At 38.8% G+C, this 72,089-nt stretch overlaps 1 long non-coding RNA gene across 1 annotated transcript; it reads left to right on the top strand.

The window, feature by feature from the left end:
- Positions 1-21,853: 21,853 nt before the first annotated feature.
- Positions 21,854-24,865, top strand: LOC144579804 (uncharacterized). The gene is made up of 3 exons (XR_013528217.1): positions 21,854-22,005; positions 24,104-24,272; positions 24,765-24,865. It is a non-coding gene; the product is annotated as an uncharacterized LOC144579804 (long non-coding RNA).
- Positions 24,866-72,089: the final 47,224 nt, after the last annotated feature.

The raw sequence follows: 72,089 nt of genomic DNA, 5'->3' as shown, positions 1-72,089 counted from the left end.
GTCACTTCCACCAAATTCTATTGGTAGTCACAAGAGCCCACTAGATTCAAGGGATCAGGAAAGTTATTAATCTCTTGATGGGAGGTATTGCAAAGTATGTGTGTCCATTTTTTATATAATATAGACGGAGGCTATGATTTGAGATGTGCCAGGGGTCTGATTAAGCAGGTCACTGTGGATCATGGTAAGGTGTTTGAATTGTTGAGATGTGAGAGTATTCAATAAGCAGTATCCATCATCACCAAGGTCTAAATCAACACAGAAATAAGATAAAGTGTAAGTTGCATGCAAATAAAAAGCCTTCCTTTATCTCTTAGGATTTCAGTTAAATCTGTGGACAAGTGGAGTGTCTAATGAACACATGTAGCATTAGATAAAATTACTTGCCCAGGCACTGAGCAATCCTCTTGATGACTAGACACACGGTCTTGAGCAAATTGCTTCACTTCCTTGTGTTACTAAGAATAAAAACAAATAACGCTTGCTAAGTTTTTAGGCCAGTCCATAGCAGGAGATAGCTGTTCTATGAAATGTGCAATTGTTATTAAGAAGCAAAAGCAGCTCTGGGTGGTTGATTTGCATAAAGTCCATGGAGGGCGGTATACCACCGTTTTCTTCTTCCCTATCCCCTTCATGGAAAGACCCTATTCCTTTTTCTATCATAACTTTTCCCTTCCTTTTTTTTCAACCTTTTTGACATTTACATGTACAAATATCTTCAGCTTAAGAAGGAAAGGAACTGAAGAAGAGAAGAACTTTTGCAGAACTAAACAAGCAGACCCTCTGGGTTTATTATCTTAATGAAATTGCTGGTGAATTAAAATAAAAATAACCAATAAATCTTTTCAAAAATTTTATTATGAAGACAAAAACTATGAGAAGAAGTACTTTATATCAGCTGCGTGATTGTTTCTAGGGTGACTGGAGAGATGTGTGCCTATACACAATGCAATACTTTCTCTCAGGATGACATTATTAAAACACACATATGTGTTTGACTGTAGGCACTCACACAACAAAACTACTAATTGTTTCTGTCTTTCATACTTTGCATAGAATTGTAGGCAATCCATAAATTCCATACTTTATTGGATGTCACTGCTCACACAGAAAGGATGCCATTATATGTGACATATTTATGAACCTAGTTAATATTGAGTATTAAAACGTTATTGAGGATTTAAATCAAGGCAAGTGACTTCCACCCAGTACCCAGAGATTTTCAACTTGCTGGCCCCCTTTTCAGAGTGAGCTCATTAGCTACGGAAAAATTATTACATGGTTGAATAAAAAGGAAACAGAAGAGCAGAAATGGCATCCAGCCCCAAAGAGCTAAAGGGGATAGCCAAATACAGTCAAAAAAGAGAATGAGAAAGAAAGTACATACACACACAGAAGCAGATGGCATACGTAGGCACTGAGAGACTGTAAAGCCATCTAGAGGCTGTAAGGACTCTTGGAAGTTAGTTTTCCTTGGACATGCACTGCACTTACGTCTCTTGCTTAATTTCCTCTAAATAATTCACACAAAAAGAACAGCTTATTTTAGAAAATCCCTTTACAGTGCACAGGATAATTTTACATTATCATATTTGATTTTCACAGTCTCATGCACTTGACCTTATTTCCAGCTCCAGCTTACACATGAGGAAACTGAGGGTCTGAATAGCTAAGTGACTAATAGCCCCTGCCATGTGACAGGTACTAGGCTAAGCTGGCATCAGTCTCAGGGCATCCAACTCAAGACTCCCTATGTTTTTTATTATGTTAGGGTGCTTCTGACATCATTCGTCCTCTCCAACCACAGGACATAGTTTCCATGGCTAGTGAATAAAATATGTCTTATACCTTAGTGGTAATCCTTGGAGAATCTTGCGCCTTCTGGACTCATGGTGGGAACTTAATATATGTTGATGAAGGTAGAGTCTTGTTGCCTTTGGAGTAAAAGGACCATCATTTCTTGCTTTCCTATCTTTAGCTCCACAGTTTTTTGTTAGAAGAAGTGTTCCCAGCTAGCGAGTGACAGAGCTCTTTTAATGCTGTATTCATTGCCATGTGTTCTTATTCAGTCATTAAACCTCGTTAGGTTCTAGAGTTTCTTGTCTGTAACCTGTCCTTACTCTGTTGCCCTCAGGCTGCTGCTGTTAGGATGAAATCTGACTAGAATCTAGCCTCTTAGCAAAGTGCCTGGAATTTAGTGGGCACTAGTTCAGTGATAGCTACTCTTGTTGTTGTTGTTTGCTCCTAAGTTTCAGCTTCTACAGAAATCATCTTGTTAAGAAATTTTACACAATAGTGAGCCCAACAGCTTCCTTCTGGTCTTTCTCTCTTTAGTCTATGTCTGCTTTAATCTGCGCTGTTCCTGCCCACATGATCATGTTGAGTCATGACACAGTATCAGCCCCTCTTTCCTCATCTCTCATTCCCGGCTTCTCTCCCACATTTCTCCATTGGTCAGACAGTGCTTACTGTTAATTTAATGACCTAATTTATCCTTCTAATGATGACATTCTTAAGATTGAAAGAAAAATCCAGGTCAAGTTGAAACCACCCAACACAAACCAGATGATCAAGTGCTCACCCTACTCATAGACTTTTGCCAGACTTGGAACTCACAGATGTGTTCCCTTAGGTTTTCCTGCTGATTCCTCGTGAGAAGCCTGTGCTTTGTCAACCCCAAAGATTCCTTCCAACAAACAACCCTCCACCAAATGGGATTCTTCTGGGAAGTCTTACAACACTAAGCCCCTTGAACTTTTTCACTCAAAAATGCGTTGCCCTTTGGAGCCAGGGCTGGAGGTTCTCTACAATCTCACTGGCTGCTGAAGTTCTAAAAGATGCTCAGGCTGTTTGGTAAATGGCTGCTGGTCTGAGCTTTGCACAGGCTCACATCACTACCCTCTGCTCTGACCTCTCCTTTAAAATCCTGGGACCTCCCATTATTCTGTAGCTAAAGGACTGAAAACCCAGTCCAGCACAAGGACTGAGTTCTGCCACTGGTCTCCCCAGGGCTTTGGGAGGATCTGGCTTGTCACTGTGCCCCCCTATCCAGAGCTTATCTCCAAGTCTGGAAGCCCCAAGGGGACAACACCAGGAGGGAAGTTCTGTTGCCTACTTCCTGCTAACCAGTCAATTAGCAAGCAGTGGCTCTTGCACACCACTCTTCATCCCAACGTGCCCTTGTTCAGAAGATGTAAAGATATCAGCAGGAAACTTCAGCAGGAAAAATGGTCCCCATTATATCTTTGTCACGCTGGTAGGAAAATACTCATTCATAACATTCGAGATGTCATTCTTCAGTCCTAGTTTTGCTATTAACCTCCTATAGGATCTTAAGCCAGTCCTTTAACCTCTGTTAGATATTGATTTCTCTAATACCTAGCTTAGCACACGGATTACTAGGAGAACCTTAGATAAGATGGGCACCAAAGTGGCTTGCAATGTATCTTATACATTTGTTATATATGTATAAGATATTAATATTGTTGCTGCAATTATGATTATTTAGTACCCATCACCAATGAGTCTGTTTTCAGACAGTCTTATTATACCAGTGTGCATCTCATAGCATTTTCGAATGTTAGAGCAGAAGGAGAAGTTAGAAGTTATCCAGTGCAAACATGCAAAACCACCAAATACTTAGATTAGGCTTAATTTATCTTTTCTCTTTCTTTCTTTCTTTTTTTTTTTTCTAGCAAGAGATTTTGTCTGTTTGTTTGTTTTTATTTGTATTTTAAATTCAGTTACCAACATTAAACAATCAAGAGATTTTTACATCCTAATACAGATTTCTGGTATCTTTTACAAGAATTGGCCTCTATTCCTTATAAATCATGTGGGGCAAACATCGGCAGGAGCTGAGTAGAGCTGTCTCTTGTATAAAGTGTACATGAACTATAGCTGCCCAGGTGGCCCCCACTTCCCATCCTAAGCCCCCCATTTTCTAACATCAGGTTAGGATGGGCCTATGCCCATTGTAGACTTTTGACTTGGCCACCTGACCACCCCATTCCTCCCTACACTCTCCTATTACAGATGAGGAAATTGATGCCCCCTTCCACCTACCCACTCTTCCTTTCCCTCTAACTGTCCTTATTTACTACATTGCTTTTTGTTGTCTGGGTCCATATTCCATCTTCTCCACCAGGTTAGAGAGATCAAATCTTCTATTACTTTATTTTATTTCACATAATTTAATTTTACCTCACTTTATTGCTAATCAACTGCAAACTTCATTATAGAGTGACTTTAAAAATGGACAGATTTTCTGTCTCTTTTGAAAACAGATTCCAAGTCTAAGTAAAAATAGTAATAGCACAGAAGACATTTTATTATTTTATATTATTGCAATTAATGGTTACCAGAGTAATTACATATTTATGACCTAATTTGATCTACAGAGCCTCTAATAGACAGAGATGGCAGATAATGGCATTGCCTTAAAGCAAGGTCATATAAACAGGTGTCCTCAAATGTCAAAGCTTATGCAAATAGTCAGCATTTTATCCCTACTTGTAAGACCAGGAAATAAGGGACAGAGACAAGAGAGTGGAGCCAAAAATAAGACACAGAGATGGGACAAGAACAAGGCTTTCTGTTTTTGTCTGGAGCCCTGGAAATATGAACAGACCTGGAGAGAAACTTAGGAATAACTGATGGCAAATTCTTCACTTGACACAAAGAGAAACTGAAGCCCCAAGGGGGGAAGTTACTCACTCTGCCTTCTTTTATGACTGAAGGAACTAGGTTTCGAATATAGAATTGCTAGAGCTCCACCAAGAATTCTATTCTGATTCTCAAACCAATTTCTCAAACTCAAAATGAGATTTTTATATTAAAAAAGTGAATAAAAGGAGTTAAAACTAGTAAATGTTTGAAAGGCAAAGGTCATCACACTGTCTCAATGCATTTTAATGATGCATTGATTAATGCACAGCAATTTTTCTCTGTTACTGAAATCTGTTTCTTTAAATGAAAGTATTTGTATACTCTGACTTTCAACCTTCTTTTTTCCTTCATTTATGCCCTAAACCTCTTACTGTTTCTTTCTCCCAGTATTGTCTCAGCTCTCCTGCTCTATTTCACCTATATTGTGGTGCAGTGGAGAGAATCCAGATCTGGAGCCAGAAGGAGTTGAATTCAAACAACCTTGATTTCTTATTATCAGGTGTGTCAAGATGGACAAATCGCTCCTCTTTGGCATGCTGTATTTTTCTGGAAGTATTACTTTTGCCTTAGCTATTACCATCCCTCTCTTGTTTGTGGGTTGATATTTACTTGCTAATTCACTCTCAATGCAATGTTTTTGAATCTTACCCTAGTTTTCATTTTCTTTTTTTTTTTGAGACTGAGTCTCGCTTTGTTGCCCAGGTTGGAGTGCAGTGGCTCAAACTCTGTTCACTGCAAACTCTGCCTTCCAGTTTCCAGCGATTCTTCTGCCTCAGCCTCCCAAGTAGGTGGGGTTACAGGCACTCGCCACCATGCCCAGCTAATTTTGTAGTTTTAGTAGAGATAGGGTTTCACCATGCTGGCCAGGCTGGTCTCAAACTCCTGACCTCAGGTGATCCACCAGTCTCAGCCTCCCAAAGTGCTGGTATTACAGGTGTGAGACATTGTGCCCAGCCAGCCTAGTTTTAATGTATGTATAATGTCACCCCCTGTGCCAGTCACCTACAGAGTCTAGGGCAAATGGTGGGGCGGTTCTGCAATTTTCAAGCTGTGAGAAATGGCACACATTTTAAACCATGCTTTTAAAGCTTCATTTATTTATTCATTCATTCACTCATTGAGCACCTGTAATGTCGCCTGCCACATTCTAGAAACAAGATATACTGCTAGAAACAAGATAGCAGTTTTCCTGATGCTTACATGTCAGAAGAGGAAGACAGAAGACAGAGATAAACTATGAAAATACCAGATTGGAATGAGCATTATTCAGATACAGTGAACTTTCCTCTTTACAGGCTCACTGGGTCTCGTACATTCTCTTCAGTTTTGCCTATTAACCTGTAATTATTTCTTTGTATATTTGTTCCCTCTATTAGAATCCAAAGTTGTGAAGAGACAAATCCTTGTCAGTTTGCTTCTACATTCCCACTTCCTACATAATGACAGCTACAGGGAAGGTGCTCAATAAATGCTTGTTCATATTTTCAATACTGACTTCATTTTTGGGTTCATCTTATTTTTTTCCCATTCTTGTTTCCTTTATTTCTAATTTCTTAACATACCTTTAAAAACCTGTGTATTTTTATAAACTACTGCAAATCTTTCTGGAATGAGATAAGCTTGTACAAGTAAGTAGCAAAAAAATAAACAAATAAATAATGTAAGGATACCTAAAGGGTGTCCAATGGATAGATATATAAATTAATAAGGACGAAGGTCTAGGTTAGACAACACTTGAGTTTGAAGGCAAACTTTCCAACTTCTACTAGTTTTATGACCTTGGGAAGGGAGCTTGTTTCTGATGAGCCTCAGTTTTCTCATCTAAAGAATTGGGCAAATGCTATCAGCCTCATATCCTGAAAGAATTAGATAGTATTATGTATATAAAGGACTATGTACAGAATAATAATAGCTCATCTCTTTGAGTGTTTGGTTTGTAACAGTGCTTTATATTTATCAAAGACTGAGACACAGTGGTTGATAACCCTAGCAAGTTGTGGTAAGCAATGCAATGCTGTTAATCATTACTCTAGACATTCAGGACTACAAAGTAGGCACTTGATAAAAGATAGTCACCGTAAGTATTATGTTTATTGCCATTTATTGCATGATCTCATTAGCAATATTGAGCAACCCACAGAAAAGTGCTTTATGAGAAGTCAAAACATATACCAACACTCCTGATGTAAAGCCTTATAATCCCCGACCAGGATGAATGTGTGCTCTTGTTTGCTAGAGGCCTATCCCTGTTTGGTCTGTTGTCCTACTGTGTGAGAACACCCTCCTCTTCAAACAAAAACGTCTTGATTTAATATAGCCACCCTATCCTAGTCAATTCACATCTAAAGCCAAGTATGCACAGAAGACAAAAGGAAGAAAGGGGAAAAAACAACACAGGTTCATTCTGTAAACATGTCTTCCTTCTCAGGAACACATCCTCAAAAGAGGCTTTGATTTACATCTTCTGATTCATGGCAATTGGAAGCGTGGAAGATTTGCCACCTTGGATTATTTTGAGAGTCTAATTATTTACACTCAAAAACTATGTCTTCACCTCTGAGGAATGATAGAGGAGGGATGGTGTGTGAAGTATCATGTTAATGGGAGGGCTACAAAAATCAATGGCAGGATCAGGGATGGGGGCCATTTAATCTCGTTTCTGCAGCTCAAGGTGCTAGCACATCCGTCTTTCTCGAGAGTATGCACACAGCTCTATTAGGTGCTGGGCGTGCTATAATTCTACTGTAATTGCAATAGCATTATAAATTATTGTCATAACAGCATAGAGTGAGTGCATCAGAGCTCTGGTTCACGGCTTGTGTTTTCTCTATGTGCAACCATTTATTTTTGGAGATGGTACAGGGAGCTGTGAGCATAAATATGTCCGCATTCTCACATCACATGATTAGTTTGCTGTCTGCTTCTCTGATCAGCTTTGTAAGATCCTGCAATGAACTGAGAGAAGGGAGCTCTGTGTTCTGTACTTAACGTTACTACTAACTAGCTGTGTAACCTTGTGAGGGTCATAGTCCTTTTCCCACTTTCATGGTATCTAAAATAAGTGCATTGAATTGAATCACAGATTTCCTATCTCAACCATTGTCTTACCTCCTCGGGTTTTTTTTTGTCCATTTTGTATATTATATGTAGAATTTAAGTTTTTTAAAAAAAGTTTGTCTATACACAATACAAAATCATTGTAATCACTGTGTTATGCAAATGGTGTGCATGTTGAGGTAGAGAGGAAAAGTAATTGTCTCCAGGTTTGACTGGGCGATAGGAGACAGCACAAACGCCTATTGTTTACTGTGTGCAGTTACAGTCTTTTCTTTGTCTTTCCAAAATTGCCGTTCTAGCTATTGTCACTCTCCTGAAATTGGATGCCATGTCCTGGAGCCAACAGAAAGTTGGTGTTAAGAAAGTGCCTCCAGGCCAGGTGCAGTGGCTCACGCCTATAATCCAGCAATTTGGGAGACTGAGGTGAGTGGACTACTGGGTCAGGAGTTCGAGAACAACCTGGCCAAGATGGTGAAACACCATCTCTACTAAAACTACAAAACTTAGCTGGGTCCAGTGGCAGGTGCCTGTAATCCCAGCTATAAGGGAGGCTGAGGCAGGAGAATTGCTTGAATCCAGGTGGCAGAGGTTGCAGTGACTGAGATCATGCCACTGCACTCCAGCCTGGTCAAAAGAGTGAGACTCCATCTCAACAACAACAACAAAAAAGTGCCTCCAATATTTTCTACTCTGTGTATCCACCCCATCTCCTGTACTTTAGAGGTCCCTAGGGTGATCTCAACAACACAATAAATCTCCAATTTCTTACCTCCCGTGGCTAACCCTTGAGTCTGGAGGAATTCTTGGGATTCAACTTCCATAGATTTTGAAATTGAGTTTGGAGGCAAAGTGGTCCTGTGCATGTTTTTCGGGCAGATCCACATTATGCCAACTTCTCCCAATCTTCCGTTATTGTTTTCTGATAGCACAGGGGCAGATTTAGAAGTCTACAGCTGGATTACAAATTTGAGAATAAAAACCTCTTCTTGAAAGTACCTCTCTTAATTCTTTTCTATAATACTTACGAAATCTTTCCCCATTGACTTTGAGGAAAGGTAGAATACACCTTCCTCATAACCATTATATTCCCAAAGAAAATCTCTATCAGATTCTTTTCTTTTTTTTTTTGTACTGACAACACAGGGGAAGAAGAAAGTGAAGGGACATGTGTTTTGTTGTTATTGTTGTTGTTATTTCGGAGGAGTTCGTCCTCTAAAATTCTAGCTCTGCGTAACTTTTGGGCAAAGTGGCAAGCTCCAAACATCAGTGATCTTAATGAAAAGACTGTTTTGCTCTTTTGACCTTATCTTTAAGTAGTAGCTAACTTAGCACAGTACCTGGGGTGATACTTGTGAAATAAAATAGAGATAATTTCATACCACTTCTTTGCTTCAAACTCTCCAATGTCTTCCCATATAATTCCGTCAAAGTCAAAGTTTTAAAAATGATATTAAAAGCCATATTTAATCTGGTCCCCATTTTCTTTCTGTTGGTACTTCCTCCCACTCATATCTAGCTTCCATTGTGTTTCTAAAAAGCCAAGACATTTCTTCCTGCATGTTTTTAATGCGTTCTTTTTTTTCTGACTGGAATATTTATGTCTTCCTCCTTCACTTTAAGGTCTTGCGCAAGTGTCTGAGAGCACTTCTCTGACTCCCCTAACTGAGATAGCAACTCCTCTTTTCCTTGGCATGTTCCATCTCCCTTACTGTGTTATATTTTTATCCAGTTAGTTTTTTATTATTATCATTTGATATGTAATACAATTTTGTTTGCTGTTCATCACCCCTCCTTAGAATAAAAGTTAACAAGAGCAGAAATTATTGTTTGTTTCTTTATTATTGCAGACTCAGTAACCAGAACACTGCTTGGCATATAATAGGCATTCAGTAAGTGTTTGGGAATACAACTGAATACATAAATTACTGAACCAAGACTGCTATTTTTTTCCTTCCTATTGTGCCCCTATCTAGCTTGTTCTCTTCTTCCCACTTAAAAAATTACATTCAATAATTCATGTTATCCAACTTTTAAAAAATTACATAAAATGCTATGTAGTGAAAAGTCTTCCTTTGAATCTTCTGGTGCTTATTAAAATTTCTTCATGCATATACAAGCATTATACATATGTTGGCTCTCCTTTACCTGCTTTCTACCGTTTATTTTCTACTCTTTTTGATAGTTTGTTTCTTTCTGTCATCTCTCAGTCTGTTTCTTTCTTTCTTTTGCCTGCCTGCTTTCCATCCTTGATATCCCTCTCCCCTCTCTCTTTTCGTTTTTTTCTCTTCTTTTTATTGTTACTTCACTTCCTTTTTGATTTTCTTCTTTTTATCCTTTGTGACTCTATTGTATTCTCTGCAATATCTATCCCTTTTGTTTTCCTTTGATTTTATCTTTGTGCATAAGATGGCTTTGCTTTTTTCTTCTATACCTTTGCTTAGCAATTTTAGCTTATCTTTAACCTGTTTCTGTTATATATTTTCTAAGATACTACATTTTTCTTTGTGGTCTTCTTTAATAACAGCAATTGCTTTGTATATATTTTGAATTGTTATCTGTTATTAGCATAATCTCTGCAAATATAAATGGTCTGTGTGATACTTTGTGTCTTGAGCCTTCTCTGCTTCTCCACCAGACTTGCTCACTTGGTTCTCTTACTTGTAATAAAGAAGGGTGACAGCTTTTGCACTTTAGATCATGAGCCTCACTCTTAGGAAGTATATCTTTGCTGATGCTTTCTGAGATTTGACATGCTAGAACTTCTCATCACTTCCTCCCATCTCTCCTCACATTTGCCATCTGCCAAACTCAGTTTTTGCAGCCTTTTATGTATATTTCTGAATTATAGCTGCCTCTTAGTTTAACTAAAGATGGAACTAACTAGCTTTAATAAATGATTCTTGATGTTAATAAAACGTTATTTCTTTGAAGAGAAGTATGAAATAAGGATTGTTTTATTATGTTTATATAAGAAATGTTTGTGCTTGTTTTCGATTATTTTGATTATTAGAATTCTCTAGAAAACATACTGGGCAAATTTCCTAATTTTTTAACGTTTTGGTCTTTCAAAAGTAAGAGTATTTGGGGCTTTCATTCCAGGAATAGGGAGAGACGTTTGCTGAATCAACCACACTCTTTTACTGAGTCTCTTATGAAAGAGTTGCCTAGAGAAAGATGTGTGAAGACTATGAAAATACAATTCACATCTAAAGAAATTTTGTTTTGTTATTGGAAGAAGTACTGCCAGACCTTACTAATGCCCTTGCTTTGTAGAAAGCAATGTTTATTTATAACAGTATAACATTACATCAGAGATCGGAGGAACCACAGAGGCATCTTGCTTAATACATCGCTTGAAAGATGAAGAAACTGAATGAAGAGTCTGTAACGGACTTGATCCATAGTTCGAAGGCCACAGTGAGGACCAGAAGGAGGTCATTTATAAAAGTAAGTTGGACGATCTAGGGAAAGTTAGGTTCTAAGACTGTCCAGACTACTTATACTAGTGGGCAGGGCAACTGTGTGTATTATACATTTGCCGACATAGCCACCTCTTTGTTCATCTTACCTTTGGAGGCTAAAACAGTAAGCTGGATGAGGTAATAATTTTACACAGGAGGAGCCCCATATGCTAACCCTGCTCTATTCTCAAATGCATGCTCTAGTGTATTCATCTCTCAAGTCTAGTTTTACATGGAACTACTGAGACAACCACAGCTTTGTATCTGGGCTTGAAGGGTAAGTAAAACTCCGTAGGCCTTTACATGCTTTGAGTTCTAAGCCATGTCTTCAGCCAAAGTAACCAAAGAGCTTATCATTGGAGTCTCGGGAAAAAAACCCACCTAATTATAATAAAGTGGCATTTCATTTCTTATTTGCCATTTTCTCTTGTACATACATCTATCTTTCTTAGAAACTCCTTAATAAAAGGTGGGTGGGCCTTGGCGGGATGTAGTTATTCGTGGATTCTGTAAAGCCCATCAATAGTATCCCCACCAAAATTGTCAGTACATTTCAGCTAACTCTTCCATTTTTTCCCATTTACCAGAGCTAGTTGAGAATGGGGAAGTGTAGAAGTGCAGTTTAGCAGGGCACTAGAAGAAATTATCTTCAACCTTAATTGTAGCCAGCTAACGACTTAAGCAAAATCATGTGTTTATCACTTCCCAATTTTTTTTTTTTTTGAGACGGAGTTTCACTGTTGTTACCCAGACTGGAGTGCAATGGCATGATCTCGGCTCACTGCAACCTCTGCCTCTTGGGTTCAAGCAATTCTCCTGCCTCAGCCTCCTGAGTAGCTGGGATTACAGGCATGCGCCACCATGCCCGGCTAAATTTTTGTATTTTTAGTAGAGACGGGTTTTCACCATGTTGACCAGGATGGTATCGATCTGCTGACCTCGTGATCCACCTGCCTCTGCCTCCTAAAGTGCTGGGATTACAGGCTTGAGCCACCGCGCCCGGCCTCCCTTCCCAATATTTTTAAGTGATGTTTTCAATCTGCGCAACAGATTATTTTAAGATGCATCGTAAGCTGACCAGGCTGACTTTGGGAGTGTTTGGATTATGACTACATTAAAAGTGCAAGCAAATAGGCCACAGTGGGAATGGACAAAGCAGCAGGGCTGATGAGTTCATAATGGATCCTCTCTTTGGTAAGTGAAAGGGCACCTGTTCCTCTTTGAACATCACTGGAGCGGATTACTTCTTTTTCCCTCTGTGCATTGTTGAGACCAGCAATTCTTGATTTCAAAAAGAAATAGTTTTGATCCAAACTTTTGAGGATAAGAATGGAAAGAATGTTTTAGGCAGGGGGAAGTACAGGCAGAGGGGTGTAAATAAGTGGAAGAACAAATTCAGGATCATCAAATGGCTCATGTGGTCAGAAGTTCTGAGCAGGGACAGGGAAAGTTTGAGGGGAACTGGAGATGTTAATGGGAGTGATCAAGAGCTTGGTTTTGAAAGATGTGAAATGACACGTTGGGGATCATGGATGTTATTCTTTGGACAATGAAACAGTATTACATGATTTTAAGAATGAGAGTAATACAATTGAGTTTATATTCTGGAAAATTCATTCTTAAATTTTGAGAATGGAATTGATAAGATTGAACATAGAGTTAATTTTAAAACTATTTGTGGTAGAGGAATATGACATCAATGATGATGACAGTGTGTCAGACACTGCTAATCATTTCCTGTACATTATGTGAGTTAATGCTCATCACAACTCTGAGATAGAGAATATAATTTTCCCTGTTTTATGAATGAAAATATAGAGGTCACACAAAGGCTAAGAGGCAGAACTGAGATTCCACTTCAATAGGTCAAACTGTAGAGGTTGAATCTATTCTGGATTCAAAACATACTGCCTGAAAAAAAAGGGTTCTGTAGCTCATAGATTGTTAGATCAGAAAAGCACTTAATTCATTGTATTATTTTATTTCATCTATTGACTCTTTCCAACTTTGATTAGCTTGAAATATAGCTTTTTGTTTTCACGAGGAAATCGTGGAGATAAGTGAGGTAATTGACTTGATACTGAAACTTTTCTTAACCATCCCTGGGAGGTTTTCTGTGGAGTTGTAAAGAAGAAGAAAATTTAATCCAGTAAAGATTTTCAGATGAAGAAAGTTCTTCCTTATATTTATAGAGAATTATGGAAAGTATTGTCCTAGAAGTGTTCTGAAATCCTTGAAGGCAAATGTAAGTCAAACAAATCACACTTAATAGTAGGAATGATATTCTGCAAATGCAGGAAATTTGGTCTGTTTTCCATTTCTATTAAAAAAAACCCCTTAGTGTTCAGTGCTGTATCTGTTGGCTAAAAATAAGTTTTCTGCATGCTAGGATCAAAAGGGGTAACAGTTTAGGTTATAAAATTAGAACACCATTTAGGCATTCAGTTTTCACAGAAAATGAATTGTCTTTAACCTTTCAATAATGCTAATATTTTGTTTCTTAAGATAAAATAAGGAACAGATTACTTTCTCAAAACACCTTAAAATAAATTAGGTTACTTTCTTCCCCACTTCTCTCCCTCTTTTCCTCTTCTCTCCTTTCTTCCTTTCTTCTTTTTCTCTTTCCCCCTCTCCCTCCCTTTTGATTTAAGAATTAACTAAAAGCCAGGGCAATTCATTTGAGGGAAAAAACCAGCTCTTCCTTCTTCCTCCTTACCCTGTAAAATCTGCTCACTGCTGACAGAATGTTGATTTAGAATTACATTAATTGACACTGAAAGACTTCATATAATCCTGTTTATATGACCTCCAATAATGTTGAAAGATCAAATAAAAACCCTACCCTGGCAATTTTCCAAAGCCGTCATAGACTGTAGCAGAAATGATTTAGATGAATGATCTTCCAGTTTCCACAAAATGTGAATTTGCATTTTATACAAAACCTACCTCATCAGTCAACCTGCTCTAAAATGGTGACTTCTATGGGACCAAGTGCCTGCTTTTTTTTTTAGGGGCACATTCAAGAAATCCTTAATCATTGTTCCTAACAAACTGTATGTGCTATTAACTTCTCTATAAAAAAAGATCACCAAGTGGTAGTGTCATTGTTGAAGAGAGACACCAGTTTCAATGTCAGTGCCAACATCCTTCACTAAAATACTTGGCAATAACCCTCAGGTTTATCAGAGGTCATCTAAACCTTTTAACTTGTAGATATTGAAACAAAGGAGTAAGATCTCTGCAGGATGGTCTGAAAATGCATAATGGAATTTTGGAGAGTATTGACTCCTATTTGACTGGGGCACATTGTTTTTCATTTTGCTAAAAAATAAATAGTGATCTATACATTTGCTTATGTTGTTTATATAACTTCAACATACTATGCTGCTTATATAACCTTCAACTTTTTTCTCTTCTACTTTCAAAATAATAACTTTGGAGAGCAGAGTATGGTGTTCTATGGTGTGTCTTCAGGTTTCTTGAATGAAATTTGATTTCATTCTCTTTACCCTTTACCTATGTGACATCTCAGGACTGCTTTTTGAGGTAACAAGAAGTGCCATCATTTTAAAAACCAATTTAAAACTAGAGAAATAGACATATTTTTGGTTGTTACTCTATGAATATATTCTTATTGGTAATACCCAATACTGAAGTTTCTGGATGCAGAGTCTGATCAAATCAGTATTTGGAACATATTAGATATCAAATAATATTGGCTCATGGTTAAACAAACATGAATTCCTAGGGCTTTTTATTTATTTACTTTTCCTACTTCCCAAGCACTAAGTACTGTCCTTGCATATAACAGAAAGTTACTGTTTTCATACTTTCACCTAAATGTTTTCTTGCCCATTTGGCTGTGGCTGAAACCCAGTCAAACTTACATTTACATCTAAATATACTGGCTCCAGGCAACCCCACACACACCTTTGCTTGTTGGCTGCTCAATAAAAAATCTAAGCCACTCTCAAAATGCCCCATTGTTTTGGAAAGTGTTTGACAAGGTAGGTCACAGGTGCCCTCAAACTAGTCTCACTTGTAAGTTCCGTGCTAGATCCACCACACTGTCCTTCTGTCTGGCTCCCTGTGGCACACAAAAAAATCATTTCTGTAGTTTTCTTTCACTGCATATTTTCAGAGACTCTAGAAGATGCTCAGTAAATATCTGTAAAATGAATAGTTGTTTCCTATGAGGCTACTTGAAGGCAGATCAATGTTGCCATTGATAACAGTGCCCATCTTTAGAACATCAATGTCATGTCTAGAGAGCTAGCTCTCGAAAGTCCTCCTCAGATATTGTGTCCTGTGTCACTAGTCTGGATGGAGAGTATACATCAGTATATTACTTGGCAAATTTATTTAGCCTTGAATCTGCTTTTCTTAATGTATTTAAATTGGTGGGGAAAGGAACTGATTGAACCCTGCCAAAACGAAGTAGGCAGGTTGAAACACGTAGATTCAAGAACAAGAACTGGTGCCAACAAAATGCCATGGCAAAGCAAAGACTATCGCACATCTTGTCATTCTGTAAACAAAGAGATCAGGAGTAGATTGATTCAGAAATTGGTAAAGGGTGGACCAGGAGTTCTGAAACTGGAAAAGAAAAGAGAGAGAGAAGTCTTTAGATGGATATCTGTGTTCAAGAAGCTTTCAGTTTCTGCTGGTTTTTTGGTCATTAAAGATGTACCACTGATCTGCCCCATCCTGGGAGCAATGCGGACCGACCCTGGCATCAGTGAAGGAACAACCTTTCCTGCAGGGATTGGCTCTGGTGTGCTAGAAACCCACAGTGCAAGAAATGGACAGTAAAATGTGTGCAAATGAGATAGAAATAATGGAAGTCAGTGATGTGGATGGCAGAGGGACATTGTTTTAGACAGAGTTGCAAGTGATTGAACAAATCTAGGGTGTGAGCCGTGGAGATGCCTGGGAAAACAGTATTCTTGGCAGAAAGAATATTATGTGTAAGAAACTTGAGGTTAGAGTAGTTACGGTTGAAATAATACTGATCATTCAATCTTATCGGGCTATTGTGAGGATAGCATGTAGCAACATATGTGAAAGAATGGGAGCAATGGGGCTTAGTCATTCCTTAGCAAATGAATATGGAAAAATGAGAATTCCCACTTGCTAATTTTTGAAGAAGTAAAACATGATATATATACCTACAGCCAGATTCTATGGAAAACAGCTGAATCCTTCAATGATGGAAGAGCCGCACACTTTAGAATCTCATCAGGGTTGTCTCGCATCAGAGCTGATGTTGTTTGCCAATGTTCAGAACTGTGGAAAGAAAATCTGATTATAAGATTCTATAGCAGGTGTGGATTCTGAAGTAGGAAAAATCATGTCATTTATGATCATTATCATATTAGTCAGAGTACATAGCAGTAGCTGCTATAACAAATAATCCCCTAAAATATATTTCAACACAAAAATGTTTTATTTTCACCATAAAATTAGATGCAGACTGGCTGGGCGTGGTGGCACACACCTGGAATCCCTCGGCACTTTGGGAGGCTGAGGCAGGCAGATCATGAGGTCAAGAGACGGAATCCATCCTGGCCAACACAGTGAAACCCTGTATCTACTAAAAATACTCTCACACACAAAAATAGCTGGGTGTGGTGGTGTGCGCCTATAGTCCCAGCTACTTAGGAGGCTGAGGCAGGAGAATCGCTTGAACCTGAGAGTTGGAGGTTGTAGTGAGCCGAGATCGCACCACTGCACTGCAGCCTGGTGACAGAGTGAGACTCCATTAAAAAACAAAACAAAACAAAATACCAAACCCAGAATTCAGTGCAGATCCTGTTGGTTAGTTAACTCTTCTCCAAATGGTGATTCAAGGATCAAGCCTCTTGCCGTTTTGTAATTCTGCTATCTTCAATGTACAGTCATTGTAGAAAGAGAACAAAAATATTAGCATGCATATGAAACTCCTGGAATTGGGCCCCTCAGCTCTACCTACATTCCATTGCCCAGACCCCCTATATGGCCCCATCTAGATGCAAAGGGCCTAGAAAACATAGTTGTCCTCAGTATCCAGGAAGAAGTAAAATATTTGGAAAATACATAGGAACACAATTTCTGTGCACAGAATTTATAGTCATTATCTCATTTATGTCTGTGAGGTAGAATCTATTATTTAAACTTATTTCCTGTGAGAACACAGATAAAAGTTTATAGACCTAATGAACGTCACACAAAGATCTTATCTCAGGCCTACTTTTTCACTCAAATAATCGCTAATTACTACCTTATACTTCCTTCTAAGCAATAGGGTATAGCATCAGAAAGAGGCTGTACAGAGCTGAGTCCTGGGGCATCTTTCTGCTGTGTCCTTCAGTAGCTTGGCACATTTGGGAACTGACCCTGCATTCTCACATATCAGTTTCCTCATAAAAAATGGGACTGCTCAGTCATTAAGGTCCCCCCGAACTAAAAAGTAATTTAATTTTTTTTGTTTCTCATTTTTTAAAGTATGTCTATTAGAGAATTACTTCTGTGTTCTTTTAATGGTCATTATAGGCATTACAGAATATTGGAGAAAATGCTCAGCTAGAATTTTACCCATACGAATACTCAGCACCTTCTAAGTTCCCCAGGCCTCTCTACCTCTTGAAGAATTGTCCATTTGTTAGCAGATCCCACTGTCAAGAAGCAGCTGACGCCTGCTGGTTTAGGGAAGCGTCTAATATGGCTCATGTTCAGCAACCCCTTGTCTCTTTTCCGGATCATCCTGGGACTGTAACTTGCCAAATCGCTTTCACCCTAAAATTGGCATGAAATGTGCCCATCCGGGCTTCCGAGAGGCTTAACTAATAGAGCAAGGGATTGCTGGGGAAAAGCAGATATTTGTGATACTCAGGAACTCCATGTGCCAAGAGCCCGCCCCTCCTTGCTCCCCTGGGGAAGCTGGGGTTTTGCAGGTTTAAAGTCAAAGCTGCAAGTATGGCCCTCAGCCAGCTTCCAGGAAAGGGGATAAGTCTCCATTAGAACATTTTCCCACTTCTCTTCATGATCTCTTCTATGTCTGATTGGAGCAGAGCTTGTTTCGCCTCCTCCTCCTCCTCCTCCCCCTCCTCCTCCTCCTCCTCCTCCCCCCCTCCTCCTCCTCCTCCTTCCCCTCCTCCTCCTCCTCTTCCCCCTCCTCCTCCTCTTCCCCCTCCTCCTCCTCTTCCCCCTCCTCCTCCTCTTCCTCCTCCTCCTCCTCCTCCTTCTCTTCCTCCTCCTCCTATTCTTTTTTTTGTCAGAAACAGGAGGCTATCCTTTGCTCACAGGAATTAAGAACAGTGGCATGAAATTATGTCAAATAGTAAAAATGCTACCAAGACAAGATGGTAATTTTTGCAAGCCTGGGCCTGAGATGGGTGACACATTTTCAGAATGTACTTTATAAAATTGTTTTTTTCAGGAAAATTCAAGTGCTGGGGATGGGAAGGATCAGGAGACATCATCAGAACCAGCCAGGGAGAGCACTAGCTGGCCACAATTTTTCTGTAAACCCAGGGTGGTCTAACCTATTCCTTCATTTATTTCAAACACTTTTATTGAGCACCTCTTCTATATCAGACATTGTGGCTGGTAATGGGACAACAATCTCTTAACAGTCCCCCACTTTTTCTTGTTCCTCTTAACCCTTTAATCCAGTTTTCTTCCCATATAGACGTCAAAATGTCCTCTTAAAGTACATAAATCAAAGGTCACTTCCCAAGAAAACCTTTCAGTAGTTTCTCACTGGACTCTTACAACCATCAAAACTCTACCTATCTCAGCTGTCAAAGACCTGCGTGGCCGGGCCTCGTGTCTATTATTATTGTTGTTGCTCCTACTATTACTCCTCTTTTCTCTCTCCAGCTCCCTTTTTATTACCATGTTCCATCACATGAGCCTCCTCTTAATTCTTTGCACACATCAAGGCCTTGCCAAAGCAGGACTTCTGCACTTTCTATTCCTACTACTTGAATGTTGTCGCCCCAATTCATTGTGGGCTTGGATCCTTCTTTTCCCTTAAATCTCTGCTTAAATTCTACTCCCTCCAAAAGCCATTTTTGACCACGTGTCTATGTTAGTTGGCTTGCCCTATGTCCTACACATATCACTCATTTATTTTCCTTCCTAGGCGTCACCACAATCCATAATATTTAACTTGTGTATTTGTTTGCTTTCTGGTTCATTGACTATTTCCCCTATAAGAATGGAAGCTTTTTACTTTTTTAATGTGCTTATGGTGATGAAGAAGGACTGGTAAAGCCTTGTCCCTGTTGCTCTCTAGCTACTAAGGAGACGGATGTTTCACTACACAGCCCAAATACAGGAAGAAGTGCGTAGGTGGCCCAAGGAGGCTTCACCAGTATGGTGTGTTTCGACCTGGGCCTTGAATACCGAGTGGTTTTCTGATGGAGAATGTGAGCTACAGCTTTTCTGTGTGTTGAATAATGAAGGGAGTGTTTTGTGTGGTGTGCAGTGTGTACCAGCTGAAGGAGGGAGAGAGAGAATGGCAGAGAGCTGAAGGCAGATCTTAGTGTTGGGATGATGGAAAGTGGGGAGTGTGTCAACCTCCCCTAATACCATGAATCCAGGGAAAATGTGTATTTCTCCAGCTGCTGACCCTCTGAGAGAGTGATGCCTCTGTTGAAAGTCATCTCCTTGGTGTGCTTTTGAAGAAGACTCCACTTAACTATGATTAATTTTTTGCCCTCAATGTTGTCCTCAATTATCTCCTTCACATGACTTTAAACCCATGCCTAGGTGTCTTTGAGCAACTTGCAAGAAAGAAACAAAAAAGGCATGCTATTTTTATTTTATTCTTCATTAATGACTTTCAAACTTGCCTTTTGACGAAGAATCACACTGTCATTACTGTTTGATTAAGGGCAGCTCAAAGTGATAGGATGGTTGCATATGCTTTTAGCAAGTCAGGATTGAGCCTGCTGCCCCAGAGTGGGCCCGAGTGCCCTGCAAGAGCAAAGTTCTCTGAGAATTGCCGCGTGAAAGGGAAGTCGCTACTGCACAATTTGCATTTTCTTCACACAGGACCAGAGGTGGGAGAACAAAGTGAGTCTCTACCAAAATGGAAAACTGGAAGGTCAAAAAGGAGTTTCCAGGATTTTATTTGGTATCATTACCTGTTAGCACAGACTGGTGGAATGCTGCTTTCTATGAAAGCCATTTAGTTAAATTAGTGTCTTTGGAATTGCAAGTAGAGAGTCTGGCTAGAGAGCGTGAGGAAGTATAGCCCAGTGGTTATGAGGGTGAATTTGGATCAGACAGGCCTGGGTTTACTTTTTGGTTCTGTCTCACTCCTAAGTTGTACGATTTTGGCAAAATTATACAACCTCTCTGAAACCTGGTCTCTTTTCTGTAAAACTGGAGTAATAATTCTTATCACAGAGAATTGTAAATGCTAAAGAGATAATGCAAGCAAGATACTGAAGATTGTGTTTGGAATACAGTACGCATCCATGTAGATTAGTGAATTATTATTGTTACTCCTACTATTACTAGAATGATTTTGTATGTATTTACTAGACTGTAAAAACTGTGGGCAGGCAGAATTCATATCTAATTCCTTTTTTATCTCCCATAGCAGCACAATAACTAGCACATAAATAGCCCCTGATAAATATTTATGGGATGATTTTTAATTATTAACACATTACCTTGAGTTATTAATACTTTTTAACTCATTTTTTATTATTAAATTTGTTCAACAATCATTTGAATATATTCTTTTTTTGTCTTGTACTCATTTTTTTATAAAATGAATTTCAGCCAACCTCTGGGGATGAAGGAAGAGGGGGGAAGCAATATTTCTATGTGATTGAGAATAGAGGTTTTGGAACTTAGAGCTCGATTAGAGTTCCTGCTATGTGGCTTTGTAGCCTCGAGTTTTTCATCTACATAATGGGGATAATACTTACAATAACTACAATAATATATAGCTCATAGGTTTGTGGTGCTAAGTACTTAATCTATATTATTTCATCAAGTCTCACAAACACCCTGTGAGGGGTGAACATGCCAAGATAAGACTGGATGAGAACAGCAAAGTGCCTGGTTCATAAAAGATGCCCAAGGTCAATAAGTTCCATCTCCTCTCCCTTCCTCCATTTACTAGACACTGAGTGCAGACAGGTTCTGAACCACACTGCTCACTGGGGTGGGGCTTCCAAGTTCATCAGCTGATTCCCAAATCCATGCCATTTCCACCTGGCTCTTGAGTTTCCATCAGAAGCAAGAGGGGAAGACATCTTTGCATGTGTTTGAACCCCTCTTTTTCTTCTCAGCTCAAAGCCATCTTCATCTAGCTCTCTAGGGGCCTTGAGAAATGAATCAGCCAGTCACATGCCTACTCCCAGGGCCACTTTCTAGGTGAGAGAGACAAATGTCACACTTGGTCAGGATATAAAGATCCCCCTGGACCATCAGGCTTTATCAATGCACTCTGCCTTTTTGCCCATGAAAGAGCCAGCGTTGTCTGACCAGCAGCTTCTTTGTGGGCAGTGGCTTGCTGTGCAATTGGTTTGAGGTCTCACTGAAGCTTCTTTGCCTCTTTTAAAATAGCCAATGGTAAGGCATTGCTGAAAAGCCAGAGCTGAGTCACCTTCAACTCAAGCTTCTTTTGTGTCTGTGGCTGCTTGCCAGAGAGGCCCTCTCTGCTTTTCTGATGCAAGAAGCTGCAAGATTCCATCTCTGCCATAATGTCATCCTGTTGGCTGGCTACATCCACAAAGTTCAACAAACCAGTTCAACCTGAAGAAAGAGAGAGGGAGAGGGAAGATTTTGACTCTAAGATGAAACCCGAATCTTCCAGGTAATGGCAAACAACTGGCATGACTAGGCAGAGTGAGGGAGTCTCATTAGAAATCAGCCTTCCTGCCTTCCTTCTCATCTTCCCACTGCTACTAATTTTTGAGCTGGATGACTTTACCTCAAGCAAGAGTTTTGACTCCCTACCCTAAGCCTTTGTTTCTGCATCTGTAAACCAATGACTATGATTGCTTAACTCACAAGATAGTTGGGGGAACTAAATTATCTAGTGATAAAAAGAAACTCTTCCCCACCCCTGGAAGTCAGCCACCCCAGATTGTCCTGGGCTTTCTGTTGAATGCTTTTGTTGGCCGCTGCATTCTTCCTCCTTAAAACCCTTCATCTAGATTATGCGATTCATTCTGCTTCTTGCTTTATGTCTGTGATCCTTTTGAAAACATCCTCCATTAGACTGGAAGCTGTTTTACTTTTTCACCAGTGAATAGGGTAACAAAGAAGGTCTAGGTAAACCTCCGTTCCAATCACTATCAATCCATGAAAGAGGCCAATGTTCCAAGGCGCAAGGCAAATTCAGGGTGATTATTTCAGCGCTAGAGGCAAGCAGGACGTAATGGAAGAAGTGCTTAGAGGGTCAGGGAAGGCTTTACCAATAAGGTGAGGAACAGGAGATGTACACGTGATGGGACTATGTCAGGCTTACTCACTGCTCTATGTGGGCTGTCTAGCTGAGAATCTGGCAGCCATTTAGGGAGGCAACAAATACTTATTGAATGATTAAACTACAAATTATTTAAACACACTTCGAACTGGTTTCCACCAGTTCCCTGCATACATGCCTCTCTCGAAACCATACAGGTCAGAGGTGATAGCACCATCTTTGCAAAGTAAAAATCCAACATTTTCTTCCTTCCCTTCTATTCTCTTTAGAGTTGAGGAATTGTATAGCTTCCCCTTCTCGGTCAGCGGTCTTTCCTCTTTGAATCGCACTTCTTGTCTTCTTGGTGTATATGGGTACCCAAAGGGCACCGGGACACTTAGAGCATATTTGTTTTTTTATGTAAGATTCATTTTCCTCACTGAAATCTCCTCTTCACTCTGGTTATTCTTGGATAACCACTAGATGTTTACCTCTTCGGTGAAGTTTTTTCCAACCAGATAGCCAAGGAGAATTGATCACTCCTTTCCTTGTATTCCCAGCTTTATTAGACCTTTCATTTCCTAATTGCCAGTTAAATATTTGTCTTTCCTCAAAAAGATGGGAAATTCCAGAGGAGCATGGCATAGGTAGAAACAGTAGTCAGGTAGGTAGGAGTGAAGATGGGGGGGCAGGAGCCATAATGAGTATGCACTCATGAGGTTGAATGAACACACTGAGTGAGAGGACTGACAAGGTGGTTGGACAAGTCTGCATCAGAAGTGGTGGCATTTTTAATCCAGGGCAAATGCAGAGCACCCTGCATCTGTCAGGTCACCTGCAGCAGCAGCAACTGAGGCTGAGTCCCAAAATAGACTGCACACCAGGTGACAGTGTGTGTGCCAGTGCTCCTTGCACTGAGTGCTGGCATGTGGCCCAGTGTCAGGTGCAGATCCAAATTAAGCTTGAATTCCCTCTGTAAGCAAACAGCAGGATAAGGAAAAGAAGTGCTTGCTAATTTTGAGTGGATCAATGTTTTTTTGTGCTAGAGATGGCCTAAAGCAGCTCGAGAAAATCCAGCCAGGTCCCCTTGCTGAATCAGTTGGTGGTTCAATGGTGGTGCTGCAGGTGTGTGACTAGGTTTGCCTCTGACGTTAGAGAACTGCTTATATCTCCTAATATCCATCTGGATTCTCGACAGTTTGAAGTATAAAACAGAAATGAAGGACGTGGTAGAAAGAGTCCAGGCTTTGCATTCAGATGGAGCTGAGTTTTTCCTTCTGAGTAACCATAACTAAGCCACTTAACTTTCTGTGCCTCAGTTTACTCTTCTATGAAATGGGAATAATTATGGTACCTTCCTTATAACCCTCTGAGGATTATATGTGAAACTATAATGTATCCCTGAGGTTATTGCTTAACATGGAGCAAGGGTTCTCAACTGGGGGTAATTTTGTCTTCTAGGGGACATTTGGGAATGACTAGCATTTTTTATTGTCACAACTAGTAAATGTTATGGCATCTGGCAGATAGAGGCCAGAGTTGCTGCTGAATACCTTAAAATGCACAAGACAACTCCTCACAACAAAGAATTACCTGGTCCTAAATGTCAACAATGCTGAGGCTGAGAAAATCTGCTTTGGAGTGAGCTTGGCCATCTGGAGGCACTAAAAATGGTAGCTATTAAAATATAATTATAATCTCTTTCCCATTTGCATGTACTGAGTATATATTGAGAAAATCTGGAAGAAGCTATGGTGCATTAAGCATGACTATAATTTCTTTGGCACTCTACCCATTAAGAGGTGGGTTCTCTGTTGTTTGTCCTTCAACCTAGACAGGCTCCACAATTGCTTTGAACAATAACAACAAGAATATGACAAAGGCGATGCTATGCTGGCTTATAAAACTAGCATCTTCTTTAGAACATAAAGTTATTCTGAAAGCTCAATTGGAAAACAGATATAGAGAAGTTTTTAATGCAAGTATTGGCACAAAATTAGTTGGGAATCTCAGGCTGGTGTGTCTGAAGTCTGACTTCCTGAGGCCACCATGCTGGAGAATCCAATTGTCAGTGAACCTGTTGACAGTCCTAGCTGACTCCAGCCTTCCAGCCACCCCAGCCAAGTCACCAGCCATGTGAATGAAACCTCTTGAACTTTCCACAGCAGCCAATCCAACAACTGAAAACCACGGGTGAAGTGTTGTAATCAACATCCCACTGAGAAGAATTGCCCAGTTGACTCCTGCCTGCATTGCTGCTCCAAAATATTGGGAGGTATAATAAAATGGTTTGTTTAAAGCTATAATGCATTGAGGGTAATTTGTTTTGTACCAATACCTGACCAAATAGAAGTAACAGATGTTGTCAGGTAATTTACGATGTCATTGTAAGAAAGACCTCATAACTGAAAAATGAAAAACCAAATATTTATATTTTAAAAATGTTAAGATACATTCATTAAATGGCAGCCAATATGGTTCTTGAAGATTACTGAATCACGGAGATAGAAGGTCTTACTCTTGAAAAGACTTTGGGCAAGGTTCTTAACCTCTAGAACATTCGCATCTTTAACTGTATCTGTTGATAATAATATCTGCTAAAGTTATTCTGAAAGCTCAATTGGAAAACAGATATAGAAAAGTTCCTAATGCAAGTATTGGCACAAAATTAGTTTGTTACACTTCTGTTCAATTTAATAGCTTCAGAAGTTAGTAAGGGAAGGATTACCAAGAATTTCTGTTATGGGGGAAAGAAAATACATGGGAGGTACAAACCTTGAGATAAGTCGTAAATTATTATTTATAATTTCAAACTGTTTCTTGCCTTAACGTAGGCAACATTTTAATTTGTAGTTGTTTGCAAATGACAGTAAGTTACAGTTGTATCTCGTGAGTGGCCTCGGGTAACTATTCTAATAATACATTTGTGTATGGGCTAGGGGCATTGTGAAATATAATTCTATCTATTGACATATTGGACTTCAGTCAGAGAGGTAAAGGGGGTATCTGGATATGAAAAGGAAACCAAATTTAAATGATAGTTTAATCTGAGTGTTGATCACTCAGAAAAAATCCTTTAGTGCTTAAGGAGCAAAAGTAGTAAAACGGATTTAGCAGCTCAGTACAAACATTAGAGGGAGTGGGAGTCTTGGTGATGGCTTCAGTGCAGTGACTACAATATTTAAACAACCAGGTTGGAAAGGTACTTGCATATGGGAAGAAAATTGTTTCAAATCACTCTCAGGGTCTGAGAAATTCTGCTGTGGGATATTCTTTGAAAAGAAAAACATGGGAGTAAAAGTATTTTCTTACAAGAGAAGAAAGAGCACAGCATTGTCTGAGCAGCCATTGCACTGGAGAGAGCCAATGCAAGGGGCTGGCTCTATAAGGAGTACTGAGAGCACTGACCACCTCAGACACATTAGAGAGGGCCCAAGACAGCATGAAAGTTGATGTTGGTGACTCTTGAGCCAAAGACCTAGGGAGAGCTCTAAGCAAAAAGAACAAAACCAGAGGCATCATTTTACCCAACTTTACACTATGCTGTAAAGCTATGGCAACCAAACAGCATGGTACTGGTACAAAAACAGACATAAAGACCAATGGAACAAAGTAGAGAACCAAGAAATAAAGCCACACACCTATAGCCATCTGATCTTTGACAGAGTCAACCAAAATAAGCAATGGGAAAAGTACTCCCTATTCAATAAGTGGTGATGGGATAGCTGGCTAGCCAAATGCAGAAGAATGAAACTGAACCTCTGCCTTTCACCATAGCCAAAAATGAGCTCATGATAGAGTAAAGATTTAAATGTAAGACCTCAAGCTACAAAAATCCTAGAAAAACACCTAGGAAATACTGCTATTCTGAACATTAGCCTTGGTAAAAAATGTATGACTAAGTTCTCAAAAACAATTGCAACAGAAACAAAAATTGATAAGTGTGGCCTAATTAAACTAAAGAGCTTTTGCACAGTAAAATAAACTATCAATAGGGTAAACAGGCAACTTACAATATGGGAAAAAATATTCTCAAGCGACATATAAGACAAAAGTTTAACGCCAGAAAATCTATAAGAAACTTAAAAAATTCAGTAAGCAAAAAAACATATAATCCCATTAAAAATGGGCAAAAGACATGAACAGACACCTCTCAAAAGAAACATACAAGTGAGCAACAAACAAATGAAAAAATGTTCCACATTACTAATCATCAGAGAAATGAAAATCAAATTACAATGAGATATTATTGCCCAGTAGTCAGGATGGCTATTATTAAAAAGTCAAAAATCAACAGATGGCATTGAGGCTGTGGAGAAAAGGGAATGCTTACACATTATTGGTGGGAATGCATACTACTTCAGCCACTGTGGAAAGCAGTTTGGTGATTTCTTATAGAACTTAAAACAGAACTACCATTTGACCTAGCAATCCCATTACTAGGTATATATCCAAAAGAAAAATTGTTCTACAAAACAAAATAAAAACCATGTGCTGTGTGTTTATTACAGCACCATTTACAATAGCAAAGACATGGTATCAACTTAGCTGCCCATCAGTGGTAGACTGGATAAAATAAGTGTGGCATATATACACGATGGAATACTGTAAAGACATAAAAAAGGATGGAATCATGCTTTACAGCAAAATGGAGGCAGTTGGTAGCCATCATTTGACATGGATTAACCCAGGAACAGAAAACCAAATACTACATGATACAGTTTGGATATTTGTCCCTTCCAAGTCTCAGGTAAAAATCTGATCCTCAGTGTCAGAGCTGTGACATGGTGGGGGGCATTTGGGTCATGGAGCTGGACTCCTCACAAATGAGTTATTTCCATCTCCATGGTAATTAATAAGTTCTCACTAATTTGGTTGTTTTAAAAGAGGTACATCCCCCTCCACCCTTGGCTTCCTTCCTTCTCCTGCCCTGTGATACATCTGTTTTCCCTTTGTCTTCTACCATGATTGTAAGCTTCCTAAGGCCCCTACTAGAAGCAGATGCTGGTGCCATGCTTCCTATATAGCAGAAGCATAAGCAAAACCATGAGCAGAGCCATGAGCAAAAATAAATGTCTTTTCTTTGTAAATTACCAAGTCTCTGGTATTTCTTTATAGCAACACAAAACTGCCTAACATAATGCATGTTCTCACTTCTAAGTGGGAGTTAACCATTAGATACTCATGAACATAAAGATGGCAACAGTACACACTGGAGACTACTAAAAGAAGGAGGGAGGGAGGGGGACACTGGTTGAAAAACTAACTATTGGATACTATGCTCACTACCTAGATGATAGAATCATTCATACCCCAAACTTCAGCATCACACTATATACCCACATAACAAACCTGCAAATGTACCTCCTGAATCTAAAATAAAAGTTCAAATTATTTTTTTAAAGTAAAGGAAATGAAAAGCAGAACACGTACCAATGAAATCATGGCTAGAAAAAAAGTGGGCTTTGCCTTTAGTTGTTACACTTCCTGGTACATGTCTTCCTTTATAGAAGTGAGCCTAATTCCATGCCTTCTCTGGCTACATCTACATTTCAGGTTCTGCTATCAACTTCTTCTAGCACGCAGCTCTCATCTTCATTTTACCACCAAAAAGTTTTCCCAGGATTTTCTTACCATTTCTTTTCTCCTAGGTGAAAAAGAGCAGGATACTTTGAAGATGAAAACTGAGGATTTTTAATAAACATGAAATGTATAAGTATCAAATCTTAGAACTACGATTTAACAACTTTGTCACTGTGGGAAAGTCAATAAAACTAAACTTTGCTTTATTCATATGAGAAATGGGGATGATAAGCCTTTTCCACAGGTATATTGGGAAACAGATATTAAATTACTCTACAATATCACCTGGATATTCTTTGGATGGATACTTTCTTATTCACTCCCCAATCTAATCTAGAAAGGTCACATTTAGAATTCAACATCATAGAAGTCAGAATTATTAATTACACTTGAACTTATACCCTTTTAAAGTTTTATGTTGAGTAATTTTGGAGCTGAGAAATTCCAAGATATTGGGGAACATGGAAAAGGAGATGAATATGAGCCATGGTGATGGGGAACCGTGTGGTCTTCCTCAATAAAGTCCCTACTAAAGGGACCAAAGGAAGACAGAAAGTAAGAGTACAGGAAGCTGTTTACATCTTTTCAGAGTGCTGACAATCATTATCTGATTTGAGCCTTAAAATTACTCCGTGAAGCAGGAACAGGAGAGATTACTATTGTTTCCCCAGTTTGCAGGTGAAAGCACTGAGCCAGAAAGAGTCTATGTTTAATACATGCTTAATATACAAGCTTTGGGGCATAAGAACACTTGCCAGAATGTGGTCCATCTGTTGTTGTTCTCCTAAATACGTAAGTACAGGGCAAAAAGAAGGGGCTAACATCTAAAATGACAAACATGCTCCATGGAAATAAAAATGTTTCCATTTAATCCTTATAATGACCCTTCAAAAAGCCGTTATCATCTCCATTTTATTGACAATAAAACCCGAGGCTCTGTGAGACTAAGGTAATTGTATCACTGTGATGCAGTAAGAATGTGGCAAAGCTTGAATTTGAACTCCATTCTTCTGTTCAAATCTTATGCTTCTTCCTCCCAATGGGCCTCCTCTATGTCCAGTATTTCATGCCAACAGAAATACTGCATATCAAAAACAAACTTCCAATTTTTTTTTCCTCTAATAAAATGACAAGGCTTCTCAGAAGAAAGATATTTCAATGGCAAATGGCAAATCTCACACCCGCTGGCATTTCTCTTTGCTCTGTTAATTTAGTTCTTGAGGGAAAAAAAGAAGGTTACAATCAGCGATTTTACCGCAAGAGTGGAACTGACACCCTTAGCCAGCTGTGACCAAGTGATCCATTATTCATCGAGCACACTGGCTCCATTCCTCACCTGCCCGTGACTGCCTCACATTTCTATCCATCCTTTAGGAATGTTTCATCCATCCTTTAGGAATGTTTTCAGATCATTACCACACAGAGGAAGCCCGTCAGTCTTGTTATTACGCCTAACAGGCATCCCTTGTCTCATTCTAGTTAGATTCAGAAGGAAGTAACTCTTGTCAATTTCAATGTCATATAAAAGATCTTTTCGTCGTGGTTGTTGTTAACTGGAGATGTTTCTCACTGTAACCCAAAATTATTCTATGTGTGATTTTAAGCACCTTGGAAGCCAGTAACAGTTAAAACAGAAGCCATAGCCAGGGAGCCAGTAGCTCTAAATTCCAGCTGTTGTGGCTGAGGTGATGTTTGATTGTGGCACCTATGTCAGGACCATAGGGAGATCTCAGAAAAGAAGAATAGACTAAATCATATTAAACATAACATTGTTTCCTTTTTGCCTGAAGTCACGGAGATTGACAAAATCTCTTTCAGCAGTGAGGAAGATTTCATTTTGTAGGTTAAACCAAATAATAGAACATTTATTTAGTATAATTTTTGTAAGGTTGTAATTTGAGGCCTTCCATATGTGCTATCCTCCTTAATCCACCACCAAGTCTATGCTAAAGAGGAGGTTACTATAGAATAGATAAGTGAAGTAATTTGATTAAGGTCCTACAACTAATAAATGGGAGAGTTTTGTATCTATACCAAAACCTTCAACTCTAAGTCCAGTGCTCTTTTTACTACACATATGGCGTTCATAGACACTCCCAGGAACTTAGCCATAAACATGACCCACAAAAGTATTAGCAGAATTTGATGGACCAAAGAGGGAGGATAATAACATGCTGGGCCTTCATAGGAATTTAAGTCAATGCTATTAGTAATTAAAATAGCAAGAGTTGGGGTGATAAACACAAAGACAGTTGAGTTCAAGGGAGATGACCTTTGAGCTGAATAAGTGAGTGCTGAATGATTGCGGAGGAGCAGCCTGAGAACTCTTTGTAGTAAGCTCCCACAGAAGAAAGTGGTTGTAGATTTGTATATAGATATGCGCTGAGACTAGTGTGGATGCAGAAGGCAGAGGACAGAACCAGGCAGCAACAGGAGGAAGATCCAGAGCAGGAATTAAAGGAGAAACTGCCTAAACAAATGCTGGCTGAAAACCTCAGTAATGCCAAGTTAGGAGGGAGTGAGAGAACTAATACTGTATTTGGACTCACTTGCTCATTGATAACTGGTTCTTTAGCACTAAATTTATGACAGACTGTGAAGCCATCAAACAAACAACCCAAAAGGTTTTGTCCTTACTGCATACAAAATTCAGGTGTATAACTGAGCTCATGAAAATACTTGGGTTTCATTTTTGTATATAACTTTATATAACTTTACATATACATGCTTATACATGTATATATAGATACGTGTAAACATTATAGAATTAACTGTGTGTGTGTGTGTGTGTGTGCCTGTGTGTGTGTTTATGTGGTGGTGGGGATGTTGGGGATGGTGGTGCTGTGATTTTTCCCAACCAACCCTTCTGCTACATTTTTAAAGCCCTAAGTAAGAGAATCCAAGATATTACTAAAAAGTGGAATTTCTATCAGGTGGATTCAACTATCACTTTGATTCACCTTTTTGATGACAAGAGAGGATCTGTACTCATCTGTCTCTGAGGACAGTTCTTATGTGAATATGGCAGCCCTTACATGGTCATTTGAGAGAACAGATTCATCAGCCCATTAGAGGCTGTTTGGCTCAGTTGGTTAAACATTAATATTGAAGCCAGATTGGAGGTTTCAGCATCTGGGTGGGTCTGTAGCGCTATCACTTGTTTGATAAGAACAGCAGGGTTCAGGGTAAAGGAATGGAGTTCGATAGGAACAATAATTAATTTTAGTCTTGATAGACAGCATAGCAATGCAACACAGAAAGTTTCAAAGTGAACAAAGTTCTGGAGTCAGATAAGTATGGTTTCAAGCAGGGTTCAGCTGCCTACTTGTTTAGCATCTTTAATAAATTGATTAATCTTTCTGAGCCTAGTATTTTAACCAATGGGATGTAAATAATAACATTATCTTGCAACATGACAGTGGAGAGTAAAGTAGCTTACATGTATGTAAAACACATAACACAGTAACTCTCCCATAAGAGGCAGTTTATAATTTGTATTTATGTATGTCTTTCATTACCTATCTTCTACTTGTCTACCAACCTGTCTATCACTCTATCTCATGGCTAAGAGTAGTTGGTCAAGTTTAACCTATTGTGTTTTCCAGATGATCTCAAAGCAATGAACAAACCCTTAGTTGACACATTAATACCGTGATTATTGATTCATAAAGTTTGACAATGATAGGTGCAAGTAGATGGTTATCAGACAAAATTATATATACTTTGGGGATTTATTTACTACTTTAAAATTAAACATAAAATTTCCATAGCATGTATTATTAAAAACATCTTATATTTTTAACTTAACACAATTTATAAAAGCATTTATAGGAAGTGTATGCTCTTTCTAGATTCATTACTGTTTTAAGAATCTGTAGGGCAAGCATTGTGGCTCACATCTATAATCCCAGTACTCTGGGAGGCCAAGGTAGCTGGATCACTTAAGGTCAAAAGTTTGAGACCAGCTTGGTTAACATGGTGAAACTCTATCTCTATTAAAAATTCAAAAATTAACTATCTGTAATCCCAGCTACTTGGGAGGCTGAGGCAGGAGAGTCACTTGAACCTGGGAGGTGGAAGTTGCAGTGAGCCGAGATGGTGCCATTGCATTCCTGCCTGAGCCTGGGCAACAGAGTGAGACTCCGTCTCAAAAAAAAAAAAAAATCTGCTTATGATTTTCAAACTTTTGTTAACATATACATAAGTGCTTATTGATCTCTCAAGAGTTTGATTAGTTTGATCATTAGACTCGTTGAGTGATATCTAAAAAAGGAATAATATTGTCAATTGTGATCATGATAAAATGTACCAAAAGTATATAAAATGGTTGGATGTGGTGGCTCACACCTATAATCCCAGCACTTTGGGAGGCAGAGGCAGGAGGATCCTTGAGGCCAGGAGTTTGACTCTGGCCTGAGCAACGTGGTAAGACTCTGTCTCTATGAAAAGAAAAGCCATGAACAGTGGTAAATGCTCACAGTCCTACCTAATTGAGAGGCCAGGTTGGCAGGATCATTTGAGGCCAGGAATTTGAGCCTGCAGTGAGTTTGGATCACGTCACTCCAGCCTGTGTGACAGTAGGAGATTCTGTCTCTAAAAAGTATAAATATAAAAATAAATTTAAAAGTATGTAAGATGAATTAAATTATTAGTAAAAACTATGGAGGACATTTAGAATGCCATGTATGGCTGGTTGCCATTGTTTGTAATTGACCAGCCTTATTTCTATATTCTGCTGTACTTATGATCTGTAGCCCATGGTAAAGCTATCACAGATATTCACATGATCACATATTTCTCTCTGGTTTTATTTTTCAATTTTTGCATAACTGTACATTTAGCTTATTTAGCAGCATGTCAAATAAGGTATTTTGTTTATTCATTTGTTTGTTCTTTTATTTTTTTGTTTAAATTCTATTGGGATTCAATATGTTATTATAGACATTTCATTAGGTTCTGTGGACACAATGTAAACTGAGACATAATCTTTATTTTAAAGAAGTTAGTGATCCAATATACATGCATATAAACATGGAGACAATTATAATATGGTTTTTATAGGCAAGAATAATGTGCTATAGATTATTTTGGAGGGCCACTTAACTCAGACCTGGAGGAATGACACTTAAGCTGAAATATTTAAGATAAAATAGGTTATTGCCAGATGAAATTGAGTATTAACATTTTAGAACACAAAACCAACATACAACAATCACTAGCATTCCTATACACCCATAACGGTCAAGCCAGGAGACATAACAGTCACAATTGTCACAAAATGAATAAAACACTCAGTCATAATTGTCACAAACTGAATAAAACACCCAGGAATGCAGCTAACCAGAAAGGTTAAACATCTCTCCAACAAGAACTACAAAACACTGCTCAAAGAAATCAGAGATGACACAAACAAATGGAAAAATATTTCATCCTCATGATAGAAATAATCAATATTGTTAAAATAACCATACTGCCCAATGCAATTTTTAGATTGAGTTCTATTCCTATCAAACTATCAATGACATTCTTCACAGAACCAGAAAAAACTATTTTAAAATTTGTATGGAAGCAAAAGGACCTGAATAGCCTAAGCAATCCTAAGCAAATCCTAATTAATCCTAAGCAAAAAGAACAGAGCTGAAGACATCACACAACCTGACTTCAAACTATACTATAGGGCAACAGTAACCAAACAGCATGGTGCTGGAACAAAGACAGACACATACATTAATGGAACAGAAAGAGAGTCCAGAAATAAAATGGCACACCCATCACCTGATATTTGACAACTGACAAAAACAAACAACGGGAAAGGGACTTTCTATTCATTCAATAAACAATGCTGGGATAACTGGCTAGCCATTTGCAAAACATTAAAATAATCCCCTTCCTTACACCGTATACAAAAATCAACTCAAGATGGATTAAAGACTTACATGTAAAACCCAAAAGTATAAAAACTCTGGAAGACAACCTAGGAAATATCACTCTGGACATAGGAATGGGCAAGGTTTCATGAGAAAAACTTCAAAAGCAATTGCAACAAAAGCAAAAAATGACAAATGAAATCTAATTAAATGAAAGAGCTTCTTCACAGAAAAAGAAACTATCAACAGAGAAAACAGTCAACCCATATAATGAGAGAAAATTTTTACAAACTATGCATCTGGCAAAGAATTACTAAAGCACCTATAAACAAACAAATTTATAAGAGAAAGACAAACAACCCATTAAAAAGGGGACAAAAGTTATAAACAGACACTTTTCAAAAGAAGACCATCAGCCAAGAAGTGTTTAAAAAAACACTCAACATCATTGATCATTAGAAAAATTCAAATCAAAACCACAATGAGATATCATTTTACACCAGTCAGAATGGCTGAATAAGAAGCCAAAAACTAACAAGTGCTGGAGATGTGAAGAAAAAGAAAAACATATACACTGTTGGGGAGAGGGTAAATTAGTTCAACTATTGTGGAAAACAGTGTGGCAATACTTCAAAGACTTAAAAACAGAAATACCATTCTGCCCAGCAATCCCATTACTATATATATTGATTTATATTCATTTGGGTATATGTATATATGTATAGATTTGTATTCATTTGGGCATATACATATACCCAAATGAATATATGTATATACCCAAATGAATATAAATCATTTTATCACAACGACACATGCATGCCTATGCTCACTGCAGCACTATTCACAATAGCGAAGACATGGAATCACCCTAAATGCCCATCAATGGTAGACTGGAGAAAGAAAATTTGCTGCATATACACCATGGACTACTATGCAACCGTAAAATAGAATGAGATCATGCCCTTTGCAGGAACGTGGATGGAGCTGGAGGCCATTAGCCTTAGCAAACTAACACAAGAACAAAAATCCAAATACTGCACGTTCTCACTTACATTTGGAAACTAAATGATGAGAACATGTGGACACACAGAGCAGAACAAGAGACACTGGGATCTACTGGAGGGTGGAGGTTGGGAGGAGAGGGAGAGACTCAGAAACAATAACTAATGGGTACTAGCCTTAATATCTGAGTGACAAAATAATTTATACAACAAATCCTTCATGACATAAGGTTACCTACATAGCAAACCTACACATGTACCCCAAACTTAAAATAAAAGGTAAAAAATAATACAGGTTCTAAGTAGAGGGAATAGCATATACTAATACTCTGAAACAGAAGAATATTTTGAAGAACAAAACGTAGTCTAGCATAGGTGTATTAGACGTTGCGGTGTAAAACGAATAATACAATTATATCTCTTGAGGAGCATTTCATCTGTGATGAAGGAGAGGAATGTGCCGGAGGTTCAGAGGAAATTGTGTTAAGTGATACTGTATTAATGTGCACAAAATCCTAAAAGGGTAAAGCAAGAGTGACTTGGTTTGCCCGGCAGTCAAGGAAGGTGTCATACAGGATGCAACTTCTCTACTCTGCTTGATCATAAGTATCCTGAAGGCAGAAACCATTTCTTAATTTTTTTTTTATTATCCATTTTATCCAGCATAGTAACGGGTGCCCAAAGAGTGTTAGATAAATTCCTGATTTAACATTATTTGCTGCAATGACCCTGGGAGGCCGGAAGCATAGAATGTGGGGTGTGGCAGTGACAGGCCAGGTTAGCATGAGGATGCTGCCCATGCCATGTGACTGTGGCTCTTGTCTTGGGGGTGCATAATTCCTATTAACTCACTTTTACATTCATTCATTGACATTCACCATTTCAGTGTTGTGCACTAATTCCATGCTGGAGAATATAAAGATTAACAGCTCATACCTTTGCCCTTGGTAAGCATGAAGTTGGGAGACAGAGATGTAGACATATTATTACATCAGTGTGACTGAGAAATACTCTGACAGAACACAAGATACTGAGAAATGAAAAAGAAGTGATGTTCTTTGGTGCTTGAAGGTATTAAGGTGTGAGCAGACCGTGTCCTTGGTTTCCTTTTCTTCTCTGTCTAGGGTCTTCTTCTTAGTAGCTTATTCCATGCCATGTTTTCCACTAATCTCCATGTGGCTTATTTTCAAATCTATTTCCCCAGCATGACCTCTTTCCACAGTTTCATGCATATAGATCTAATTCTTATGTGACATCTCCACCTAATGTCCTGCAGACACCTCTAACTCAATTTGTTCAATGCTGAGCTCATCTTTTTTTCTACAAAACGTGTTCACCATCCTGCTCCCTATTTTGTTAACAGCTCCCTGCTGAAGACAGTGATGCAGGCTTTAGTGTGCATTGATAACTTGGAATCAACCCTTTTCTTTCCTCACTTCTGCATCAAACTATTTTTTGTTGATTTTCTCTCTGCCATATCACTCCTGCCATTTTCTGTTCTTCCTAGTACTGTTAACCTATTTCAGGAACTCATTTTTTTTTTCATGTAGATAATGTACTTTTAGCCATAAGAGTAACATGTCTTTGTATTTAGCAAAATCAGACCTTCAAAACTCTTCTCTTGATGGAGACTTTCCAGGTGAGGGAAAGGAGGGGGAATTTAGACTGGTGATTCTCAACCTTGGTTGCTGTTGGAATTACCAGAATAACTTTGGAAAACACTCAAGCCTAGCATCTACTTCAAAGACTCAATTGATCCATGATGTGTCCTGCAGCATAAAAGGTTTTTAAAAACATCTCCATGTGATTTTAATGTATAGTTAAGGTTGAGAACCACCAAACTAGACCAAGAGGAGGGGAACCCACTTTTCTCCTCCTTTTTATTGACATTTCCACCACCATCATTCTTGCTGGAAAAGTGAAAAAAACCTTTGTACCTCAAGACAGGATGAAAATTCACAAAGACTTTTACAAATATTAAAGAGAAGGGAAATTTTTTAAAATGAAGTATAAAAATTATACTATGATAGCGTTCTCTAACCTAAAAGATGAATATATCAATACAACACAGTTGTATATAAATACAACTATAGCATCTGTTTAAAAAACAATATGTAAACATAGAGCCATAGGAACATTCTACTCTCATATTCATTCTCTCTCTTTTCAGTTTTCTCTACCTCAATCTCAAGCATTAGTGCCAAATGTATTCTCTTGAAAATCAGCTTTTAATATATCAACGCCTTTCTCAATATCTTTCAATACCGCCTCATTACTTACTGGAAAATAATTAAAAATTCTTTCCTAACTTGGTCTACAACTTACTATTTCAACTTTCTTTACTATAACTCTCTTTCATATAGTCCTGCCTTCTGGGCTTTGCCTGCATTGTTCTGTATCATTGCTTCTTTCCAATTCCACTTGTATAAAGTTTTGCCATCCTTCAAGATTCTGCTCACCACCTCCTCTACAGCGCTTTTAAATATTATTTTAGAAGCAATTTTTCCATCCCCTTAAATAGCACAGTTTTTTGTAGTCTATAAACTAATTTATTAATAATAAAAACTTTCTGCATTAAAATTTTTTGGTTCGTTAAATTATTTTCACTATTGAATATTCGTTGAGTACCTGCTGTATAGACTTTGTGCTAGAGATATACATAGACCATTTCAGACATGGTCCCTGCCTACAGTAAGAGACTGAGCAGGATACAAGGACTTTAATTAAGCAAGTGACACTGTTATTTATGATTACGTCTGAGAATTGGAAGGAAAAAGTAAATGAGCATCAGACTATGAACTTTCATACTCTGTTAATAAAGTGTATCATCTTTCTAAATGAAACAAGCAGTTGAACCAATGATGATTATGCCCACAACTTTAAAGAACTGATCTTAGAAATAAGGGAGGTAATGAGAAATAAGCTCCTGATTTTGATAAAATAATCTTGGAGAAATGAGACTCGTGAGGATCTATCTATACCTTCTATAATAAGGTTTGCGGGGTGCAGGGGAATCTGCGATTTGGCTTTAGTCATAAACAGATTCTGCTGTGCTAATTTTTGTGATTTGATGATCTCTGAAGACTCCATTTGATTCTTTTGGTCTTTCCAATAATAAGCACTGGTAGTAGGAACCCACTAGCAGCCAGGCTGCGAACTGTGTGAAGTCACTAATGTAAAATTTGTCACCAGCCACATGCACCATTTTGGAGAATGTCAGGACAATGAGGGTCCCCTGACTTGTGACCATGGTAGAAAATTAGACATGAAGGAAAAGGTAGTAAATACTTCCTGCATTACCCACTAAAAGAAATAATCAATTGTGTCCTTTTACTTTTAAAGGCTTGATATTGAGACTTCATTGTAATGAACCCCTGTAACGGGGCTTGTAATATCTGGTTTCCCTTTAATTTCTCTAGTAATTTCAAGGAGCAAGAAGGCCTTTCACTAATAATTAACCATGTGTTACTTCAGTTTTATTTATTAAAATACATTTAATACATTTTTAATCACTCTAACTTGCCAATAAGTTTTCTGGAGGAAAAAACAACTTACCTGGGTATTCCTTAAAAATGCTCACTGCTATTCTTAGCACAGAGTAAGTATTTGACAGTCACTGTTTCACTCAACAAATGAATTAACAATAATTGTATTTTTTTGATAAGGCTGACTTAGCAAAGTGGCAAAGTACTACAAACTGGGTGGCTTTACCACTTTTGGTGAGTAAATAAAAGACATTTATATATATATATATAAATATAATTGCACTTTAGGTTCTGGGATACATGTACAGAACATGCAGGATTGTTGCATAGGTACATACACGGCAATGTGATTTGCTGCCTCCATCCCACTGTCTGGCATTTCTCCCCATGTTATCCCTCCCCAACAACCCTATCCCCCGCTGTCCCTCCCATATTCCTCCACAACAGACCTAAGTGTGTGATGCTCTTCTCCCTGTGTCCATGTGTTCTCACTGTGCAACACCCACCTATGAGAGAGAACATGTGATGTTTGATTTTCTGTTCTTGTGTCAGTTTGCTGAGAATGATGGTTTCCAGACTCATCCATGTCCCTACAAAGGACACAAACTCATCTTTTTTTATGGCTTCATAGTATTCCATGATGTTTATGTGCCACATTTTCCTTCTCCAGTCTATCATCAATGGACATTTGGATTGGTTCCAGGTCTTTGCTATTGTAAACAGTGCCACAATGAACATGCACGTGCCTGTGTCTTAACAATAGAATAATTCATAATCCTTTGGATATACACCCAGTAATGGGATTGCTGGGTGAAATGAAATTTCTGCTTCTAGATCCTTGAGGAATCACCACATTGTCTTCCACAATGGTTGGAAGACAATCCTACCAACAGTGTAAAAGTGTTCCTATTTCTCTACATCCTCTCCAGCATCTGTTGTCTCCAGATTTTTAAAAGATTCCATTCTAACTGGCATGAGATGGTATCTCAATGCAGTTTTAATTTGCATTTCTCTAATGACCAGTGATGATGAGCATTTTTTCATATGTTTGTTAGCCTCATAAATGTCTTCTTTTGAAGTGTCTGTTCCTATCCTTTGCCCATTTTTAAATGGGTTTGTTAGATTTATTTTTGTAAATCTGTTTTAGTTCTTCGTAGATTCTGAATATTAGCCCTTTGTCAGATGGATAGACTGCAAATTTTTTTTCCCCATTCTATTGGTTGCCAGTTCACTTTAGTGACTGTTTCTTTTGCTGTACAGAAGCTCTGGAGTTTAATTAGGTCCCATTTGTCTATTTTGGCTTTTGTTGCCAATGCTTTTGTTATTTTAGTCATGAAGTCCTTGCCTATGCCCATGTCCTGAATAGTTTTGCCTAGGTTTTCTTCTAGGGTTTTTATGGTGTTAGGTCTTATGTCTAAGTCTTTAATCCATCTGGAGTTAATTTTGGTGTAAGGTGTCAGGAAGGTTTCCAGTTTCTGTTTTCTGCACATGGCTAGCCAGTTTTCCCAACACCATTTATTAAACAGGAAATCCTTTCCCCATTGCTTGTTTTAGTCAAGTTTGTCAAAGATTAGATGGTTCTAAATGTGTGACCATTGCCTCCAAGGCCTCTGTTCTGTTCCATTGGTCTATATCTCTGCTTCGGTACCAGTACCATGCTGTTTTGATTACTGTAGCCTTGTGGTATAGTTTGAAATCAGGTAGCATGATGTCTCCAACTTTGTTCTTTTTGCTTAGAATTGTCTTGGCTATGCGGGCTCTCTTTTGGTTCCATATGAAGTTTAAGGTGGTTTTTTCCAGTTCTGTGAAGGGGGTCATAGGTAGCTTGATGGGGATAGCATTGAATCTATAAATTATTTTGGGCAATATGGCCCTTTTCACAATATTGATTTTTCCTAACCATGAGCATGGAATGTTTCTCCATCTGTTTTTGTCCTCTCATTTTGCTGAGCAGTGGTTTGTTGTTCTCCTTGAAGAGGTCTTTTACATCCTTCATTAGTTGTATTCCTAGGTATTTTGTTCTCTTTGTAGCAATTGCAAATGGCAGTTTGTTCTTGATTTGGCTCTTTTTAAGTCTGTTATTGGTTTATAGGAATGCTTGTGATTTCTGCACATTCATTCTGTATCCTGAGACTTTGCTGAAGTTGCTTATCAGTTTGAGGAGATTTTTTTTTTTTTGGCTGAGATTATAGGGTCTTCTAAACATACAATCATGTCATCTACAAATAGAGAGAATTTGGCTTCCTTCTTTCCTAACCGAATACCCTTTATTTCTTTTTCTTGCCTGATTGCTCTGGCTAGAACTTCCAGTACTATATTGAATAGGAGTGGTGAGAGAGGGCATCCTTGTCTAGTGCCAGATTTTAAAGGGAATGCTTCCTGTTTTTGCCCATTCAGTATGATATTGGTTGTGGGTTTGTCATAAATAGCTTTTATTATTTTGAGATACATTCCATTGATACCTAGTTTATTCAGAGTTTTTAGTTGAATTTTGTCAAAGGCCTTCTTTCTCTGCATCTATGGAGATAATCGTGTGGTTTTTGTTTTTGGTTCTGTTTATGTGGTGGATTATGTTTATAGACTTGTGTATGTTGAACCAGGCCTACTTGATTGTGATGGATAAGCTTTTTGATGTGCTGTTGCAAAATACTGGTTTGTCAATATTTTATTGAAGATTTTTGCATCTATGTTCATCATACATATAGGCCTGAAGTTTTATTTTCTTGTTGAGTCTCTGCTGGCTTTTGGTATCATGATGACGATGGTCTCATAAAATGGTTTGGGACGGATTCCCTCTTTTTGGATTGTTTGGAATAGTTTCAGAAAGAGTGGTACCAGCTCCTCTTTGTATGTCTGGTAGAATTCAGCTGTGACCCATCTGGACCTGGGCTTTTCTTGGTTAGTAGGCTATTAATTGCTGCCTCAACTTCAGCCCTTGTTATTGGTCTATTCAGAGTTTTGACTTCTTCCTGGTTTAGGCTTGGGAGGATGAATAAATTTGCCACTCCGACAGGGGTGGCAGCAGCAAGCACAATACCATTAAAAAGCCTCAAGCCCAAGGCAGAAGACCTATCTGCATTTGAATCCTCAAACTTACCTTGCAGAGCGCCAAGTCCCGAGTGGCCTTCTTTGAAGAGCTCTAGCAGGTGACCCAGCCACCCTAGGACCTGCCACCTCTGCTCCCAGCACCGCCCGATGGACCAGACACCAAGAGAGCCATCCATAGGGAGCTGGCTGGGGGTTTCCATGGGAACTCCAGAACTTTCCCCAGCTGAGTGAAGAGCCCAGCCCCTCTTATGTGCAATTGCCTTGAACTACAACCCTGTAAAAAAAAAAAAAAATTATCCATTTCTTCCAGGTTTACTGGTTTATATGCATAGAGTTGTTTGTAGTAATCTCTGATGGTAGTTTTTGGAATCAGTGGTGATATCACCTTTATTGTTTTTTATTGCATCTATTTGATTCTTCTCTTTACTTTTTTATTAATATGGCTAGTGGTCTGTCTATTTTGTTGATCTTTTCAAAAAAACAGCTCCTGGATTTATTAATTTTTTGAAGGGTTTTTTGGTGTGTCTCTATCTTCTTCAGTTCTACTCTGATATTAGTTATTTCTTGTCTTCTGCTAGCTTTTGAGTTTTTTTTTAATTGTGGTCCTCTAGCTCTTTCAACTTTGATGATAGGATGTCGATTTTAGATCTTTCCTTGCTTCTCATGTGGGTATTTATTGCTATAAATTTTCCTCTAGACACTGCTTTAAATATGTCCCAGAGATTCTGGTATGTTGTATCTTCATTCTCATTGGATTCAAAGAACATCTTCATTTCTGCCTTCATTTTATTGTTTATCCAGTCAACATTCAAGAGCCAGTTGTTCAGTTTCCATGAAGTTGTGCGGTTCTGAGTTAGTTTATGAATTCTGAGTTTTAATTTGATTGCACTGTGGACTGTGAGACTATTTGTTATGATTTCCATTCTTTTCCATTTGCTGAGGAGTGATTTACTTCCAATTATGTGGTCAGTTTTAGAGTAGGTGTGATGTGGTGCTGAGAAGAATGTATATTCTGTGGATTTGGGGTGGAGAGCTCTGTAGATGTCTATTAGGTTTGCTTGGTCAAGATCTGAGTTCAAGTCCTGGATATCCTTTTTAATTTTCTGTCTGGTTGATTTGTCTAATATAGACAGTGGAGTGTTAAAGTCTCCCACTATTATTGCATGGGAGTCTAAGTCTCTTTGTAGATCGTTAAGAACTTGCTTTGTGTATCTGGGTGCTCCTGTATAGAGTGCCTATATATTTAGGACAGCTAGCTCTTCTTGTTGCATTGATCCTTTTACCATTATGTAATGCCTTTCTTTGTCTCTTTTGATCTTTGTTGGTTTAAAGTCTATTTTATCAGAGACTAGGATGGTAACTCCTGCTTTTTTTTTTCTCTCCATTTGCTTGGTAAATCTTTCTCCATCCTTTTATTTTGAGCTTATGTGTGTCCTTGCATGTGAGATGGGTTTCCTGGATACAGTACACTGATGGGTTTTGACTTTTTATACAATGTTGCCAGTCTGTGTCTTTTGATTGGGGCATTTAGCTTATTTACATTTAGGGTTAATATTGTTATGTATGAATTTGATCATGCTGTTTTGATGTTAGTTGGTTGTTTTGCCCATTAGTTGATGCAATTTCTTCATTGTATCTATGCTCTTTACCATTAGGTATGTTTTTGGAGTGGCTGGTACTGGTTGTTCCTTTCTATGTTTAATGCTCCTTTCAGGAGCTCATGTAAGACAGGCCTGGTGGTAACAAAATCTCTCAACAATTGCTTCTTCATAAAGGATTTTATTTCTCCTTTGCTTATGAAGCTTAGTTTGGCTGGATATGAAATTCTAGGTTGAAAGTTCTTTTCTTTACAGATTTTGGATTTTGGCCCCTACTTTCTTCTGGCTTGTAGGGTTTCTGCCAAGAGATCTGGTGTGAGTCTTATGGGCTTCCCTTTGTGGGTAACCCGACTTTTCTCTCTGGCTGCCCTTGCATTTTTTCCTTCATTTCAACCCTGCTGAATCTGATAATTACGTGCCTTGGGGTTGCTCTTCTTGAGGAATATCTTGTGGTGTTCTCTGCATTTTCTGGACTTGAATATTGGCCTGCCTTGCTAGGTTGGGAGAGTTCTCCTGGATAATATCCTGAAGAGTGTTTTCCAGTGTGAATTCATTCTCTCCGTCACATTCAGGTACACCTATCCAAGGTAGATTAGGTCTTTTCACATAATTCCATATTCTTGGAGGCTTTGTTCATTTCTTTTTACTCTTTTTTTGCTAATATTGCCTTCTTGTTTTATTTCATTGAGTTAATCTTCAGTCTTTGAGATCCTTTCTTCTTGGTTGATTCAGCTATTGGAACTTGTGTATGCTTTGCGAAGTTCTTGTGGTGTTTTTCATCTCCATCAAGTCATTTATATTCTTCTCTAAGCTGTTTATTCTCATGAGATTTCTTCGAACTTTTTTGAAGGTTCTTAGTTTCTTTGCATTGGGTTAGAACATGTTCTTTTAGCTCAGAGAAGTTTGTTATTACCCACCTTCTGAAACCTGTTTCTGTCAATTCATCAGACTCATTTTTTATCCAGCTTTGTTCCCTTACTGGTGAGGATATGTGATCCTTTGGAGGAAAGGCCTTCTTTTTTTGCGTGTTTTCATCCTTTTGTTCTAGTTTCTTCCCTTCTTTGTGGATTTATCTACCTGTGGTCTTTGTAGTTGGTGACTTTCAGATGGGATCTCTTAGTGGACATCCTTTTTGTTGCTGATGAAGTTATTTCTTTCTGATTTTTAGTTTTTCTTCTAACAGTCGGGCCCTTCTAGTGTAGGACTGCTGGAGGTCCACTTCAGATCCTGCTTGCTTGGCCATCACCTGTGGTGGCTGCAGAACAGTAAGGGTTTCTGCCAGTTTTTTCTTCTGTTATCTTCATCCCAGAAGGATACCCACCAGATGTCAGCCTAAGCTCTCCTTTATGAGGTGTCTCTTTTGATATACAGGGGTCAGGGAGCTGCTTGAGGAGATAGTCTGTCCCTTATAGGAGCTCAAGTGCTGAGCTGTGAGCTCCATTTTCTGTTCAGAGCTGCTGGGCAGGTACATTTAAGTCTGCTGCAGTAGAACTCATAACTGCCTTTTTTCCCAGGTGGTCTGTCCTGGGAAGGTGGGGCTTTATTTATAAGTTCTTGATGGGCTGCTGCCTTTTTTCAGAGATGCCCTGCCCAACAAGGAGATAGCCTAGTCACAATCTTCCAGCAAAGCATTGCTGAGCCACTGTGGGCTCTGTCTAGCTGCTGTGAACTTTTTTGCAGTTTTGTTTCTAGGGGTATAGTTAGAACTGCCTTGGTAATGGTGGTCTGCCTCAGTAATGCCGGACTGCCTCTGTAATGATGGACTGCCTCACTAATGGCAGATTGCCCTGGTAATGGAGGACTGCCTTGGTAATGGCGAACTGCCTTGGTAGTGGTGGATATCCTTCCCCCTACAGAGCTGGACCGTCCTGTGTCCAGCTGTGTTTGTTGTGAAACTCTCAATCCAGAGCTTTTCAGATTCCTGGTTTTTGTGGGGTGGGATCTGCCAAGCCAGATCACCTGGCTCCCTGTTTCAATCCCTTTTTCTTCAGTTAAATGATTGGCTCTGTCTCCCAGCCATTCCAGCCAACAGTTGAAATGACCACCCAGATTTGTGTGGGTTTCTGTGTGGAGAACTGCTGTACTGGCTGAAACAGCCATGCTGGAAATTCATGGTGCTTTTTGGCCTGGGAATCTCCTGGTCTGTGGGCAGTAATATCTCATTTGGAAATGTGGTGATCACTCACCCTCTGCATTATTCTCACTGGGAACTGCACTCCAGAGCTGTTCCTATTTGGCCATCTTGGATATGACCCTCACAAAAGACATTTAGTATCTCATGATTTCTAGCAACAAGATGCCCAAAGTCAGGGTGTCAGCAGGTCTGGTTACATCTGCAGGCTGTGATAGAAGGATCTCTTCTGGGCCTCTCTCCTTAACTTGTAGATGACGATCTTCTCCCTGTGTCTCTTCTTATTGTCTTCTCTCCATGCATGTCTCTGTGTCCAAATTTCCAGTTTTTGTAAGAACACGGTCATATTGTAGGGCCCACTCTAATGCTAACACCAACTCAATTCCTTCTATAAAGACCTTCTCCCCAAATGAGGTCACATTCTGAGGCATTAGGAATTGCACATGTAAATTTTGAGGAAGGAACACAATTCAACCCATAACAATGAATAAACTCCAAAACTCCATGTGCTCTTCTTTCTTCTATTTTCTCCATTTGTCAGACTCATTCTAGAACAGCACTGTCCAGTAGAACTTTCTGTAAGAAAGACATTAGTTTCTGTCTGAGCTCTTCAATAAGGTAGCCTGTAGTGAAAGTGGCCATTCATTTGAAATGTGGTTACTGTGGCCCCCAAAACATGAATTTTAAATTTTATGTATTCATAATTTACTTTAATTAATTTAAATGTAAATAGCTGCATATGGCTAGTACTACCACAGTGGATTTCACAGTTCTAAAGATTGGGAGTTTGGACCAAATTACTCATCAAAAGTAAATAGTTTAAATTCCTGAGATTTAGAATAACATGTCCAATGTGAATTCAGATTTGCAAGGTTTTTAATATGAGAGATAAATATTAGCAACATATATTCCCAAAGAGATAAGAATTAAATAAGGAAGAAAATGGAGGTTGCAAAGCTAAAACCCATAAGAGCCAGGTAGTGACATATGCAGAAGCAATGGCTTAGAAGGAAAAACTGGTATACCAGCTGTGTTAAAGGGCAGCAATAGGGCTCTAGTTCAGCCAAATGTTAGCTAAAAGAAGGTAGTTCCAGTATTGTTGGATCTTCTGATGTTCCATCAAAAGCTGGAAATCTAGATTTTCATATAAAATCTCCTGATTTTTAATGTTGGGCAACTGATTTAATAGTCTCCATAAGCAGTTTAAATCTGGTTACACAACAACAACAAAAGCAAAACAAACAAATAAACAACCTCCGCAACGACAAGAAACCACCCCGTTGGCTGGAAATAACACTGAGTCTCCCAGTTTGCAAGTTCTGTTCTGAAACAAAAAGTTCACCAACACTTCCTTAGAAGAATTTTTCCTGATCCTATTATCCAAACATTATAGAACTCTTGGAAAACATCAAGGGTAAAAAACATACCTGAATAGTTAAGTCTTTTTATATACTACAAGTCAGAGAGAACTAAAATAATAAAAATTTGCCAAGAATGTATTGTGAATTTTAAATTCAGTTTGCTTCTAGAAACTTCTAAAACCTGTACTAGGCTGTTTTGTTCCCAGGACTGACAGATGTGTTCCTGTCTCTGATCTTTTCTCATCAATTCAATTTAGAGAGCAAAAAAGAGGAGCTGATGGAAGGAAGGTTGGCAATTTCCAGCTTTGCAGGTGTCTATTTGACATACAGGGCTTCTCTTAAAAGACATAGATAGGATAAGAAGGTATGGTAAGAAGTATATGTGATAATAAGTTGTTTACTTTCTATAAAAGCATTTGTTTTTACTTAATTTTTTTGTTTATAAAATTATTTTTTTCTAGTATTTAGCATTTACTGAGCATTTGCTTTCATGCCAGCTGACTAGTCATACTGGGGATAGTGCACAGGCTAGATCAGACATTGTCACAGCCCACGGCAAGGTTCAGAACTGAGCCGAGTAACTAAGCTTTACACAAGTATTCTTCAAGGCATTAATTCCAATGATAAGAACTGCTAGGAAATAGAAGTGCTGGGTGCTGTGAGATCTTGAAAGAAGGAATCCTAATATTGTTTGGTAGAAGAAGTGGGGACAAGAGAGATCACTGAGAAAGGCGGTGCAGACTGGGCAAGGTGGGCATGGTAGGAGGATGGGTGAAGTCTTGTGCAACAAGAGAAGTTTGGCACTGGCCAAGAGAACAGTCATTTTAGCTGGAGAGTAAGAAGGAGAGGGGACAAGGTTAGGCTGACCAGGTTATGTGGGAATTTAAGCTCATTTTCAAAGACAGTAACATTTGGCTCAGTGGAAGCATTCTACAAAGATTGCAAATAAAGAATTGGGCTCTTGGAGGCAAGTAATATGCAGTCAAGGCTATTTCTTAGTAAGGTTGACACCTCCATGCACAATGCCCAACCCCAGTGCAAACTTCCCCTTTGCTTGGACAGTTTAAATATCATTGTGGTGATTCTCAACTGAGACTATTGGGCCTCTCAGGGACAATTTGCCAATGACTGCAGACATCTTTCACTGTTTGATTTGTGGAGGAAGGAGAGGTTCTAGTGGCAGCTAGTGGGAAGAGGCCAAGGATACTGCTAAATGTCTTATAATACACAGGGCAGCTACGTCACCTCCCACCCCAACACACACATAACAAAGAATTATCGGTTCCAAAACACATCAATAATGCCAATGTTGTGAACCCCAAGGTCAAAGTGAACATCAAAGGAAGCTGTAACAAATGGGATCGGGAGAGAGCAGCAACAGCAAGTGGAGAGATCAAGAAGCAGGGCTGGAGGGGCAGTGGCTCAGTTTTATGGCTAAGTTTGCAAATATAAAATTGTGTTATAATACGAAAATTATATTTTGACTACGTGCTTCCTTCTTCTCCATATATCACTGGTATATGCCAGTGGCATCTTTCAAATGTCTGGCCTCAGCGAATCAGCCTCCTTTACCATAGTGATCCCAGCAGTGACTCTGTATGATCCACATCACTGTAAGTGTTTAAAATATCAGCTGAATAAATTCACAGATACTGAATTGTTTCTAAAAAATAAAATTTTATATAATTATAATAACTATTGAGCTACTAACTCCAGCAAGGCACACTCCATACTTTAATGTAATCCTTATACAAATCCTATAAGGAACTTATTAGCTATAATCTCTAGAGGAAGAAACAGAGGCCAGTCAAGAAATGAGAGTGGCTTAAATTAGTTTTTCTAGCAGAATGGGTGCTGAGATACAGCCATATTTGGAGCCTATTTTGTAGGTAAATGAATGGGATGCATTAAGGGGTTAGACGATGATACTGAGGGGAGGAGGCAAGAATGATCCTCAGTGTTTGATTTGTGGAAGAATGACTATGGTGCTGTTTACTGAGAAGAGGAAGATTTGATAGGGAATGAGTTTGGGCAACTGGGGGCAAAAAGCCGTAGTTTTGCTGTGGACATGTTATGTTTGAGAATATTCCAATGGAAACACTTTTGGTGGCTATATATTTTAGTGTGATGCTCAGGAGAGAAACTCAGGGAGAAGATGCATTTTAGAGTGAGCCATGTATAAATGGTATGCAAATCCAAGGACTGGATGAGCTCCCTAGAAAGGGAAGGCAGGTGTCCAGTTCTGAGCTCAGAAAGCATACCAGCTGTATTTTGTGACCAAGGCACATAGCCTTTTTACATCTCATTTTTCTCATCATAAAATCGAAGTTAAGAAAATTGCTCACAGGTTGATGGTGACAACTTGATAGAGATTATATGTTATAACAACCTTGCATACCATCTTGCATGAGGCTTGCACATCAAATTTCTCTCTTTCTGTGTCCATGCCACTCTCCTCTGATAAATAATGTGAGATCTCAAGTGTGAACATTTTGATCATTAAGGCACCCATTTTAAATGAAAACTGAATAGATTACATGATTAGCATTAGCGTTTCAACAATTTTACGAAGTCCTGAATCAGTCTCAAGGTAAAAGTGAGAAATACCCTTGTGCTCAAGCTATACCTGGAAGTTTTAAAATCTTTTGCACACAACTCAAATGGCTTTCTACTGTTTCAAAAGCCTCAGAAAACCTCATTGTCTCTGCAGGTATGAAAAAGAAGGGTTGATTGAACTGGAAACAAAAAGGGACTCATAGGATCACTGTGGTGGAGATGAGTGAGACAGAGAATTTCTTTAGAAAGAGTTTTCATAAAATGTGCACTTACTCAGTTTCCTTTTTCTTTCCCAATATCTCAGCTAAATCTGGTTGGCTGACATAGACATAGACACCAGCACATCTTCCCATCTCTAGCCTCTGGCTCTGAGTTCCATTATTTTCTCTAACTCAAAAATTCATTATCTAGCTTACAGCAGTCTTCTGCTCTAAACCCACCCATGAAACACAATGAGTAACCAGTGTGAAAGAAACAATCCACATTGCATAAAATTTGTAGATCTTTTGCTTTGCTGAAATGCATTTTAAATACTGTAGAGAAATTAAAAAAGGATTATTTCCACTATGACAAAATCAATTGGTTCTAGAGGATCGAAACAGGCCGTAAAATCTGCTGGGATCTTGGATCCACAGAGTATACTCCGAGTGATAATGAGATATTGTTTAATAAAGGAGGGATGGCTAGACAATTGCAGTGATATAAAAACTCAATGCCAAGGCAATTTTTTTTTCCTCAGTTGGAGCAAGGCTGTTCCCTATTTGGATTTTTTTTTCCTGCCGAATCACAGAGAACATTGCATAACCCAGTGTTATTACTAAAATCATCTTCTGCTCATGGAGCGGGAAGTAAATAAAAGTTGCTAACAAGATAGAAGGATTTTACTTCATGAAATAAGTGGGAATAAACTGAATTGCAAGAAAGATTCTCTCTGTCTGATGGGTTATATGTAGTCTAATTAAGACATATGTTGAAATTTGTGCAAGAGAGGAGCTGTACAATGTAACACATGGTTCAAGGGACTAGAGCAGGCTGGCGGAGATAGATGGGTTGGCCCTCTGCACAGAAAAGTAGAAGTTGTTTACCACACAAAGCCTGGATCATATCAAGAATAAACGAGACAATGTAAGAATCAGAGCTAGATTAAGCTATGATTGATGATAATTGAAGGTTACTATAGAGAAAAATTACCAGCCTGTTCACTTTCCCATAAATCTTTATCTAAATTGTGATGTATAATTTATATATGCTAGTAATGAACAGACAATTTATATTATGCCCTTAATGCAAAGACATATTTTATAGGGAAACAATCAGAGACTTGCTCCTGTGCTGGGCTACTTTTGCCTGCCCGGTCTTACACCTGGTCCTGAGGAGTCAGGCTAAAGACACCATTCCTCTGTTGGCAATTTTCCAACTTGTGTATTGAAAAAATTTCGAGTGTTTCTTTCAGATGGGTCATGTAAACCTAAAACCTATTAACCTTTAAAGCCTGCTTGAGCAATAGAAAGCAATACATTAGAATCATGCTGCTCCGAGTATGTTCTGTAGACTGATGCTGATGAGAAGAGCACAGAAATCAAAAGTAAGCATTTGGAAATCTTAGAACAATTTGGTGTTGCCATGATATCTAAACTACTTACGTGAAATGGAACCATGCTATATCTGTAACTGTTTGAAAATTTAAAAACAAAAACACAGCAGACAAACCAACAAAATACTGGCCCTTTATCACAATCACAAGCATATAAAAAGTACCAAGTTGAAGAAACCAACACCATCAAGTTGGTTGCCTTTGTACTTTGGTTCTAATGCTTGGAACTGCTTGATGAGAATGGCCACCTAATTGCCTGAGTTGGAGTCATTTGACTCCCCTTGGGGACCCACTTCAGGTCCCCAAGTAGAGATGGAGAAAGGAGTGAAAATCTATAAAGCTCAAGCTCAACACTTATCCTTCCAGTAACTACTATTTAGTTACTCCTTGCCAGCTGCTGTCGGTTCTAGAGCTATAAATGTGAATAAGCGAACTTCCCTGAACCTAAGTACTTAACGTCCAACTGTCAAGACTTATAAGCAAGTTACTACAATATAAGTTGATGGAGCCACTCAACTTCTTTCCTTCCTTCCCTACGTCCAGAAATACTTATTTTCTACATTTATAATTTTGCAAATATGATGCTCACTATATTTGAAATACTATGCATTACACCAAATATGTGGTGCTGAATAAGGATGCTTTCCTTCTTGTCACATGGGGAATTCCTTTATCAGAGAGACAGACATCAACTAAATAACTACATAGCTTAATTAGTTAATTAATTAATGGAACAGTAACTGCCACACATTAAAAGAAAACAAACTGTAACTGCATGTGCCAGGACGACCTAAATTTGATTTAACATAGAGTGAGGATAGAAGGGTGAGTTGGGGAAGGTGTCCCTGAGGGTAGAATGTTTGAGTGGAGCAGTAAAAGGTGTGTGGAATTAATCCCGATGAGAAAGTGGATGAGGATGTCCTCTGCAGAGAGCAGCATGTATGAAGATCCTGTGGCAGGAAGAAAGCCACTGTGGCTGAGGTGCTATGGGAGAGGGGATCGCCCTGCTCAAAGTACATTCTGTAGACCAATGCTGTCATCAGCTTATCCTGTCAACTAAATCTGTTACAGTTTACATCTTATTTGTCTCTATTAATCGACCACTCACTTCATGTCTTTTTTCTCCCTCCCAGAAGTCATGGTAATTGGATCTATACCTGCTCCCTTATTCAAGAGAAACTGTGTTGTAATGTCTTGCTTTCTCAAATGGAAATCTTTCTTTCTTCTGAGAACTTGCCTTCTCCAAGTTCATGCCTGGCATTTTAGTGATAAATTGTATTATCTCTTTCTTGATCACTGGACTAAATTCACCTGTCCAGAAATGCACCACCTTTCTGCCCTGTCCACCATTCGCTTTGACCAAACAATATTCCTGGTCAATTGTCCCTCACACTAACTAATGCTGACTGCTTACCTGGCCTCATATCTAGTGTAGTACCAATCCATATAAACAGAGCGCTCAGCTGGCTGAAAAATTTCCTCTAATTAAAGTAATTTAGCTCACCTCCACCATGTTCTCCCCAGTTCATTCCATGAACTTATTTGAAGTGAAAGGAACTTTCCTGTTCTTCTCTGTCTCCTTTCAATTGTCACTTCTCTGTTCACATCCTGTCTTGACTTACAGCATGTCCTCATAAAATATGGTGCAGTGAGAAGAGAGTAGACTTTTAAGTCAGATCAACTCAGATTCAAATCCAGCTTGGATACTTAGTACCTGTGTGAACCCAGGAAAGCAAATCACCCTCTCTGAGCATTAGTATCCTGTCTAGCACACAGGCTTACAAAATACTTAGCCTCTGGTCATGATTATTAAGTGAGACAATGTATAGCACCTGCTTCACAATGAAGTATTCCTTTCTAGCTACTCAGCTTGTGTTTTTAAAGCTTATTTCATCATGACGAAAACTAACTCAGATAAAAAGAACACTGAATCCACACCTCAAACAAATGAGAGGAAACTTACATTGTCAGTTTTAGCCTCAGTCACCTCACTGAGGAGCCTGATGCGGACACGTGTTGTCTTTTTATTAATATCTCACGTACTGATATTCTATTGCAGAAGCCAGTCTATCCACATTAAATTATCTAACTTTTAAAATTAGCTAATTAATGAGATTGGGGAGATAGATATCATTTAATGGAACACTTCTCCCACCCCCATGAAAAATTTCACATGCATAAATTAATAAGGTCATACATTTGCACCTGGCCAGGTTGGCTCATCTGGCTGGCTCTTATAACCATAAATCCTACATGGCAATAAGGTAAGGGAGAGAGAAAGAATAATTATGTGAGACAGAAAGAGAAGGAGGCAGAGGGTTGGGAGTTTGGGTGAGAAAACAGAGGCAAAGCTGGCCTTGATAGGAAGAGATGAACTAATTGTATTGTGATGATGTGAGCCTGGGTCATGGGGGAGCATGGCTGTGAGGAGGGGCAGGCAGAACAGCAGCGAGGTTCTTGGGACAGCAGGCTTCCAGTCCGATAATCAGGACAGGAGGGTTTAAACTGAGCTGGGATGTATGTGTTGCCTCCTGAATGCTGCCACTGTGTGATATGGGGGAGATACAAAGCTTCAAAGGGCACAGTTCTTGTCTTAAAAGAAGTGATAATCTAGAGGAGGAAAGAGATTCTTTTATTACAATAATATGGGAACTATGTGCCAAATGCTATAATGAAGGCATGGTCTATGAACATCCCCCTATGAGGATGGTTATTGCTTGTAGACCATCCCTCCAGAAGATGGTAGGTGTTCCTGGGAAAATCAAGAATGACATCCCAGAGGATGTGCCTGTCTTAGGTTAGTTTACAAGAAACAGAGCCTGAGATGGGAATTTATTTAGGGTGTACTCTTAGAGAAGCCTGATAGTGAGGGAAGAAGGATAGAGCAGGGGAAGCAGCTATGCAAACATGTACTTTCAAATAGCATCACAGGGCTGGGCGCGGTGGCTCACTCCTGTAATCCCAGCACTTTGGGAGGCTGAGGCAGGTGGATCACGAGGTCAAGAGATCAAGACCATCCTGGTCAACAAGGTGAAACCCCGTCTCTACTAAAAATACAAAAAATTAGCTGGGCATGGTGGTGCGTGCCTGTAATCCCAGCTACTCAGGAGGCTGAGGCAGGAGAATTTCCTGAACCCAGGAGGCGGAGGTTGCGATGAGCCGAGATCACGCCATTGAACTCCAGCCTGGGTAACAAGAGTGAAACTACATCTCAAAAAAAAAAAAAAAAAATTGCACCACAAAAGTTGCCTCACCCAGAGGCAAGACGCCTGAGCTGTTGTTCCTCCTCATAGTCAGTCATTTGCCATGGGAGGGTGAGAGTATGTGGTCACCTCCTACACATCTCCAGGGAAGGTGGCTCTTGAAAAGCTCTTTGGAGAAGGAAGCATATATGAATGATTCGCGGTCAGTATCTGTAGAAGCCAATAGTCCGTTCACCAGCGCTATAAGTAGGAATTGGATGGGGCACTCACAGCATTCGCTTCAGTGACATTTGAAGTGGTTCATTTGCTGTAATAAGCTGGAGGACAATATAGCATTCCATGGAGACCCAAAAGTTTGTGGAAAGGCTCAAGAGAGTTGGTGGGTGGGACTGATTTGCCTTAGAGGAGCCAGCAGTCAGGTGTGTGTGAGATGGGAGTGTGGGATAGGTGATAGGAGATGTGACTGAGAGAATGGTGAGTAAATATGTGGACTTGGGAGTGACACAAATTCAGGTTTGAATTCTTACTGAATGTTTACTGGTTATGTGGCCTAAAGCAGATACCTTACTTTTCCTGGCCTCAGTGCTCTCATTTGTTAAATGGGCGTGATGACTACCTGTCAGGATTGTTGTGACCATAAAATGACTTAATAAAAGTAAACCACTGGGCACATTATCTGGGGCATATTAACTTTCAATAACGGCTAGTCTGATTATTACAAAGCTGAAAATATTGAACTGATTTTAAAAATTTTGAAATCTATTCCAAGGAGGTTGGACTCCATATAGAAATAATAATGATGATGATAAAAACAATGATAATTATTATTAATAATTAATGAAAACAACAGTAATAGCAGCAGAAGAAATTAGAACTAAGATGTCAAATGGGGAGCTAGCAGATGTCTTTACAAGAGTAGGGAATTTGCAGGTCTGTGCCTGAGAAAGATACATTGGTCGTTTCTGGGGAGAATTGACTGGTGATAGGGAGAAAAGAAAGGCAGGAGAACCAGCTGTGAGACTCTCTCAAAAGTCTAGGTAAGAGACAAGGAGAGCTTGAACTGGGTCAAAAGTGTGGACCAAGAAGGGACTGAGCCATAACCAGAGCAAAGCCAGTGAAACTCCATAGCAACAGGGCTCAATTTGCATTGAGCAAAGGATTTGCCACCTGTCCAATGAACAACTCCAACTACTCATAGTATAAACTCCGTCAAGAGTGGCTTTCTGCTTTGGGTAAGGCCTTTTAATGGAAAAGTCGCTTTGTGAGATGCAAGTTGCTCTTGGTAAGGATGATCCAATGATGCTCATGAGCCTTCTTTGTCGCTTTTATTGAGTTTCTGTATACTCTATTAATAAAGGGACAAAGGAGAAACATGGACATATTTTACTCTTGTTATTATCTGGAAGAGTTTTTCGATGAAGCCATTGAGCATAATGTAATTGCTGTTTCTGCTGAAAGCTCATCTCTATACAGACTGACCTTGGCTGCACTCCTTGATGAAAATGGGGAAACATGCTGATTTAAGTTGGTCTTACAAAGGCCTTCTATTGCAGCCCTGCTCTGGGGAAATCAATAAACGTATCTCAGCAGAAGAACACAAATAAAAACATCCTGCTTAGCTTTGCTGAATTTCCACCTCTTCTCAGAAGTAAAACAGTAAAAAAGAAACTCATTACCTCTATATCCTACCGAGTTAGATTTGATGATGTCACATCTCTTCCAGACCTACGTTCTGACTCTTTGACTTCCCAAATATATTAATAATAGGAAGTAATAGCAGTAGCATTTATGGAGCAGCTATTCTGCAGCAGACACCATGTTAACCACTTCATGTATGGTATCTTATTTAGATTTCATGGTCACCATATGCAGTAGCTAATATTGCAATTTCTATTTTACAGATTTGGATACTGAGGATTGATTAAGTTCAACAAAAGAGGTATAGGTTAAGATGAGGAGTCCAATGTACATGTTTCTAAACGCTGTGCATTCTGAATTCTATCCCTTGCCTCTTCTTATCACTCATTTTAAATTATGCTAAATGTTAGACATTCAGAATAAATGTCCTATCTGGTCATTTGACAAATATCCATGGAAAGCCCTGTATGCTTTCCACTTCTTCTGGTTATCAATTAACTACCACAATGCTTGTTTTTTCATGGACAACAGTGACATGATTCTACACTGTCCTGTCTCACCCTCTCTGCCTGTTTCATGGGAGAGATTCATCACCCCCAAACACAGTAGGGACCTAAAAGGAAGGAACTGCTTCCTACTTTTGTGTTTCCCTTATACAATCCATCAACAAGTTGATACAATAAGAACTCAGAAATAGTTTATTTTTCAATGGAATCATTTTATTCCCCAGAGTCGTTGGACTCTAGCTCTTCATATCTTGTTGCCTGTGCCTTCTTCTCTTTTGAATGTAGATAAGTCTAAGGCTTTATCTTACAGAAAGGCTTAGCCCATTGAGAAATGACTGACAACACTTGGAAGAAAGGCACCGTATATTCTGTGATATGTACACATGTAGGCTATTAAATAGTTACATGTATATATTAAATAGTTAGATGCATATTCCTTGATTAGTATAAATATATATTTATGTTGCAATTCAACCAATATTTAATGAGACCTTAATTATGAGCTAAGCACTCTACAAAGAGCTGCAATGCAACAGTAACTAGGCATAGTGCAATTCTTATGAAGCTTATCATTTCATAGGGGATAGAATAAACAAATATTTACCTATATGTACCCATTTAGACTCTACATATGACATATTTGCACATTGCTACATGGATTCTGATAGATAAATATAAACCTACCTGGATAAATGAAACACTTGACACAAATTGTATCTATTTATTCAATTAACATTAATTGAGTATTTGCTACAGTACAAGACAATCCTTAGAGGTGACATATTCTCCTGGTTCTGGGGCAAAGACATCTTATTATGTCTAGATTGGGATGAGTTCAGAAAACCATGTACTGTTTCTCAACATTAAACTCCCATACATATTCATTTACATCCCAGCTCCCAGCAGTTACTAGATAAGTGACTTTGAGTATGTTATTTAACCTCTGATTCATCTCACCTATAAAATAGAGATAATAATGGTTTTATATAGAGTTTCTACAGAGCTTCTATAAGAATTAAAAAATATTTTGTAACTTAAAAGCTTAGTTCGGGCACATTGGAAGTCCTTACTCCCCCCTACCAACTATTATTATTTAAGGTGGGGGTAGTGAGAGCAGCTGCCTAGCAGTGATTACTATCAGATGGTTTTCTGCTGGAGATCTCCTGGTTCTTCATGTCATTATCTCTCCCAGGGAGGAGCAGAGAGCCCCAGTGGGATTAGAAAAGGTGCTCGGTGCTATCTGTTTCATTGTTCCACATGCCCCTCATCTATTAGCACACAGCAGCACTCTGGGTGGGCAAGAAACTTTGCTCTGTTTCCAAACAGCTAGAAAGGTCCTTTTTCATGAATACCATCCATGTTAGGCTTTCAGAGCTAAGTAGGTAACAAGATACTAGGGAGAGTCCTGGATGACAGGTAAATGAAACTGGAACCACTCCCAGAGTAAAGGATAAATGCTTTTTACTTGGCTTATAAGTTTAATATGACATGATCAAGAGTTTTCAAATTGAATCTAGATATCAGAAACCACTTCTTACAGAGAGATGAATTGAGTTCACTCCTGTGAAAGTTTTAAAACATGACACTTACTCATAGGTGCTATTTTCTGCCGTCCAAAGCTATCAGGCTTTGGAGTAGCCATTTTTACCCCTCTTAATGCATTTCTCACTTTAGTGATGGTAGTAATGATGGCGTATGTGTGCACATATCTGTGTGTATTTATGTGTGCGTGTCTTATGCCTACAAAAGTACTTAAAAGCAAATATGCAGTCTGTCCGTCTCTGTATCACCACTGCTTTTAGCACAGGACTGGCACACAGTAGGTATTTAGTAAAATGTGATTACTATATGCTGAGTCAGTGAAAGAGTGACATTGATCTGCTGCAGCTCCATAATGCTTCTAGGATCACGTTTAATGGCCTTAGTTTGGCTATCACATGTCTTCACAGATGGAGGAATGAGAGGGTCATATCATGAATGCTCAGCTCTTTCTGCCTTGTCTAACACAAGTGAATCCCTTCTAACCACATCTTGTCCCTCCAAATGCAGCTCATTGACTCACTATCACCTCTATGCTGTTTTCTTCTCAAACTTGTCAACTCTAATGCAAACTTGGATCTTTTAATGCAACCTCTGGCCCCCTTCCTTCACCCCAGGAAGTCATCTTTCAAATTTTTGGGGAAAGGTGACAGCATATGTTATTCCCATCATGTTTGTCAGCTCCCGTTGATCACCTATCTTCTGAACTTCCCTGTTGAACATCTGTCTCAGTCCCATGTTATGGCATTTAATAATCTAGACCATTTATCTCCTTGACTCACCCTTGAAATTATATTTATCCAGCCAGATTGTGGACTTCTTGAAGGCCATGAATAATATTTCTCTTTCTTGGAGCTTTCACCATCTTCCTTACAGCATCTAGCATGATATCAGGCATGGAGAAACACAGTAATCACAGATATAATAAAGAGTATTTATTGTTTGTAGGGAAATAAAATAGTAATAGAGAAAGATAAAGAGAGACAGAAAGAGAGAGAGAGAGAGAGAGAGAGATTTTCTCAGAAAATAATACATGTTATTTTCTGTGCCAACTAGTGTTCTTGTTAATAGTATTCCACTCTCAAAGCCCCTGTTCAAGCATGGAGTACCTATTGCAACCATCTGCATAAATAATATATGCTAAAATGCCTCTCTGTGCCACAAATATTGACCTTGTTTAATAATTGATGATGGACTCCACTACTACCCTGGAACCATGCTGACACAGGTTTGTGCCCTTTCCATGGGCCTATATTTATAGTTTTTGTTTCCTTAAGCTAAAATGTACCTTAATTTCTTTATGGAAAAATATATTCCCCCTGGGGCTCTAATAGGATATTGAAAACTGAAATCAGTAAGGCAGGTATAGTAGAGATAAAAGGAGGGTTCTTACTCCATCATTATAAAACAGAACCAAGCTTATTTTCTTTAAATGACATTCCTGACATGTCCCTTTTTCCTTCACAGTTTTTCAAAGGCTTACCAATTAGAAAAGAATAATACAAAAAAAATACAACTTAGTGAACACTTACCATGTGCCTGTTTCTCTATAAGCACTTTACTTGTATTGAGTCATTAATTATACAAAAAAATTTCTTTACTACAGATAAGAAAATGAGAGACATTAAGTAACACATTTAACATACCTAGAAAGTGGTGAAAGTGGTGGAGTTGTGACTCCAACCTCAGTAGTCGGAATTAAAGCCTTAGACTCTAATGGTTATAATAAACCGACTCTTGCTTATACAACCATGTAGTAGAAAATTTCTGGTTTTGGTTTCTCATCATTCATTCCTATGGGAATAGTACTTTACTTTTCTTTAAAAAACCATTACTCCTAATCTTTCTGTCCGCACTTAGCTCACAGTAACTGATAAATGACAGACCTTTGACTCAAATCCAGTATAAGATTGATTGTAAAAATGATTCCAATTTCCACCTACCCTGTATTCATGCCCTTTTTAGTGTGACTTTTCAGCTCTTCCCATTAAGTTCATCCCAGTACTTCCCTCCCTCCCTCCCTCCCTCCCTCCCTCCCTCCCTCTTTTCTTTTCTTTTCTTTCTTTCTTTCTTTCTTTCTTTCTTTCTTTCTTTCTTTCTTTTCTTTCTCTCTCTCTCTCTCTCTCTCTTTCTTTCGAGACAAAGTCTAACTCTTGTCACCCAAGATAGAGTGCAATGGTACAATCTTGGCTTACTGCAACCTCTGCCTCCCGGGTTCAAGTGATTCTCCTGCCTCAGCCTCCTGAGTAACTGGGATTACAGGTGTGTGCTACCATGCCTGGCTAATTTTTTTTTTTTTTTTTTTTAGTAGAGACAGGGTTTCACCGTGTTGGCCAGGCTGCTCCTGAACTCCTGACCTCAGGCTATCTGCCTGTCTCAGCCTCCCAAAGTGCTGGGATTACAGGTGTGAGCCAAAACTGTCACCCAAACTGGAGTGAAGTGGCACAGTCACAGTTCACTACAGCCTCAAACTCCTGAGTTTAAGTGATCCTCTCACCTCAGCCTCCCGGGCAGCTGGGACTACAGGCACACACTGCCACACTTGGATAGTATTTTGATTTTGAGTTTTGGTAGAGAGAATGTCTTGCTATGTTGCTCTGGCTAGTCTTGAACTCCTAGCCACAAACAGTCCTCCAGTCTAGGCCTCCCAAAGTGCTGGTATTACAGGTATGAGCCACCATGCCCAGGCCTGAAAACACATTTCCGATAATATTCTTTGAGCACCTGGATCTATCAGTGTCTAAAGCCAATATACAATTGGACTTTCTTGTAACATGAACTAATAAATCTCCACCCATCACTTAAAAAATATACAGTAGATATGGGTACCTGGTTTATATAAACACAGCCTTGATTAATATGATCACTGTAGACTTCATATTTCAGTGCACAACATCAAATATCTACCTTTTTCTGTCCCTTTGCTCCATAGATTCTGATCCTAAAGTTTCCTTTGCTTGTATATTTATTCAAACTTTTATCATTTGAAGTCCAAATCTTGCTTCAAGATCGTTTGAAAGAAATGTCAAGAAGCAAAAACAAAGTGAGTTAGTAAGAGGCAGAATGGAAGATACTAAGAATGGAGAAGAAGGAATATTATACTTTGGAGTAGATTTGACTCAAGGTCAGAATCATTAATTAATTCACTGAACAAGTAGTTTTCAAGTGACTCCACATATGTAGAACTGTGCTAGGTCTTGGGAATACAGGACAAAAAAGATAAGTTTCCTGCTGGAAAGTAAAAAGTTGTATTTTCTAGGGAAGGAGACAGGTACACATAATAAATGCATATATTGTTGGGTAAGATAGTTTCTGATGAAGATAAATGTTTTAACATCAATACAGCTGGGGAGTATGAGGAAAGTAACTCAGATGGAATTGGAGTGGTTGAGTGGTCCAGAGGTCTCTCTGGGAAGTGATGCTGAGCTTGGAGAATGAGAAGCAGCCAGACTGAAATGACCCAAGGACCTGGATCCAAGCACTTGTGTGAAATGAGCATTTCAGGCAGAGGTAAGGGCAGTGCACTGGTATAAGAGAAGCCCATGTTTTATGTGTCTTTTTAAATTTGGGACAAGAGAAAAAGTAACAAAGTGAGGTGAGTGTGGGAGGACTTGGCAAGAGACAAGGCTGGGGAAGCTGGCCAGAGTCTTCCGGCTATGGCAGGTAAGGAGCTTGGATTCTATTCTGAGTCTGACAGAAAGCCATTGAGGGCATTTAATAGGAGAATGGCAGGATCAATTTTATAGTTTCAAATTGTAGAAACTATATGAAAGATAGATCGTAGGATTGGGAGTGACTATAGGGAGACTTGTTTAAAGGCTTTGTGGCAGTTCAAGTGACTGATAATGCTGGAAACTTAGACTGTAGAAGAAGCAATGCAAAGAACAGTGGAAGTATTTAAGACTCCCACACAATAGAAAGATGGGACCAGGAATGGTCAACATAACATTATCACACACACACACACACAAACACACACACACACACATTCTCACACACACAATCACACATACACAACTAAATCTCATTGATAATCATACTGAAATTAAAATCAAATAAAATCAGCTAAATCTTTAAAAAAAATAGGTGGCTTTTTTTTTTTTTTTTTTTTGAGACAGAGTCTCACTCTGCTGCCCAGGCTGGAGTGCAATGGCATGATCTCAGCTCACTGCAACCTCTGCCTCCCAGGTTCAAGTGATTTCCTGCCTCAGCCTCCTGAGTAGCTGAGACTACAGGCACCCACCACTACACCTGGCTATTTTTTGTATTTTTAGTAGAGACGGGATTTTACCATGTTGGCCAAGATAGTCTCATTCTCTCGACCTCTTGATCCACCCTGTTTGGCCTCCCAAAGTTCTGGGATTACAGGTGTAAGCTACTGCACTCTTCCAATGAATGACTATTTTATACCTCTTCTGTACTTTTGTATTTCAAAATGAAATAAATTTACAAGAAATATCAAAGACATATTCAGACCTAGATATACACAAATATTTAGCTGAATGCAATTAGAATAGTTGTGCTATGCATATAATTTTGTTCGATTGTTCACTTGATATTATTATTTTAACATATATTTATTAAGAGCCTATTATCTGCAAATACTTTTCTAGGAAATGGAGGCTAAGCAGAGAATGAAAGAGGCAAAACATGTTAGAGTTCTTTTGGAGCGTGCATACCAGTTTGGAGAGACAAACAAAACACAGGGTAAGGAGAATACTTAGATTTTACATGGTGATAGGAGGTAGGGGAAATAAAAGAGAAAGTCGAGAGGAGCCAAAATTTGTAGAGAGGGAAGCCACAAGCATATTTCCATCATCTTAATAATTAACCAAATATTTTAATGACTCCTCAGTAGCCATTATGTTAACTAAACTTTAAAAACCCTATTTTTAGAAACTGCATATATTCATTGTATTCAACACTCCTATTTAATTTAGACATTTTTATTGCTGCTAATTTTCTCTATTATATATCGTTACGTATAATTCTCTGCAGACACCTAGATTCATCATATTTCTTTCAGCATGAAATTACTTACAGCTCTTGAAACCCATACCAAATTTCCTTCCAGAAAAAAATGTGAATTCCAAATATCAGTGTTTAAGAACGACTTACCTCTGAACATTCACCTGGGCTCCCCTTTCATGAAACTGAAGAAGCAAGAAAAGATGGTGATCTCTAAGAGGGCTTACTACATGTTTATTTTTGAACTAGGAAAGCCAACAAGATCCACTGAAACCAAAATTAGCCTTTCAAAGAGTGTAAATTGAGACTCAGAGGAAAGAAGTGACTTTCATTAGCAAATTAGTGACAAAATCTGGACTGTATTCCAGATTATCCAACTCTCAGTCCAAGTCTCCTTTTACTCCTCAATTCAATCATTGTCATCAAGTGGGTGAACCTCAGAGTGACCAAGGTAATTCATGGATGAGCAGCAAAGTTACTTTGTACATAGCACCTACAGGTGTAGATACCGTGGGGCTCCATACACTGTTTTATGGGAATCTTGTTGGAATGGTTTCAGGCAGCTATAGTGCTCAGTACCAAGGAGAGCTCCAGTAAGCACGTAGCCCTTGACGTTCTTCACACTTTGAAGCATATTATCCTGAATAATTTAATACTGTCTGCCTTTGCTTCTGTCTTCAGGGAAGAACTTTCTAAGCCTTAAGGGATCTGACATATTAGTGCTAGTCCTTGTCCCTTAGAATAGACGTGCAGATCTTTTCACAGAAACTGCTTGCTGTTCATGTATATCAGGGTGGACTGTAGAACTGAGTTCCAACTAATGGAATCAGAGCAGAAATGATGTGTGCCACCTCCATGTCTGGAGCACAAAATCTCCCATGCACAATCTTCTGAGGTCTTTTCCACTGGGATGGTGACAGAGCAAACTTGGAAGTCACATGTTATACAGGACAGAGCTGTCACAAACCAGAGTCTTTAAGTGACTGAGTGGAGAAGAACTTACTGCAAACCTAGCTCCTGCACCCAATGAGAAAGAAGCAAACATCTTTGTTCTTTAAGTCATTGAATCTTGAGTTCTATTTATTTCAGTGGTTTACAGTAGTTTGTACCATCTATCCTATTCTTCTATAGGTGCTTTTTCATTATCACTTTTTTCTGCATTTGTTTGAAACTCTCCTAACAGTAGCTATTCCCAAATAAGTATATATTCCTCAAGCCCTTCTCCTTGTTTAAACCTCATTTACTTCTTGCACATTTATCTCAGCTCTTAATACTGCATGAGGAAATTCATAAGTCAATTTATCTTACTCTCTTTCATTTTCCTCTCTCACATCGTCATCATCACGTAGTCACCTCACATAGTCACTGTATCTTAAAATTTCTTATCTTTTTCTTCCTTCTTCAGCTGAAAGAGTTACTTTTATACTTGTACTCTCAATTCCACCTTCCCTCACCTTCCAGTACAACTTGACATAACAATTATCTGCAGTTTTTCTTATAGCACCAATCCTTCATTCCGTGTTGCATTCAGCCCTCTGTCTATTGCAATGTTTTGCTTTTTCTTCTCAATCAATCATTTCTCATCTCTCCTTTTCCTTCTTTATTTCATTGCTTGCCTTCCTTCCTTCCTTCCTTCCTTCCTTCCTTCCTTCCTTCCTTCCTTCCTTCCTCTTTCTTTCTTTCTTTCCTTCTTTCTTTTCTTTCTTTCTGTCTTTCTCTCTTTCTTTCTCTTGACATGGAGTCTTGCTCTGTCACACATGCTGGAGTGCAATGGTGCGATATCTTGGCTCATTGCAACCTCCGCCTCCCAGTTTCAAGTGATTCTCCTGCCTCAGCCTCCAAGGTAGTTGAGACTGCAGGTGTGCACCATCACGCCCAGCTAATTTTTGTATCGTTAGTAGAGGCAAGGTTTCACCATGTTGACCAGGATGATCTCAATCTCTTGACTTCATGATCCACCCCGCTCAGCCTCCCAAAGTGCTGGTATTATAGGCATGAGCCACTGTGCCCGGCCTTCCATTACTTTCTTTACCTCAGACACATCTCCATTCATCACCAAATTGTGAGAAAGGTCAAACCACACCTGGTGCATTTACTTTCACTACAGGGGCTTTTTCTTCCCTTGAGGTCTGATGTGCTCCATGCTGTTCTACCTGGGAATGGCTCTTGTAAAGGCTACAATCACATTATTAGTGATGCTCAGTTTTAGGGATTATTAGAGATTAGTTCCACTCTTCTTGACCTCTCTCTACCTTTTGATCTTGTTAAGTTCTTTTTCTGAATGGACCATCACCTTCCTCTTTAAGCTACTGGAACTCTAGTTTTCTATATGATTCTGCTGTTTCTGTTTCTTCTTAGCTGTCTTCTCTCCCTCTTGCTAAATTTATGTGTTCTTTAAGGGCCTGACTTCAGCATTTGTGAGTTGTCCTCTTTTCAATATGACTTCGCACTGCTCCAGTAATATTGAAGTAACTGCTAGGCTTCATATTTGAACAATTTTTATGACATTACTCTTGTTATTATTTCTTACCTTCATTTTTCAAATATTTATTCCAGCTACACACCTTCTCCCAGTTACCAATCAAATGTTTTGCCCTCTATGAAACTTTCTCTGAATGTCCCAGATAAAAATAAACTATATCTGAAATGTTTCACACTTTAAATCTCTAGCAAGAAATATTTTATAATGTGGTTGTTTGAATAGAGCCAGACACATAGTTGACCCTTAGCAAGCATATTTTCTCCTTAAAGGAAGAATAAAGAAATGAAGGAAAGATACAAAGGTAAATTTTTTTCTCCTTGAATAATTTTGCACAATGGCAACCAAATAACACATGCATGGTCTGTGACCATCAGAATCCTGAGCATAAATTGCAGTTTACCTCCACAAGGCTTCATGCATCAAGCTCTGGGTGTGTTCTGCACCATTTTCTCCCTTCCATTTTGGAGAATGATGAATCAGACTCATCATGGTATTCAATTAATTTCACACGGCTGACTCCTGAGGGAGTTTGCATCCGATGCCCTCTAAACCGATGATCAATCATGCTCCTGTGGTTGGTACCCAAGGCAGCAGGAAGCAGGCCCGTGACGTGATCCAGGCTGTCAAACAGAGTGTGTCCCCATCCAAGCAGGAAAGGTTTTGGTGACCTTTGATGGCATTTGAGAGAAGTCATTTGCTCTGGCTTTTCTGAGGCCATATTGATCTCTGCCCAGGATTCAATTTTAGACAAACAGGCGACATAATTTATGTAAACTGGGCAGGTAATTAAACTCTTCTCCAAGGCAAAAAGGTCAGAGCAGAATATTTAAAGTTTCATTTCTAAGTGGAAGCAGTTAGGAAAAGAGAGAGAGAGAGAGAGAGAGAGAGAGAGAGAGAGAGAGAGAGAAGAGAAATCTCACTGGGATTGTTATGTTGCCAGTTGTTACCCTACAAATGATTTGGTCCCGATTATCTTGCTAGGAATAGGTTTGAATTCTCTTTTCTGAAAGAGCTACAAAAGGTGAGACACTCATCAAGCACAAAGTTTCGTGTTTAAAATGACTGTGGAGTAGAATACTTAGTGCTAGATTGCGTAAAAATATTTAGTAACTTTTTCAGAGAGATATTAAGATAAATATCAGACTTATGCCCTTTGAAAGTAATTTACTAACGTGATAATGTCCTATCACTCTCAAATAATTCAGTGTTCGTATTCTATAAACAAATATATTCTCCTGTGTAATCATAATACAACTATCACTATCAGAAGTTAACGTTGATACATGACTACCATCTAATCCTCAGACCCCGTTTAAATTTCTTTAAGTGTTGTAATAATGTCCTTCATACCAAAATGATGTATTTTAGTGTTGTGTTTAGATACTATGTCTCTTTGGTTTCTTTCAGTCTGGAACAATTCCTCAGTGTTCCTTTGACTTTCAAGACCTTGACATTTTTTGACAATTTTACATTCATGTTGGGCACCTTTGGTAAGGATATCATTGAAGTGATGCCCTGTCCTCTTCATTGTATGCTTTCTAATAACATGTGATTTCTACTTGTCCCATTCCTGGTGATGTTAACTTTGATCACTTGATTAAGTGGGTTCTGACGGGCTTCACCACTGTAAAATTATTCGTTTCCCTTTGTGGTTAATGAGTGTGTTGAAAAATGTGCTATATATGAAACTATGTAAATATTCCATTATTCATTAGCCTTTCAATTTATTCATTGATATATTTATGCCAATACAAACACTTGGATTCTCATTTTACTCAGTAAGTCACAATCCATTACTCTTATTATTTTTTGATGCTCTAAGTGTCTGTGTTTGAGCAGTGGGAGCCCCTTCAAGCTGGCTTATGTGTCTTCCTGATGTGTCCCCATCTATCTTTGATGACTTCTTTATATTCAGGCCAAGATAGATGCTCTGGGCTCATTTTGTGCTTTCTCTGTCCCAGTCTTGAAGTCAGCCATTTCTCTAAAAAACTGCTATTTTTATTGTTGTTGTTGTTGAAAAGAGTATTTTGAAACCAGGATGTGAATGCTATGTGTGCTCATTGTTACTGGAGGGTTACTGCTCCCAGGTCGTCTCTGTGGCCAGAGTTAAGGAACATATGCAGTTTCATACACACCAGTTATGCATATGCAAACATTTCCACCTTAATAGGTGTATTTATCTAGCTATATATTAAAAATCCCAAGATTACACCAATCTCTTCAATTCCACTTCAGTACCACAGTGTTCATTCAGATTTTCTCTCTTTTTCTATTTCTATCCCCCCTTTCCAATTTCCAGAATCCTGACTCCCAGGATCCTTAATATGTTTACTTATGTGACCATTCCTCCTGTGTGTGACCAATCCCTTGTCATGGCTCTGCTCACATTTGCAAAGACCACTGGCTCACCCTGCATGGGTTGTCCTATTCTCCCCTGGGCCTCTCATACAATTGATCTTATACTACTACTACCAACCCCATGATTGCTCATGGACACCCTTCTCAACCCACCCGGGCTCTGACACACTTGCCCACCACCATTGCTGCCTCTTCCCCACGGCACAGATACCCTCCTCTCCTCACTTGGTCTCCAACATTGCAGGCTGAGTTACTGCTGCCAGGTTTTCTATCCCCTGCAGGAATGGCTTCTCCACTGTGTCCAGGCTCTGGTACCCTGTATCAGGCTGCTCCCTTCTCTTTATGTAGAAACTCTCCTTAACGTCTCAGGTTCTTATACTGTGCTGAGTATAGATACTCTACATTTATGTAGGATACCCTCTACATAAATGTTTTCTCATCTTTCTTGGGCTCTAATACCCCGTGCCAGATAGTCCTGTGTGCATGTTCTTCTTATCCTGTGGAAGCTCCAGTAACCCTGCTGGGTGACACTTCCACACAAATGTCTTACAGATGCCAGTCTGGCTCTGACACTCTATAGCAGCTGTTTTCCTCCCCCGGGATGCCTTCCAACATCTTGCTTAACCTATAACCCACTGGACTTTCCTGCCAGGTAGACATGCTCTTTCTGAGCTCAGCCTCCAACTCTTACACAGGGCAACATCCCTCTGCTCCTTCCACCCACAGGCTCCTGCCTTGATCAGTCCCATTTTATCACCAACACATTGAATTATTTGGGAAGGAAACCAAAAGAGAAACTGATAAGTTTTAGAAGTTATTATTATTTTTAAAAATTTTAAAAAAGGAATGTCATCTTCTTTGTATGGATATGTGTGTCTATCAAACAAAATGTGGACTATACACATAATAAAATACTATTAAGTCACAAAAGGGACAAAATCCTGTCATTTATGGAAATATGCATGGAACTAGAGGTTATTATATTAAGCAAAATAAGCCAGGCATAGAAAGAAAAATATTGCATGTTCTTACTCTTATGTGGAAGGTATAGAGGTTGATTTTGTGGAGGTAGAAAGTATTAATAGAAAGATAGATATGAAAGGCTAGGGTGTGTAGGTAAGGGAAAATAAAGAGAGGTTGGTTAATGAATATAAACTTTTAGTTAGATAAAAGAAATGAGTTCTCATTTGCAATAGCAGCGTAGGGTGACTATAGTTAAAAGCAACACACTGTACATTTAAAAATTGCTATAAGAGAAGACTTAAAATGCTTCTAACAGAGAGAAATAATGAATATTTGAGGTTATGGATATTCTAAATAATCTGATTTGATTATTACACACTCTATGCATGTATCAAAATATCACCTCTACTTTATATGTTCAAATGGTGTGCATAATTATTATGGATCAATAAAAAATTTTAAACTATTTTTATTATAAAGTTCTGGCATATTTGTCAGACATTGAATACCAAAAAACTAGGGTATTCTGGCATGGATTTCATTTTCTAAAAGGATTCTAATCTCTTTGTTATCTAGTGGTCAATTTAAAGTAGCTGGTTTCTATAATCTTCTTATGTAGGTGTGATTTTCTCATATTATAATATTAACATCTGTAAAGTCAGTTTTCTCAGAGGAAACCAGTGGTGCATGGACATGAGGGTAATTTAAATAAGTCTAATAAAGGGACTATTTAGAAATGTGTAGACAAGGTGAGGCATCCACAAGGGCTCATGCCAGACTTTGGAGGTTGTAACCACAGAGAGACATCACCATCCCCGAGTCTTGTTTGTAGATATCTGGTCACAATCCTGTGATTCTGTCATCCCACCCAAGTCCTACCATGGATGGGCTATGCTAGCTCCCTTTTTAGTGATCCACAGGGCATCTACTCTCATCCAATCCAAATCTTCACAAGCTACTTTCTGTAATCACAGAGAAGCTTTTCATTTTCCTTGCAGGGTTTGTCTTCCGTTGGGTCTCAGCCTTTATTCTTCCTTACCCTATAACTTTCTCTACAGCTACTCCTTCAAGTTCTAGTTCTTAACATAGTAAACAAATAAAAGAGAGAAAGAAAGAAAATAACAAATAAGGGAAATCAGGTGTAAGTTCTGATAAATCCTTTTCTCTTCCTCAGAGCAGCCTGATATCGAGGCTATTATCTCCCTGTAGACATAAGCAAACAACACTCTATTTTGAAACTCAGAGCTTGACAGTGATGTCTTTCTTTGAGGATTGCAGGGCCGTCAGGCACAACCAGGGGTCCCTGGGAATCAACACGTTTGTTTAACATGCTATATAGATTGTCACACTTTATGTGCAACCTGCAAATTAAATGATTATTCTCTCTCTTTTGCAGGTGAGGAAACTGGGGCTCAAATATGCTATGTAATTTGCCTGAGACACTTCGCTTGTTAATGGTTTCTCTGGGGTTCCAACTCAGTTTTGTCTGATTTATTTTTTCACTACAGAACCTTGTTGCCTCATCTCCATCATATTACAATATAAGGTGCAAATAATTCACATAATAAATGCTTTAGTAATTGCTAACACAGATCTCAAACCAATAGCTCATTGGGAAAACTGGGGTAATTTTGTGTTTGTGTATATAAAACAGTAATATTTAATAGTCATTGTCTTTTTCTGGCAGCATTTTAACTAATTTCAGTTAAAAAAAATGTATTGTAGATAAGATTGTTTAACCTGAGAAGTTAGTGATCAATTTGGAGTCAAATTTTCCAATAATTGTGAAGCATATCAATCGTTATGCCAGCTTAGTAATCACTAGAGAGAGGATGGCATTAAGGCAAGTGCTAGAGAATTGGAGTTGAGCATTGAGGTGCACTTCTGAGAGAAATCTTCAGGAAATAACTTGCTGATCAGCCATAAAGTGAAGTCAGAAGACATCTTCTAGCTGCAGCATCCTTGAGATTGGCCAGAGCATTTGAGTGAGGCCACACACTTCTGGAGCATTGGAACCTGGCCATTTCTGCCCAAATAGGGGAGCAGTGGCACTGGGGCACCTCTGATGCCCTCCCTGCCAACACCTGCTCCTTTCTCCTTTTGTCTTCCCTGTGCTCTCTCCTACTCCATAAGCCTCTTGCACCTGTGACTGTGTCTCTGCATCTAGATATAGAAATACTATAATAAAAGGAACTTTTAAAAATCTGGGCTCCATTTAACAATAAATATCCCTTCATGTATTGGGCATATGTTGTGTTTCAAAACTGTTCTAAGTCCTAAGAACAATAAGGGGAAGGGACTTGGTTCCTGCCCTTAAGGATCTCGCATTCTAACATGGAAGATAGGCATGCACAGAAGAAACTGTAGCAAGGAGATAAGCACATATAGACAGGCAAAGGCAAAACAAATTGTAGTGGAGAGTTTTTTCTACACCCTCACTTTTGTTACCGTTTTTATTCTACTAAAAGATTGAGACGATTCATAAATGTGTGATGACTAATTCTTGTAAGACCCTGGAAATGCCCATCTTTCATGGGCTCATCAGAGTCCTTATATCCAGTAATATCATTGTAGAATATGCTGAGAACCGAGACTGGGACACAAATCTTTGAAGAAAATCTTCTAATGTTGTCACTTGAGGTCAGTACAAGTGACGCATGCCTTCCCTGATGTGGTTTTCTCATTGAAATGGGTATAAACATACCAACCAATCATTGTTGTTTGTGTGTCTGAAAATTACTTTGTTCACGAAAAAATAACACCTATATTACAAATATTGAGCCATGGGCAATCAGATCAGGCTTTGAATCTATTTCCCCAATTACAGACTCGCTCATTTAGGAGACGTTCAGAAACCATTAATTTATTTAACTCAAAGGAAAACATTGATTTATGAAAACATTTCTTTCCTCGGAAGAGAAAAAAAGTAGTAGGGTTTTAACATAGGTTTGCTTACAACTGTGTTTCAGAGAAGTAGGCAAGTGACAGGAACATCTCTGTCTGGAGCTGAGTGAGCAGTGGCCGGTTCATAGGCAGAATCCTAAAGTCGCGATAAAGAGGTTTTGCAGAGGGAAGTCCACTGATCACAGTTTTCACCTAAAAAAGTGTTACTTTTGAATAACTGTAAATTTACTGAAGAGTTACAAAGATAATAGAGACTTTTATAACCCTCATCCAAATTTAATGACATTTTAAATTACCATAGCATATTTGTCAACATTGGTAAACTACTGTGAATTAAACTTCAGGGTTTTGTTTTTTCCTCAGAAATTTCTTTTTACTCTTGCAGTCTTTATCCAACCCAGGGTGCCACACTGTATCTGTTTACCATGCCTCCTTTCTTTCCTCCGGGTTTCTTTCCTTGTTTTTCATGACTGTAACAATTTTAAGGAGTTCTGACCAGGTATTTTGTAGAAAGTCCCTTGAGTTTTGTTAGACAACTGTATCTAATCATTATTGGGATAATGAGACTTGGGAAATAACAACATAGATGTGAAATGCTATTTTCATCACATCATATCAAAGTACATGCTATCAACATGTTTATTACTGTCATGTCAACCAGGGTTGTTTGCTTAAGGTGGTGTTTGCCACATTTCTCTACTGAAA

The sequence above is a fragment of the Callithrix jacchus genome, chromosome 16 (genome assembly GCF_049354715.1).
Source record: "Callithrix jacchus isolate 240 chromosome 16, calJac240_pri, whole genome shotgun sequence".
NCBI lineage: Eukaryota > Metazoa > Chordata > Mammalia > Primates > Cebidae > Callithrix > Callithrix jacchus.
The sequence above is the reverse complement of the archived record's forward strand: the minus strand, read 5'-3'. Positions and strand labels throughout refer to the sequence as shown.